This window comes from Schistocerca nitens, chromosome 11 (assembly GCF_023898315.1).
Source record: "Schistocerca nitens isolate TAMUIC-IGC-003100 chromosome 11, iqSchNite1.1, whole genome shotgun sequence".
Lineage (NCBI taxonomy): Eukaryota > Metazoa > Arthropoda > Insecta > Orthoptera > Acrididae > Schistocerca > Schistocerca nitens.
The window spans coordinates 154,624,223-154,696,311 of NC_064624.1; the positions used below are offsets into that span (position 1 = coordinate 154,624,223).

The window sequence follows — 72,089 nt, forward strand, 5'->3', positions numbered from 1 at the left end:
GCGTTTTTCCTGATAAAGCACTTGTGAAAGCCTCTGCTTGGGTAACTTCGTGCAGCGAGTGATCAGCGAAGTCTTTAGGACAAGGTATGCTTGTTCATGGGGTGGGTGTAGAATCACATCGAAGACTACTGTCGTCGCTCGCTAGTCCAAATTGCTAATTGCCAGCGTAAATTGTTCACGGTCGTCTGTGATCCGTTGTTGTGCGAAAATTTTTTCCAAGATCGCAAATTATATGTCTGGTTGTGCGGGTGTAAATGGAGGTGCCCGCAGTTGTATGCGCGGCACAGTTGGCACGAACGAAACATTTTCGGCGCGGGTGTGCGCTCGCGGCGCTGCAGTTATCGCTGGAGTTTGTGATCTCGTCGTGTCTGTCTTGCTGTAGTTTCTCAACGTCGACTCTTGTAAAAATTCAGTCTCTTTTTGCAGCTGCAGGATCTTGTCACCAACGGTTTGTAAAGAACTACTTGTGCCTTGCATGTTTAACGGATGTAATTCGCAAAATGTTATTACAACTTACACCGATTTTGTTTTCGGTGTCACCAATTACGTAGGTCAGAAATTAAATCCACATATACTTTGAGACACTTTTTTTACATGGATTGCAGTCGCAAGTACAGCTCTAAACAAAAAACAAAAACAAAGAATAAACATCAAACCATGAAACTCAGCCACTCTTCCAAGTAATGCACTTTACTGGTCGGTCTGTTTTTTCCCCCGAGATAAATTACAGTTGAAGGAAGGAAATGCGGTTTTATTTACAAAACAGATATTTCACTTCCTTTGGTGAACGTATTATCAGATTCCAGACGTTTAGTTTTGTTTTCAGAAACTTCAGATTTTCGCATTTATTGTCCCGCGACTTCAGTTTGTGAAAGCAGTTGTGACGTCGCGCTTTTCTAAAGTAGTTAGTTGATACAAGATGTGAATACATAGTCTTCGTCCGTTGACGCATTCGCATTGTGTTAAATCGCTGGCGAAAGTCGCAGTTAGTGGTGAGTGCCGCAACGGTTTTGCGTGTGTTTGTTGATTTGAACAAATGGTTTTTTGTGGTGAGTTGATGTTTTTCACCTAATTAGACGTATCCTATTGAATAAACTGCACGGTGAGCATAAAAATGATAAAAATTGTGCAGTAGTTTATAAGAAATACCTCCGATATTGGTTTGTATGTTATGGTTTAACAATTAGTTGTTTTTCTATCAAAACCTCTTAAATTAGAAGAGATGAAAGTCGGCTTGGAAAGGAAAAGGCACGGTATTTCTAGGTATTTTGAGTAGTTTTACACGTCATGGGTAGTTATAGTTCACGCGTCAATTCAAATTCTTTCTCACTTGCTGCGTACTGTTTGTTTGCTGGTGCCCTCTGTTAATTTCTTATGTGAAATATACTTGAAGACCTGCTTGTGAACATACTGTCTTTTTATTGTAGTTTTTTTCCACATATTCTGCCTCATTGCCCAATTATGTTGGTGTGTTTTTTATGTTTGTATTCACTACTCCCCAAGAGTTAAGCTCTGTTGCTTTTTGTCGGACTAAAAGTTTTCCTCATAGTTCTTGGCGTATTTGTTTTCTCTGTAAGTTGTAGTTCAGTAATGGACACTGATTGTCATACCGTTTCCACTAGCCTCCTTTATTTTTATTATCTTATTTTTCTTTTGGTGATATGCATTTTCTGTTGTAAATAATTTATTCGTATTCCATGTTGTTAATTATATTTTTTTGTTTCTGCTAATACTGTGACGTGAATGGAATATGACATTTTCATTGGCAATGGAAACGAAAGCTATAGTGAAAGAGATCTATGTGTTTTGTCTGGAGAGTGTAGTCATTGTTTTGGTCTTCTGTCCGAAGATTGGTTTGATGCAGCTCTTCATGCTACTCCATCCTGTGCAGGCTTCTTCATTTCCAAATGACTACTGCAACCAATATCCTTTTGAACCTGATTACTGATTCATGTCTTGGTTTCCTCCTTGGTTTTTTATAAACACGTCCTTTCAGTATTAAATTGGTGAACCCTTAATGTATTGAAATGCGGCCTATTAACCAGTCCCTTCTGTTAGTCACGTTATGTCACATATTTCTTTTCTCCCCATTTGTGTTCATTGTCTCCTCATTGATTACACGATTTACCTATATTATCAACATTCTTTTACACTACCATGTTTCAAAATGTTCTATTCCCTTCTTGTATGAATTGGTTATCATCCACATTTTGCTTTTGTACAAGACCATATTCCACACAAATACCTTATGAAAAGATTTCCTAACACTTAAAACTATGTTCGATCTTGACAAATTTTTCTTCTTCAGAAACCCTTTTCTTGCCACTGCTAGTCTTCATTCACATCTTCTGTACTTTGGCCATCATCAGTTATTTTACAGCAAAACTCATCATCTACCTTTAATGTATATTTTCCTAATATAATTCCCTCAGTATCACACAATTTAATTCGGCTATGTTCATTATAGTACCTTTGTTTCGCTTTTGTTGATGTTTATCTTATGCCCTATCAAGAAACCATCAATTCTGCTCGCCTGCTCTTCTAATCTGCTGTCTGTGACAGAGCTACAGTTTTGGTGGCAAACCAGAAAGTTTTTGTTTCTTCATCTTGAAATTTAATTCACGTAAATTTTTCTTTGTTCTCCTGTACAACATGCTCAGTGTACAGAATAAGTAGCATCGAGGGTAGATTACAGTCCAATCTCACTTCCTTCTCAACCACTGCTTCTCTTTCATGTCCCTTGACTCTTTATAACTGCCTTCTGGTTTCTGTAAAAGTTCTGTATAACGCTTTCACTCCCTGTAGGTTACATCTGCTACCTTCAGATTTTCAGAGGGTGTCTTTGTCAGTAGCTTTCTCCATATCTGTAATTAAGCATACATTTGGCTTTTGTTAAAATCTCTCTTCTAAGATAAGTCGTAGGGTCGATATTCCCTAGTATGTTCCTACATTTCTCCAAAATTCAAACTGATGTTCCTTGAGGAGAGCTTTGCCGGTTTTTCCACTCTTATGAAAATAATTTTAGTATTTTGCCACAGTGATGTATTAAATTGATAATTTTGTAATATTCTTACCTGTCAGTATTGTGGTATAGACAATCAATAGTCGGTGTTACAGATGGGGATGACAGAAGCTTTTGAAATGTGGTGGTCCACTGGAAGGCAAAAGCCAAAGTTGTGATTCCATCCATCTGCTTTGATCATTGACATCATCAAGATGGGGGGGGGGGGGGAGGCACTCATTATATCTGGGGCCAAACATAACACATGGAATATTTAATTCCGGCAATAGAATTACTCTATCAGGACAATTGTAGGAAGTATGGGGTTTTGAGCAGGGTCAAACTAAATATATAATGGTAAGAATAGTGACACTACTCCAAAACAAATATTAACCAAAAAATCAAGCCCACAAAAATATCAACATTCAACATAATAATGCAGTGAGGAAAGCCATTGTATCGTAAATTTTGCTCAACCTGTAAATCTCGAACGTAGACCAACGCAATTGCTTACAACTCAAAAACCCAGTATTGCAAAGTGTATTTGATGTAGAGAGCTCATACTAATCCCTGGATGCTGTGAACCCACAAACAACTCCAAAACTTGTTACCGCAAATTTCACTTGACCTATATGACAGCTGAAATGAAACCAACACACTCAAATCATCAGCTCTGTTACCCAAGCCTTAACTTATTGCTAACCTATCTGTCTACATCAAAAGCCCACAGTACAACAATGGAAACTCGCATACCTAAGCTGAGAAATGTAACCTAACCAATGATGGCAAACAAATATACACAATAGCCACTAACCACTGTCCCACACAAGTACCAAACATTAACAAGAAAGACCCCAAAATTGTGAAAAAATTGCGTCATCGCCAATTTTGGTACACAGAAACAACTATGAACACAAAGCACATACTATACATATTATAATTAAAAACAAATAAAATCATAAAAATAACAATCTATAACACATTGTAGAAATAAGTCACATTACCATGCAATCATTATGGAAGTTTGTGACCATGAGTAAAAGTGTTATACATCAGATTTATAACAAAACTTTGTCAAATTACCAAAATGATTTTTTCTGTGTTCTTTCTCTGTTACATGCCTAACAGATGTAACCTAATTTATTTTAATCACAAAAATCTAATTTTATTTTGTCATTAGTTGTTATCCTAACTGTATTAGTTATAAATAATGTAGGAAAAGTCAAGAGTGCTACCGACCATAAAGAGACATGTCAGGTTGCAGACAGGTGCAATTAAGACACTTGCATAAAGCTTTCAGCCTCAGTCTTCATCAGTTAAAGAGAGACACACACCATTCACACACACAAGCAAGCGCACCTCACTCACTTGCAACCACCAACTCTAGCATCTCGGCCGTGTGTGCATGAGGTGTACTTGCTTGTGTGTGTCTCTCTTCTAATGATGAAGGCAGTCACCAAAAGCTTTATGTAAGTATCTTTTAATTGCACCTGTCTGCAACTTGACATGTTTCTTTACAATAAGTAGCAATCTGTCTTTTCCTACATTGTTGATATTCCTACCTGGAGTTTCCGTTGTATTAGTTACAATTATTTGTAAGTTAAAAGGTAGGCCTATGTGACAACTATTAAACAGCAGGAGCAATGGCAAGTTTAACTTTTGAATGTCACATGCCTAAAATAATAATAATAATAAAAGCAAAAAAGTAAAAATACATCCAACTGGCTGAGGAAGTCAAGGACATGTGGCATCAGGATAAAGTTGACATTATACCAATTATACTATCAACTACAGGAGTCATACCACACAATATCCACCAGTACATCAACGCAATACAGCTACATCCAAACGTATATATACAACTACAGAAATCTGTAATTATGGACACATGTTCTATTATCCGAAAGTTCCTAAATGCAATGTAACATATACCGTACAGTTAAAAGGAAGTCATGCGTGATCAAGGTCCGTGTCACATTCCCTTTTTAACCAGTCATAACGTCTGAGAAAGGAAAGAAATAATAATAATAATAATACTGTGAAATGCCTCTCAAAGGAATATGAGTTGCAGTACTTTTGCAGAGAGAGAACCAGTGCAGGGTAGACGAATGTGAAAAGCTGCATGGAACCATTGTTTCGAAATTTATTACTCCTTTGTGTGATACAAGTATGCTGTAAAATGAAAATTGAAGAAAGTTTTCCATTTCTCAGTAAAAGCTGAACTCTAAATTTCATTATGATCGCTGTCATATGATGTAAAGATTAGACTCTTCGCTGATAGCAACTCATTTGCACAGTACTGTTCTGTAAATTAAGTGAACTGTTTGGATGCGTCAAAATTCTTTGCACAAATTTAGCTAAGATGTTTTTAACATTTGAAAAGCTGTTTAGTTTATGGTGCATATCTTCGTAATTTCTAATTTACTTCAGGTGTGATGTGCATTAAAAGTAGAATACTTTTATACATAGCAGTTTTTTTTAAATCAGGGTTATGAATTCCTTTATCACATGGTGGAGTGAAACTTAAAATTCGTTTGTAAGGATAGCAATGAGGATTATCTGAAAAGTATTACTACTGTCTTCATTTTTCAGGTGGCAGCCATGTAGAAATGAAGAAAAGCTGTTGCAGGCTACTGTTACAGTCCGCAGTGAGTGTAGTAGTCTCCTGTGGAAGTACCAGACCTTAATTCTTCGAAAACTGAGGTTACAATGAGAGTATTATCGGATTAGTTGGAAGATGCAATGCACTCATTGCAGGTTTTCGTATTTTCAAGGCAATTGTGGCGGCTGTGTATCAATAGAACTATATTATGTGATGAGGAAGAGAAATCTTGTGACATGGATCACCTCATTCTCCCACTTGGGATTACTTTAGATACATTGAGAGTTGGCATTACATGATTTACCCGAGGATAATTGGTGGAGTATAACAATAAGTTTAAGGTATTTGTGGTATCGCAACTGAGTTGTTGAAATAAGCAATTGGGGCTCGACAGCAAACAGGACAAATCCCCAGCAGAAAATGATTGCAGACATGTAGTTTTTGTACGTTAAGTACTGAGATTGGAATGTGTACAGAACAAATGTGTTATGTAAGTACTACTCAAAGATGAAGAGGAAATCGTGGTTGTTCCATCGAGCCAATTGGAAGACTGCTCACCAAATTTGGATTATGTTTTCTTACATGGTAAGTTGTGATAGTACAAATTTTGGACTCAAAGTACTTTTTAGGTTTGCTCTGTTTTATCCTTTGTTTCATTTATCTCTGTGATGCCATTTTTTTGTGTGACTCATTGAAAGATTTCTCCTGAAAATTCAGATTTCCCGTGATGAACCTTAGAGCTGTGCAAACAAACCTCCCTGCGAAGTGAAACAACAAGATACCTGTTAATGCTTAATTTATGCTGTGTTTTGTTGGTGTGATGATAATGTTTTTGGTTTGAGAGCTTTGACTTCAGTGTGATGCTACATATAAAACTTCGAACAATGCTGAGCAGGCTGATTCTGAGTTTGAAGTCAATCCATGATATGTACAGATTACTGAAATATCCTAGGCTTTAAGAGTTGATTCTGCCAATATTTTGTGTTACATACAAGAGCTTAGTGTAATTTACTTTCACTAATTATACAGACAGATTTTTATCTGCAGGCTAGTAGAATGATCTGCTTGCTGATGATGTGACTAGGTGAGTCACGTTGAGCACATCGTGAGTATTCAGGTCACAGACTTGTCTGCAGAGTGCGAGCTATATTGTGGCTGAACTCTTTTTAATTGAAGTGAATACATAGTGCACCGTGGGGTGATCACTCTGTTATAGAAATAATTCAAAAGCCAGGATCGCTCAAATACTGTTTATTGGATAACTGGTTTCAACACACTAAAGGTGCCCTCATGGGATCTGAATGTAGATTAACGCGAGGCAGACCAGCTTATATGATTTTATATCAGCTGGTCTACCTCACGTATCGTTATATCCAAATGCTTTATAAATGTTAAGCTACATTCAGATCCGATGATGGCACCTTTAGTGTGTTGAAACCATTTATCCAGTAAACAGTATTTGAGCGATCTTGTCTTTTGCATTATTTCCTTTTAATTGAGGCTCATTGCTGGCATGACTGACTCATGGAAGTCATTACAATGCTGATTGGGTAGAGGTGATGAGTGAAGATTTTAAGCATATGTCAATAAGTTGCATTACTCGTGAATGCCAGAGTTGATGGTTTCAATAACTTTTTGTTAATTCAAGAGTGACTATTTACATCTGTTCTGACTTCCATCTTTTATTATGCACAAATGGGTGAGTTGGTAACTCTATTGCTACAAATTTCTTACTGCACAATGAGGGATTTGTGGAGTTGACAATAACTGGGCAGTTGTTTGCAGTATTTGCACGAAAAAGAATTTGTAGCAGAAGACACATTGTGGTTGATTAGCTACTTAAAATTGGACAGTGTATTAGTACTCTACTCTCGTTTTGTATAATAGTTACGGTTAGTGCTGTATGCATACAAAATACCTGGGTCGACAGAAGCGTCCAATCCCACGCGTCGGCTTTGACCCGTGACGTAAGGGTGTTGTCGTGTGTGACGTCATGACGGCGCGGAATTTGGTTTGTGAGTGTAGCATGTTTGTAGATGTTGTTGTGTTGTGGTTTGTAGTGTTCTCTGGTGGTATGTTCACGGTTTTCGTTTGTGTGGTGTAATGGGCTCTGTTTGCTTTTGCTTATTATCCAGAATTGTTAGAGTGTCGGCTGTGTTTGTAGTGGAATTTGTTTCAGTGAGTTAACGATTTTGTGTGAAGGTTAACTTAGTGTTGTTCGCTGTACATTGTGTGGTAATTTTAGTAAAATTAATCGGTTGTTGTTTTTGTTCAGGAATGGATGTGACGGATAAAATTAACAGTGCACAGGTCAAGGGAAGTGTTCGATCCCAATGTGTGGCTGTGTATGTTGATATTGGTATTGGGAGATGTTTTTGAGCTATATAGGCCAAGGGAAGTGTTTGATCCTAATTTATGGGATCGGGAGCTGCTGTTGAGCTATATAGTTCAAGGGAAGTGTCCGATTCCAGATGATATTGTGTTTAGGGGTGTTTGGGGAGTTTCGTGATGTCGTTTTTTTTTCGTCGTTTTGTGTGTTTTGGTATGGGGATGGGTGTCTAAATTTGTTTATATTTAGTTTGCCCCCACCCAAAAACACCCCATTTCCCATCTTGTCCCGTTAGTGTCATTAGGCTTTTTGTGGAAAGTTTGTGTGTGTGTTTTTCAATGTATTTTCGTCCTCATGATGTGTACGTACCGACTTTATATGCGCCATATTGGAATCGTGGTTTATGGTTGTTTCCGCCATATTTGTGACGTCATGGGTCAAAGCAGACGGGCGGGATCGCACACTTCCATATTTCCAAATCCCTTTCTATTAATAGCAATGTAGTAGTGAGCACAAAGGAACCCTCATTCCACTGAAAAGATGAGTGAATTAAGTGTAAGTGTCAGTGGTGTTGAGAAACAGCTGAAATCATTAAACTTGAACAACATTCCAGGGCCCAATGGAATCCCTGTCAGATTCCTTACTGAATTTGCAGCTGTGTTAGTTCCTCTTTTAACTATAATTCAGCGTAGATACCTTCAAATAAAATATGGTGCCCAGTTCTTGGACAAAAGCACAGGTCACACCAACTACAAGAAGGGTTGTTGAAGTGATCCAGAAAACTACTGTAAAATATCCTTTACATCAATTCATTGTAGAATCTGAGAACATATCCTGAGCTCAAACGTAATGGTATATCTTGAACACTATGACCTTCTCCATGCCAACCAACATGTATTCCAGAAACATTGATCATGTGAAACTCGACTCGCACTTTTCTCATGTGAAATACTGAAAACTTTGGATCAATGCAATCGGGTTGATGCTGTCTTTCTTGCTTTCTGAAAAACACTTGACTCAGTACCACACTTAGGTTTATCGTCAAAGGTACGGTCATATTGCGTTTCAACTGAAGTTTGTGGCTGGCTTGAGGACTTTTTGATAGGGAGGGCGCAACCTGTTATCTTAGCTGGAGAATCGTCATCAGGTGTAGGAGTAACTTCATGTGTGCCTCAGGGAAGTGTGTTGGGAGTCTTGCTGTTGCTGTTGATGTTGTGTATTAATGACCTTGCAGACAATATTAGTAGTAAAATCAGGCTCTCTGCAGATCATCATCAGTTATCTGTAATGAAGTATTATCTGAAAGAAGCAGCATAAATAGTCAGTCAGATTTCAGATTGACGCAAAGAATGCCAGCTTGCTTTAAATGTTCAGAAATGTAAAGCTGTAAACTTCACGAAGAAATAAAACAGTATCCTATGACTATAATATCGAAGAGTCACTGTTGAAATCGACCAACTCGTACAAATGCATGGGCGTAACACTTTATGGGAATGTGAAGTAGAATGGTCACATAGGCTAAATTGAGAATAAAGCAGATGGTAGACTTCAGTTTATTGACAGAATACTGGGTAAGTGCAATCAGTGTACAAAGGAAATAGCTTACAAATCATTGTGTGATCTGTTCTAGGTTATCGCCTAGGTGTGTGGGACTTATACCAAATAGGACTAACGGGGGATATTGAACGTATGCAGAGAAGGGTGGCATGAATTGCCATAGGTTTGTTTGACCCATGGGAGAGTATCACAGAAATGTTGAAGAAACTGAATTGCAGGCTCTTGAAGATAGGTGTAATCCCAAGAAAGTCCGCTAACAAAGTTTAAAGAACTGGATTTAAATAATGACTCTAGGAGTATACTACAACTCCATACGTATTGCTCACATAGGGATCATTGGCTTAAGATTAGAACAATTACAGAATGCACTCATTATGACATTTACACTTATTGTCAAATGTGTTATCATATGGGATATCGAGTGAAATTTGTGACTGGATTGACTTTTTGGTAGGGACGACGCAGTATGTTATCTTCGATGGAGAGTCATCATTGTGTGTAGAAGTAGCTTCAGGTGTGCCCCAGGAAGTGTTTTAGGACCCTTGCTATTAATGTTGTGTATTAATGACCTTGCAGACAATATTAAAAGTAAAATCAGGCGTTGTGCAAATGATGCAGTTATCTATAATGAAGTACTATCTGAAAGAAGGCGCCTAAATATTCAATCAGATCTTGATAACATTTCAAAGTGGTGCAGAGATTGGAAACTTCATTTAAATGTTCATAAACGTAAAATTTTGCACTTCACAAAGTGAAAAAAACATGGGACGCTGTGGCTATAATATCAGTGAGTCACTGTTGGAATCGACCAACTTTCACAAATACCTGGGTGTAGCACTTTGTAGAAACGTGAATTATGGAATGGTCACATAGGTTCAGTCATGGGTAAAGCAGGTGGTAGACTTCTGTTTATCAGTAGAGTACTGGGGAAGTGCAGTCAGCCCACAAAGGACATTGCTTACAAATCACTTGTGTGACTGGCTCTAGGATATTGCTGAAGTGTGTGGGACCCACACGAGATAAGACTGATGGGGATATTGAACATATACAGAGAAGGGCAGCATGAATAGTCACAGGTTTGTTTAACCCATGGGAGAGTATACTGAAGGAACTGAACTGAAAGACTGTTGAAGATAGACATAAACTATCCCGAGAAAATCTATTAACAAAGTTTCAAGAACCGGTTTTAATTTATTGCTGTAGATAATTACTGTACGCACAGAAGCATTCAGTCACTCATTCTTCCCGGGCTTCGTATGTGAGTGGAACAGGAAGAAACCTTAAATAACTCCTACCATGGGATGTACCCTCTGCCATGCACCTACCGATGGTTAGTAGATTGTAGCTGTCGATGTGGATGCACTTTCCCAGTACTTCGTCAATAAACCGAAGTCTACCACCTGCTTTACCCAAAGCTGAGCCTATGTGATCATTCTATTTCATATCACTACAAACTGTTGCACCCAGGTATTTCTATGATTTGGCCAATTCCAGCTGTAACTCTGATATTATAGTCATGAGGTACTATGTTTTTTTGTTTTGTGAAGTGCACAGGTTTGCATTTTTGAACATTTAAAGTGAGTTGCCTATCTTTGTACCACTTTGAAATCTTTTCAAGATCTGACTTAATACTTACGCAGCTCCTTTCAGATAGTACCTCATTATAGATAACTGAATCATCTGTAAAAAGTCTGAGGTTGCTTTTAATATTGTTTGCAAGGTCATTAATATACAACATCAACAGCAAGTAACCCGAAGTTATATGTACATCTGACAATGACTCTCCGTTCGAGATAATATTCTGTCTCCGCCCTACCGAAAGATCCTCAATCCAGTCACAAATTTCACTTTATACGCATGTGATAATACTTTTAACAATAAGCATATAAGTATGGTACCGTGTCAAATGCTTTTTGGAAATAAAGATACACTGCATCTACCTGCTTGCCTCGATACAAAGCTTTCAGTATGTCACGTGAGAAAAGTGGATTGGTAGTCAGGGCTTGTATTGTTAGCCAATCGACAGATTGGAATAATGGTTAGAATTTTTTTTTTTTTGCAAACTTAACACTTTTTGAAATGGAGCAATTCCTAGAGATTAGATTGAGTTTTCGTTCCTTTGGGCCAAAAATCAGGTGGTTCTCGTGGGTGTGGAACATGTCAGAAAGTATAACATAAAACATTTGAATATAATACTTACTACCCTGATAATTTGTCAGGAGATTACCAAAGTAGGTGAATGCGTTACAGTAAACTGGAACTGCAAGTATTTACAGAATCAATATGCTGTCAGAATGAAACATTCTTATGCACTTTATATAATACCTAATCTTGACTGTCGTGACCAAGTGCTGTCACAACAGGAAGATATTTTTACTGAACCTGGTTGTAGCAGTCCTGTTAAGATATTCATCTATAGAAAGAAGGAGTTGCCTATCAAAAAGTCTTTCAGACTCGGTTTAAACTGTGCTTTATCTGAAACCAAGTTTTTAGTGGTTGCTGGCAGTTGATTGAAAAAAATGTGTTCCTGATAGTTGACATTAACAGACTAAAAGTAGGGTAAATTAGAATGTCAATTATGTTTGTTGTAGCATTCTAGTGTGATTCCTTTACAAGATAGCGTATTTTGATGGTTTCTAGACCAACATTTGTTTATGCCATTCATCCTGCGTGGTTGCTAGGTACAATATTGTTATGTTTGCTTACAGTGTGCTTGTGCGTTTCTTGGGTTCATTGCAGTCTGCTAGCCAGTTAGTCCAAGTAGTAGGTCGTGAGTGGATGACGGGATTTACCACAGCAGACTTGGTCGTTGTGTGTGGAGAGTAGGAAGGCTGTAGTTTGTTCTTGTACAGTGTATTCCATCTCCCTTACTCCACCTCTCACTTTTTTACTACTGGAGTTAATTTTATTCGGCTTGTGGTTATGGTGTGGGAGAGGGAATAAACATTTTTATCATAAATGTGGCACACCGTGGATCAAATTATTGCTTTTCCACATCTGCTCTGGACAATTATGTGTGGAACTTTCACTTGCTACTGTAACGTAATCAAGAAAGAAAGACTACTGTATCTGAACTTACTACTTTGCATCGTATTCAGAAAAGTCAGTAATGAAATTCAAATGATTGTTACAGCACTGAATGTTGGTTACATTATGCAGTGGATTTTTGAATACTGTTAATTAGAACAGGCGCGCGGCTAGCCTGCGTTCTCTTAATCTCAGGGAAAAAATGTAAAATATTGCTTTAGTTTCACAGAGCAGACCTTGCCACAAAATGTGAAAATGATAAAGTCGTAACACAGTTATTCGTTATATTTTTTTCAGCCTCATGGAACATGTCGCACAGCACCTTCCAAATCAAACTGAGAAATGCACTGAATAATATGATATAGTCTGCCGGCACTGCTGGAAGCTGTAAGGAAATGCTAAACACTATTATGTTACCTCGCTTTACCGGCGAGGCGACTGCGATGCCTGAAATAAATATTTTTTAAATGTGCCGCGTCTGCGGCCGTTGCCATCGCAGATTGGTACAGCGGCTTCCGCTAAATTAAATGCTGAAAATGTCTCAATTATTTACAGGACGAATGGCTGGCAACTCTACAAATTATTTTAAAAACATATTTGCTCAAACTCTATATATTCAAACAAAATGCATTAATTTTACACACCTTTTTTCAACAACTCGCCTAATGGCGGATCTCAAGCTTCGTGAACAAAAGACTCACGGCTAGCATATACATTTGCTTAACATGCGAGTGTTACTCGTAACGAACCCCAAAGAGAACACGAGAAATTATTACAATGCTTTTTACTATTTATACATGTACTGAATTGTCCTTTTTATCTGAGGCACAGATCATAATCACTAATTCGTTTAACAAGATTTTCAAAGATAATAATATGTCATGGATTCAAAGTTAACAAATGCATAAAACGTCAAATAATTATGAATGTTCTACATACACACATAGTACATTTGTGAAATGTTTACACAGTCTTGCTTTATTGCTTCACTTGGTCGTGTTTAAATTATTTCTCTTTCGCCGTACGCGTGGCACTATATCGATACATGTTAACTGGTCTTACACACACGGAAAAAATTCTATCACACGCTTTTTATGACTACTGGCCAGGAGATGCTACAAGTGTATGTGGCAAAATACCCCAATAGATATCAACCATCTCAGCAATTATTTATTAGCCTCTTCAACCAGATACATAAAAGTGGTAGTATAAAATCTATACAATGTAACAGAAGAGTTGAAGATTAATATTCTTACTGCTGTTGCAGTTGATCTGCACGATAGCTCCCGCACAGTCGCTCAAAGATGTAGCACGCATGAGGCAAATGTCCTACGTATTCTCAGTCGACATAGGTTCCGTCACTATCACTTTTCTTTCCATCGAGAGCTGCGTGGAAACAATTATGAGAATCATTTTAACTTCTGTACGTGGACATGTGTCATGTATCTTGTTTAGTGACAAACCCACATTTACCAATCGTGACCGTGTAAACCACTGAAATATGCACAATTGGTCTGTTGATAATACCCATTGGCTTTGTCAGGTGGAATATCAGTGTCCGTGGAGGGTAAAAGTGTGGTATGGGGTAGTGAGCCATCAGCTCATAGGCTCGTTTTTCACAGACAGGACACTGAAAGCGCACAAGTATTGCAGCCTCCTAACAGATCGTCTTCCAGGGATGCTAGATGATGCTGCAGACTAGGAGGAATATGTTTTGGTACCAACATGATGGCTGTCCAGCCCCTATCGCATGAAGTACTACTGTGTCTTCACGAACTGTTTCCAAATTGTAGGCTTGAACTTGGAGGACCTGCACCTTGGCTGACCCCTTCCACGGATTTGACAGCTGTAGACTTCTTTCTGTGGGGGAAACTGACAGACGCTGTCTACAAGGACGTACCAACTATACCCAGTGATATGCAATGGCTGCACTCTGCTCAGAAATCTCTGCTGAAATGCTAGCTCGTGTGCAGCAGTTGTTCTATACCAGACTGGAAGTGGTGGTCGTACCTGTGATGGTCAATTGTCTCGTTGCTGGTCAGCATCCACGTATCTAGTGTATGCACTTCTGTTATTCTTTAGTGTGGGCTACCGCATATATTGTACGACTGTCGGTCTGGGAACTCCTCAAAATACGTTAAATTGTATGTGACTCCCAACAGAATCCTGGAACAAACATCTTTGACATTCTAATTTACCCTACTTTTAGTTTGTTAATGCCAATGGGCATTGTTCCATTTAAAAAAGTTTATGTTTGCACAAAACATACACTCTCTAAGTAATATTGCAATCTATTTATTCGATAGCAATACAGGCCCCTGACCACCAATCCATTTCGTGAAAGCCGCACATCAACAGCACTTTTTGAATTTCCGCAATATTTGAGATGCAAGTTCTAGGTGATTGACCCTATGTATAATACCATATGGCTGAAGAGCATACATATAACAGGTAAAAAAGTTTTCTGGAGGGATAAAGCTTCTGGGGGGGGGGGGGGGGGGGGGAGGCTATGTTCTTTAAGGAAGACATCATGGATCATGTCAATTTACTTGGCACAGTGTATTACATCATATGACATGCATACCAATACTAACAGGTAAAACAGTGCCAGCATGTCAAGATGTTATGATTTAAATGTCTTTCAAGCTACCAAATAATTTGAAAAGCTAGTTCCCCTTCTTTTACATCTCTAACTCTGCCTACGACATTTTCGTCTTCTTTGTGTTATAATAGGAGCATTTTTCATTCTGGTCTGTACACTTTTTCTTGTTTTTGTTATGCTCAGGACGGAAGAGCCCAGTTTCTTTAGTGTTCGTGGCCGTTACGCCATTGATGCTACGTGTAGCGAAGTAGTTTTGGAAAAGTTTAAGTCATTGATAATAAAAGATTGTTATTGTTCGGAGTTAGTGAAATGGAGGTAGATATGGCCAAGAATAATGAATAGGAGCTGCTTGGTGTTCGCACAGAAAATAATCACTAAGAGTAAATGCCATGAATAATGAAATGCGTGAATTAAAGGACCTGACTTTTCTACCACCATTGCCAATTCTTCTCAGGGAAACGGTTATTGTCGGGAGGGGGGGATTTGACCATTTCTGCCCTGTATCCTGAATGGTAAATACCAAAATTTGATAGTTGTCATGAAATTAGTTTGCAGTCTTTCCCATGCAAGTGCTAACATTGGAAGTGGCTTTCCTGTTAATGCTGAATTCAACTTTGAAAGCATGGGAGAGAATGCGGTGATGATATGTACACAGATATATGATACTGTTTACAATTTTAGAGACCTTGGCAGTTTGGATACTCCAAAGTTCATTATTCACGGCACAAGAAATACACACTCGTGGTATGTAGACAATTGTAATCGACTTAATGAGAATAGCTTGCAGAGAAACAGAGTAATTTAGAAAAACAGAAAAAGTTGGAAGCAAAGTGTTTGACAGTTTGAGAAAGTGCTACAAAAGAAGTGTTCACACTTGAAGAACAAATTAAGGCTTAATAAATTAGACGATTGCATTGTGACAGTGTATCTGCTTCATAAATGTTGAGATTATCGTAAAAATTCAGAAGTTTGTACCTTAGTCTCAATTTTCTAAATAGACATTTTGTGTGTTTTGAGTTGGGGATTGGACATTTCAAGAAATCATTGGGACTTGCATAAATGAAACTGAAAAATATATGTAATGTGTAAGTACATTACTCATAATCGCAAATAGTACTTAAAGTGTGTGAGATTTTAAATAGTTTTCTATCAATTTAATGATTTTGATTTTGTTTTGAGTGTACTTTATCAGCAATTTTTGATGATTTCCTTATAAATCTGTTGTGTCGGTATTGTTTTTCCTAAACCTGGAATTCTGCCCCCCCCCCCCCCCCCCCCCAAAAAAAAATCCCTGCAGCCCGTGAAGTTTGAGTAGCCACCTGCTGATGCTGTTGCTAAAGAACGTAAAAAACTTCTTTTAGGGAATTTATACTTGCTTAGTCATTATTGAAATTGTCAGATAATTAAAATGTGTGTAAGAGAAAGTGTTAGAAGCTTGCACTGTTCATTATAACATTTCTTAATGATCTAAGGAATAAAAAATAGCCTTTTTTTAGACATGATATTTTTTGCAGTATTCATACCTGCAAATGTTTTGGCTTTATGTATCGCTGCCAAAATTGCTTTGCAAACTGCAAGATTGTTCCTTGAAATTTTTATATGTGCTTGTATTAGTGCAAGAGAAGATAAGATCAATTCCTATCAAATTTTTTCTTACATTACTTTCAGCTGGTGTGTAACGTAAGAAGTGACAGAAAATTGCACTGGATGCAGAGTCTGTGCTCCTCTACACCCTTCTGTCACGTCAACAGACTGATTGCTACCTGAAGTGCTGGACCTGTATCATGCATTAATGTAAGTTTGTCAGCAATTGCCTATTTGGCCTTTTCAGTTTATTACTATTTCATTTATAAAGGTTAACTCGATTTTGATACTTTGAGAGGAGAAATCGGCAGCAATTACCTGTTTGGCCTTTTCAGTTTATTACTATTTCATTTATAAAGGTTAACTCAATTTTGATATTTTGAGAGGAGAAATTGGATAGTTTGGAGGAAAAAAAAAAAAAAAAGAGCATGTATGTTAAGGAGTCTGGCATCTGTTGGTAGCACTGTATCAGAGAATCATTGATTCTTCTCTGCTGCTCAAAAGTGCTGTTATTGTTGACTGCCACTTGTAGTTTTGTAGTGTCGTGTATTCTGAGAGGCTTAAACTGTTAGTCTACACAAAATATGTAAACATTTTGATTGTTTACCTCAACAGAACAGTTGTAGTCACTCCAAATGGAGAATGAGTTTCCGTTTCTGGTTCAGGTTATTAGCATCGCGTGAGGCAAGTGTCAGTTACCCCCAATCCCTACACTCCTCTCGCAAGGTGAAAAAGAAAACTTGGGCTATAAGTGCAGCTCTAGATTTCGAGCTGTTGTTTGGCCGATGGCCTGTACTGTGTCAGCTCAATATGATGACAGGATTTTCTTCTTACTCTTGAGCAATACCCAGTGCAGAGAATGGTCTCATTGTATCAGTCTTCTATTCTCAGCCATCATTGTGATGTTACAGCATTAACATTCACTACCTTTATCCTTTTCTCGCCAGTTTTCAAAGTTTACATCGAATACTGTGAGTGAAACGGTATTTCTATTAAGTCAATACATAACCGATTGGCGGCTGCTGCAAATCGGTGGGTTGGAAGAGCTCCCGAGGGTCGTGTTCTTGTGATACCTATACCAGAGGTACCTCAAGTACTACCCTCTCCTGTGGATCCTGTCTCCTCTGAAGAAAGTACAGGTCTGTCATTACCCATCCACTTGACTGTGAGTGGTGTGTCAATATCTAAGCATCCTGTATGGGGTGGATGGAGCCAGGGAGGACCTTAGGATGTTGTACTGATGCTCCTAACCTGCAAGTTTGAGATGCTGTCTTTTACTGAAAGTGAAACTGAGCCAGTGGAACTCACTTCACCTGTTTTGGGGAAACCTATTTTGTTCATTGTCAGGAGGAGGAAAATGCAAAAGGGTAGGAGTCTATTAATCATCAGCAGCTTAAACGTACGGCAAATGATGGAACCATTCAGGGAAATGGCAGAAGAGACAGCGAAGGACACCAGGTGCGCTTATTGTGTATGCATGGGGGCCTCTTTTGACGTATTGAACCAACTGTAGATTTTGGCGCACGTTGGAACAAATGGTGCCTGTCGTCTGGGCTCCGAGGTCATTCTTAGGTCATTCCAGTGGGTGGTAGAGAAGTTTGAGAAGACAAGTGTTGTGCATGGAGTTTCATCAAAGCCCACAATTTGCAGCGTTGTCCACAGAACTGATTGTGGTCGTTTGGTTCTGAGTCGATCGGAAGGACTGAACCAGTGACTTCGAAGCTTCTATAGGTAGCTGACTGTGTGGGGTGCACACAGGGTTTTTTAGATTAGGCGACTCTCCATCCAATCTAGCTAACAGTAGCTATAGGAAACCCAGAAGTAAAAGTGTAAGATCCAAAGAAATGCCTCCCAAAGGTGAGAGTATTAAAATCCTAATGGTAAACTGCTGAAGTATTTGCAACAAAGTGCCAGGGTTTGAAGCACTCGTGAAAAGCAGTGAAGCTCACATAATAATAGGTACAGAAAGCTGGTCAAACCTGAAATTGATTGCAGTGAGACTTTTGGCGAAAATTTTAGTGTATATCGAAAGGATAGGCAAATGGGAAATGGAGGCGGCGTATTTGTTGCAGTTGACAAGGAACTCAAATCCGACGAGGTAGAAATTGAAGCTGCATGTGAAATTGTTTGGGCAATACTCGGCATCGAGGTTGCGCATAAAATGATAGTTGAATCCTTCTATCACCAACCAGACTCACCTTCTGATGTAACCAAAAATTGTAGTAAAACTTCATTTCACTTTCACTTAAGATCCCCAATTATACAGTGATCATCAGTGGAGATTTTAATCATCCAGTGATTAATTGGGAAAATTACAGACAGACAGCTTGTCGGTTGTCATGCCTACATAGAATGCAGCACAGTAGTCGGAGCTTAGCTTGTAGACGACATGACTGGTTTTACAGGTAGCCCTGCCTTGGATGGGATAGGTTAGGTTTGTAACCAGGCTGGAGTATGTGGTGGTGGGAGGATGTACGGGACAGTTCTCGCATCCAGGTCTATTTCAGAGCCTTCGCCGACAGTAATTATCCTCCCAACCTTGTACAAAAACAAATCTCGCACGCCTTATCTTTCCAGTTTCCCACCATCTCCCAAAGAACCATCGTCCGGCCACAGAGGAGCATTCCCCTCGTAACTTAGTACTACCCAGGACTGGAGCAACCGAGTTACATTCTCTGCCAGGGTTTCGACTACCTCTTGTCGTGCACTGAAACGAGAAATGTCCTGCCCACTATCTTTCTCCCACAGTGGCATTCCGCTGTCCGCCAAACTTATGCTATATACTCGTCCATCTCTACCCGACATCTGCTCCCGACCCCCTATCTCGTGGCTCGTACCCCTGTAATAGACCTAGATGCGAGACCTGTCCGATACATCCTCCTATGAGCACCTACTCCAGTCATCACAAGTATCACCCATCCCATCAAAGGCAGGGCTACCTGTGACACTAGTCATGTCATCTACAAGTTATGCTGCAACTACTGTGTTGCATTCTATGTGGACAAGTCAATCAACAAGCTGTCTGTTTGCACGAGTGGGCACCGACAAACTGTGGCCAAGGAACAGGTGGACCACCCAGTTGCTGTTGCTGAGCGTGCTCCCAAGCATAACATCCTTCATTTCAATGACTGCTTCACAGCGTGTACCGTATGGATCCTTTCCATCGGCACCAGCTTCTCTGAACTGCGCAGGTGGGAACTTTCCCTACAATACACTTTGTGATCAAAAGTATCCGGACACCTGACTGAAAATGACTTAAAAGTTCGTGACGCCCTCCATCAGTAATGCTGGAATTCAGTATGGTGTTGGCCCACCCTTAGCCTTGATGACAGCTTCCACTTACGCAGGCATATCTTCAGTGAGGTGCTGTAAGGTTTCTTGGGGAATGGCAGTCCATTTTTCGTGGAGTGCCGCACTGAGGAGAGGTATTGATGTCGGTCGGTGAGGCCTGGCACAAAGTCGGCATTCCAAAACATCCCGAAGGTGTTCTATAGGATTCAGGTCAGGACTCTTTGCAGGCCAGACTATTATAGGGATGTTATTGTCGTGTAGCCACTCCACCACAGGTCGTGCTTTATGAACGGGTGCTCGATCGTGTCGGAAGATGCAATCTCTATCCCCGAATTGCTCTTCGACAGTGGGAAGCGAGAAGGTGCTTGATACACCAATGTAGGCCTGTGCTGTGATAGTGCCGTGCTAAACAACAAAGGGTGCAAAAACCCTCCATGAAAAACACGACCACACCATAACACCACAGTCTCCGAATTTTACTGTTGGCACTACACGTGCTGCCAGATGATGTTAACGGGGCATTCGCCATTCCCGCACCCTGCCATCGGATCGCCGCACGGTGTACCGTGATTTGTCACACCACACAATGTTTTTCCACTGTTCAATCGTCCAATATTCTACGCTCCTTACACCGAGCGAGGCATCGTTTGGCATTTGCCGGTGCGATGTGGCACTCGACCACAAAATCAAAGTTTTCTCACCTCCCGCCGAACTGTCATAGTACTTGCAGTGGATGCTGATGCAGTTTGGAATTCCTCTGTGACGGTCTGTATAGACCTGTTACACATTACGACCCTCTTCAACTGTCAGCGGTGTGTGTCAGTCAACAGACGAGGTCGGCCTGTACACTTTTGTGCCGTACGTGTCCCTTCACATTTCCACTTCACTATCACATCGGGAACGGTGGACCTAGGGATGTTTAGGAGTGTGGAAATCTCGCGTACCGACGTATGACAGAAGTGACACCCAATCACCTGACCACATTCAAAGTCCACGAGTTCCGTGGAGCGCCCCATTCTGCACTCTCACAATGTCTAATGAGTACTGTGATTGCTGATATGGAGTACCTGGCTGTAGGTGGCAGCACAATGCACCTAATATGAAAAACGTATGTTTTTGGGGGTGTCCGGATACTTTCGATCACGTAGTGTATATCCTACATTCCTGTAACCCTCCTGGCCTCAACTTTTGTTAGTCATTATCCTCACCCAAGCAGTCTCCCTGTTCCCATTCCAGCAGTATACAACCCTATTCCACCATCGCGCCCAGTCTTTTTACTTTTACGTAGCTGCGAGACCTGTCCCGTGTGTACTCCACACTTATCTGATAGACACACTTTAATCCTATCTGGTAAGGATTCCGTACTGCACAGCAGTACTCCGAAAGAGGACAGACAAGTGTATTGTAGGCAGTCTCCTTAGTAGATCTGTTACATCTTTTAAGTATTCTGCCAGTAAGACATAACATTAGCTATGTGATCTTTCCAATTCAAGTTATTCGTAGTCGTTATTCCCAAGTATTTAGTTGAAGTTACAGTCTTTAGATTTGTGTTTCTTATCCTGCAACGGAAATGTAGCAGATTCCTTTTGGTACACGAGGATGACTTCACACTTTTCATTATTTAGAGTCAGTTGCCACTTTTCGCACCATATCCCGTCTAAATCATTTTGCAATTTGTTTTGATCATCTTACGACTTTTTAAGACTGCAAATTACGGCATCATCTGTAAACAATCTAAGAGGACTGCTCTAGAGTGTCTCATGAATTTATAGGTATGGAACAGCAGAGGCCCTATAACACTACCGGCCTATAACACTACCTTGGGGAACACAGAAATCATTCTGTTTTACTTGATGACTTTCTGTCACTACGAACTGTGACTTCTCTGCCAGGAAACATGAATACAGTCACACGACTCACAAGGGGAGGCCGCCAATTGTGAAATTCAGATTCGATTCATACTGCGCATAATAAAAGCTCATGGCCAGAGGTGTAATGTGGCAAAGCACCAAGATGCACTTCTGAGCCGTTGTCGAGAAAATCGACAGTTAAAAGAAACCGTTGTTGTGAAATACTCTCTACGATTAATAAATGTATACAGCGTCGTGGCGCAGCGGTAAGCGCTAGGGTTAGTAATCCGAAGGTCGCCGGATCGAATCTCGCGCAATGCAACCCTTTTTTTTAATTCAAATGTGTGTATACACACACACACACACACACACACACATATATATATAATTCCCGGCAATCAGTTGCAACAATTATGCATATAATAAGTTGTTGAAAGTTGTTTGTCGTGGAAAAACTGGCGACTTCGAACGTCATTATGTTTTCCGCAAACAAAGTTGTATTTCACAAATATTATTAATTGTATTCATAATGTTAACCACGTATAGTTAACGGAAGACGTAGAAACGATATTCCGAAAAGAATACGTATAGCGTAAGTCAAACGTTCGAATTAGAATAGAAACCCCACGAACACAAATTTGCTGTGGCAGGTATATATATATATAAACAAAGATGATGTGACTTACCAAATGAAAGTGCTGGCAGGTCGACAGACACGCAAACAAACACAAACATACACACAAAATTCAAGCTTTCGCAACAAACTGTTGCCTCATCAGGAAAGAGGGAAGGAGAGGGAAAGACGAAAGGATGTGGGTTTTAAGGGAGAGGGTAAGGAGTCATTCCAATCCCGGGAGCGGAAAGACTTACCTTAGGAGGAAAAAAGGACGGGTATACACTCGCACACACACACACACACACACACACACACATATCCATCCAAAAAAATACAGACACAAGCAGACATATTTAAAGACAAAGAGTTTGGGCAGAGATGTCAGTCGAGGCAGAAGTGCAGAGGCAAAGATGTTGAATGACAGGTGAGGTATGAGTGCCAGCAACTTGAAATTAGCGGAGATTGAGGCCTGGTGGATAACGAGAAGAGAGGATATATTGAAGAGCAAGTTCCCATCTCCGGAGTTCGGATAGGTTGGTGTTAGTGGGAAGTATCCAGATAACCCGGATGGTGTAACACTGCGCCAAGATGTGCTGGCCGTGCACCAAGGCATGTTTAGCCACAGGGTGATCCTCATTACCAACAAACACTGTCTGCCTGTGTCCATTCATGCGAATGGACAGTTTGTTGCTGGTCATTCCCACATAGAATGCATCACAGTGTAGGCAGGTCAGTTGGTAGATCACGTGGGTGCTTTCACACGTGGCTCTGCCTTTGATCGTGTACACCTTCCGGGTTACAGGACTGGAGTAGGTGGTGGTGGGAGGGTGCATGGGACAGGTTTTACACCGGGGGCGGTTACAAGGGTAGGAGCTTTCTATGTGGGAATGACCAGCAACAAACTGTCCACTTGCATGAATGGACACAGGCAGACAGTGTTTGTTGGTAATGAGGATCACCCTGTGGCTAAACATGCCTTGGTGCACGGCCAGCACATCTTGGCGCAGTGTTACACCGTCCGGGTTATCTGGATACTTCCCACTAACACCAACCTATCCGAACTCCGGAGATGGGAACTTGCTCTTCAATATATCCTCTCTTCTCGTTATCCACCAGGCCTCAATCTCCGCTAATTTCAAGTTGGTGGCACTCATACCTCACCTGTCATTCAACAACATCTTTGCCTCTGCACTTCTGCCTCGACTGACATATCTGCCCAAACTCTTTGTCTTTAAATATGTCTGCTTGTGTCTGTATATGTGTGGATGGATATGTGTGTGTGTGCGAGTGTATACCTGTCCTTTTTTCCCCTTAAGGTAAGTCTTTCCGCTCCCGGGATTGGAATGACTCCTTACCCTCTCCCTTAAAGCCCACATCCTTTCATCTTTCCCTCTCTTTCCCTCTTTCCTGAAGAGGCAACCGTTGGTTGCGAAAGCTAGAATTTTGTGTGTATGTTTGAGTTCGTTTGTGTTTCTGTCGACCTGCCAGCACTTTCATTTGGTAAGTCACGTGTGTGTGTGTGTGTGTGTGTGTGTGTGTGTGTGTGTAAAAATTTTTTTTTTTTTTGCCGCACGGTGTACTGTGATTTGTCACACCACACAATGTTTTTCCACTGTTCAATCGTCCAATATTCTACGCTCCTTACACCGAGCGAGGCATCGCGCCACGACGCTGTACAAAAATATTAATCGTAGAGAGTATTTCACGGCAACGGTTTCTTTTAACTGTCGATTTTCTCGACAACGGCTCAGAAGTGCATCTTGGTGCTTTGCCAAATTACACCTCTGGCCATGAGCTTTTATTATGCGCAGTATGAATCGAATCTGAATTTCACAATTGGCGGCCTCCCCTTGTCAGACGGTTTGACTGATTGATTGATTGATTGATTGATTTCTTTATTAATTAATCCATGTAACAATTTACATTGTGTGGATTTCGTCAGCAAAATCATATACAATACAATATACCTACAATTTATACACATAAAATTAGTATTTACACAATTTTTGAGGTATCTTACATTAGTTTCATATCCTTATGTAATTTTCTTATAGTATTGTACAATTCTGGATTTCATATTATAATTATTTCCTCGTGTATTACAATGCAGGCTACTTTAATTACACTACATGTTTTAATTCAGATAGTCCGTTACTGCGTAATAACTTTTATTTAATGAAAAATTTTTTAGTTTTGTTTTGAACTGTCCAATTGTGTCAATATCTTTTATATTTTGGGGTAATTTATTATATAATTTAATGGCATTGTACAACAAGCTCTGCTGTGTTTTAACTTTATTTTTCCTCTCTAGATGCAGATTGTATTGGTTTCTAGTATCATAGCTGTGTACTAAAGAATTTTTAACATAGCAGTCAATTTTTTTTTTTCCCCCATACATAATACTTTGAAAAATGTATTCACTGGGGACAGTTAGGATTTCCAGCTTTTGGAAATGTTCAAGGCAGTGAGCCCTACTGCCATTCTTGGTTATTATACGAATTGCTCTTTTCTGTTATTTGAAAACTATTTGAATATTTTTACTGTTGACTCCCCAAAATATTATTCCATAGGTAATAACAGAGTGGATATAAGAAAAGTATACAGATCTGACACATGTAGTATCACACACTGCAGTCAGAATTCTAAGAGCACAGCATGCTGTAGCGATTCTGTTACTAAGTATTTTAATATCTTCTTCCCACTTTAACTGACTGTCAACTTGCATACCAAGAAACTTTGTGTGGTCTTAAAGTTGTTATAGTGTGGTTTTTTGCAGACATAGAAATTAACAGCATTTGTTTTTTTAAAATTTCTTGTTAGTTTATTATTGGATGCCCACTCACGTACACTGTTTAGTGTTTGTTCGGCTTTTTCTTTCAGTGCATCTGGTGATTTGTCACTGATTAGAACATTTGAGTCATCTGCAGACAATATTGTTTGTCCATGCTTGATGCTCTGTGGGAAGTCATTTATGTAAATGAGGAATAGTATTCCATAAGCACGAAATTTGATAGCAAGCCGCTTGTGAGATGCTGTGTCCAAAGCCTTCTTGAAATCCAGAAATACAGAATCACATTGAAATCCATTGTCAATAGGATTCAACACTTTGTGTGTGTAAGGAGCTAGTTGTTTCACAAGAACAATGTTTTCTAAATCGTTGTTGACTGTGTGACAACAGACTGTTCTCTTCTAGATAATTTGTAATGTTCAAAAACATATATGTTTCAAAATTCTGCCGCATGTTGTTAGTGATATGGCCTGTAATTTATAGCATTATTCGTATTGCCTTGCGTGAATATTGGTGCGACCTGTGCAACTTTCCAGTCTGTAGGTAGAGATCTTTCGTGAAGCAAATGGTTGTATACGATTGTCATGTATGGAGCTATATTATCGGCGTACTTCGAAAGGAATATAATTGGAGTGCCAAATGGAGAAAACGACAAACTGCGTGCGATGTCTTTCTCGTGGATCTCGTTTCACAGCTGTTTTACATTCCTAACAGTTCTTGGGAAGACTATTGAGAATGGTGATTTGAGAAGTGTCACTTTCAAAGTAAATTTCCTTTTACACAAGATGAATTATGTTACATGTGAGAATGTGTAATGAATTCTTCAAATCACAGAGCATTAGACTCTCATTCAGAACTTAACACTGAGGACCAGCCACAGAAAAATTTCGGGCCCAGAAGACCAGCAGCCATTTATGCCATTATATAAAATTTTACTTGCTCATATTTGTTCGATATACCTTAAAAGGTAACACCCACTAAGAAAGACCGAGTTTGAAGGTTAGTTTTTCGTATTTATTTTGGTTATTCCATATATTACAAATTATGTAATAATGATTGGTTACAAATTGTGCAATAATGATGGCAGAGAGAATAATTATCCTCGGGGAGGGGGGGGGGGTTGTCATACTGGACTCGCATTCGGGAGGACGACGGTTCAAACCTGCATCCGGCCACTGTGATTTAGGTTTCCCGTGATTTCCCTAAATTTGTTGAGTCAAATGCTGGGATTGTTCCTCTGGAAGGGCATGGCCTTGCCTAATTCGATGGACCAATGACCTCGCTGTTTGGTCCCCTCACCCAAATCGACCCACTAAAAAAAAAGTGCAGAGTTAGTTCTGGAGCAATTTTACGTGTAATGGGCTTTTCAAAGTTGAAGTGCTGCACGGAACATGTATTCAGTCAGGTAATCGACGAAATTTATAACTGTGCTTGTCAGAAATATTCAGCTTGTGCAATCTATGCTGTGCACTTTGGATCCTGCCTAACCACACCCTCAGGGGGGGGAAAAAAAAAAAAAAAAAAAAAAAAAAACACAAAAAGAATTTTGGTGACCAATATTATTTGTGAAAGATTAGCTTTTCCCAAACAATGGAAACTCTAGGTAGGAATATCAACACTGCAGGAAAAGACAATTGCTACTTACCATAAAGGAGGAATGTCAAGTTAGTTGTGTGTACACACACACACACACACACACACACACACGACTGCCACCTCTAGCCCGAGATGCTAGAGTTGGTGGTCGTGTGTTTGTGTGTTTTTTACTGACGAAAGCTGTGGGCGAAAGCTATACGCGAGTGTCTTTTAATTGTGCCTGCTTGCAACTTGACGTGTCTTCTTCACGGTATGTAGCAATCTGCCTTTTCCTACATTGTAGATTACCTTCTCTTGTAGCTGTGCTGTATATATACCATTAACTTTTTCTATTTGTGTGCTTGTGCTACTTAACAATGTGTTGCTACTGGCTGACTACACCACGCGTCCTATGCCCTGAATATCTGCTGTCATTGATCGTTGAATTTCACAACTCTGAGGGAAAGTATATTGTCATTTAACATGGAAAAAAGTGATTTCATGAGGGTTATAGTATATTTTTATCTGGGAAAAAGTGTGATTTTAAGCTGGAAAACAAAGAAAAATCATAGAATATTTCTTTTCTTGTCCGCATATATAACCTGTAGGATTATGGAGCACATAATGTGCCTTAAAGAAAACTGTGTATTGACGTATGGTCAGCACGGATTCAGAAAATACTGTTCTTATGAAACACAAGTAGCTCTTTATTTGCACAAAGTAATGAGTGCTACTGACAGGGTATATCAAGTTGATTCCATATTTCTAGATTTCCAGAACGCTTTTGCCATGTTTCCTCACAAGATATTTCTAATCAGATTGCGTGCCTATGAGGCATTGCATCAGTTGCGGGACAGGATTTGTCATTTCCTGTGAGAAAGATCATAGTATGTAGTAACTGACAGGAAATTGAGTAAAACAGAAGTGAAATCTGGTGTTTCACAAGTAACTGTTACCCAAGGAACTATTATAGGCCCTCTGTTTCTAACCTATATAAACAATTTGGGAGACAATCTGAGCACCTTTCTTAAATTGTTTGCTGTCATTTACCATATACTGGGTGCACACATCAGGGACAACTGGGAAATCTGGGAAAAACCTGTGAATTTTTTAGAATTTCAGGAATTTTTCATTGTTTTGGTTTTCAGTTAAATTTTTGTAATTTTCATTGCTAAGAACTGACCCTGTTAACAAAGAATTTTACTGTATCCCACTGCTGCAAAATAATACTGCAGCAAAAAAACATAAACGAGAGGCAAAAAAGCCAAAAGAAAACTTTAAATGACGCATTTCCTCTGCAACTTAAAGTGCATCCACAAAATGCCTTTTTTCTGTTCAACTTTGTGTATGCAATTGTATTTCCAACAGCACAACTATGCGTGCGCATTTTGGCACGTGCAATTTTCCGGAACTGGAGACCCTGCCTTTACCGCATTGCTTCCTGCCGTGGGTGTGAACCTTTGTGTTTTTTAGCAGATGACAAGCAGTTGAGGATGATGTGTGTCTCACTGTATAATGTGTTGAGGTTATGCTGTGAAGCGATTTATTTGCAATAATGTGTGTCGATTCCAAAGGAAGCGTGCTTAAATTTATAGGTTATGACAGAGAAAGAAAAGTTGTATCGAATGCTGTTTCTAAAGATTATTTGAATAAAAATTTGAGATGTGATGCCATGAGCATGAAGTATTAGATGAAAAGTCTACAGTCATATCTCTGTAAAAAATAAGATAGCATAAATTTCAAAGTAGGGAAACTGAGAAGAATGAGCCAGAAATGTTTGTGTATGAAAACTGTGGACGAATTTTGACACTGTTGCAGCTTAATAGTGCAATAACTGAGGCGCCCGACATCTGAACATAAGAAATAGTGGGGCATGTGTAGCACCTTAATTTAATAGAAATAAAACAATGGACATTGATGCTGCAAAAAATACAATATTGTGAAATGTGTAGTGTCCCCGAGGATGTTGATTTACATGTAATCTTTCACGATTAAAGTTGCGTAAATAGCTTTCTGCATAAAATAATATACAAATGACACATTTAAAAGTTGTTAACATTCACGTAACAACTAAGTATGTCTTAATTACAGCAATGATCACTGAAATGCTTTGTTTTGAATTGAGAAATAAATATATAGGTATATTAGTTGTCAGTTACTAGCAAACGAAATATTATTGCCAGCCCTGTCCTGCAGTTTTGCAAGTATAAATACTAAAATCTCACTGTGACCTCCTGAAATTTGCAGACAAAACATCATCACTTTGTATTTCTTGTACTTCTGCTATTTAGAAACTTCTTTAACTACATTCACTTTTGTCTTCTCTTTCTCTGCCACCTTTCCATCACAGTAAACGCAGCACGAGCTCCCAAACAAAGAAAGGGGTCCGTAGCAGACTGCGTGCATAATTGGGCAACTTGTTAACATGAGAACATCCTCGCATTCATGCGTTCTTTATGTACGTGCCCTTTTATTCCTGTGCATCTGAGATTGTGCACAAGGAAAGAGGCATTGTGTGGACATAACCTTTACAACAAAAAAACGCAGTGCACACACAAGCGTTTGCCAACAGCAAAGAGTGTCGGAGGCTTTAGGATGAAGACTATGCATTACTTCATAACAACAAACTGGTTACGATGTGTGTGACGTCACAACTGTTTAGATTAGGTTTGGTTGGGGTGTTACCAGCAGGCTCATGCACATGCATGTTGAGTCGCATATGAACAATACCTTCTCCTGCTTCTGGCTACTTAATAGTGGCTGTTAGCTGTTGCCAGTAGTAGCAACAAGCAGCCAGATGTTACCCAGAAAAACTTTTCTGGCGTGCCCAAGCTGCCAGATTTGTGCATGCTCAAAGCAGTCTTGAGTAGTAGTTGTTGGGGGGGGGGGGGGGTTGTGTCTATGTGACCCATATTTACATTAAGTGATTTTGCTGGTTCCCCCTGGTTTACATTCACAAAATTATGGAAGGCTACAATGTGTTATTAGTTTCAGTTTTCTGATTTCATTTTATTTCCATGTTTTTGGGAGTCTGGCATGAATCATCTTGCAGAACAATGACAGTATTTTTGTCAGTTTGTCAAAAAAATTGGCTTTTTTAAATCTTTTCCACAATGTAGGCTATTTTCAACTGTTCACTGAATTTGAAGTGCATGTTTTCATCTTCTGGCATGTAAGGCATTAAACATGAGATAATACAGTACTGGTACTCCAAAAAAATTCGCATGCCGGAAACCACATTGGAAAGCTTAGTATCATGTTGGGGCCTACTTCTTTGTGAATATGGACATACGAATATGCACTTCAAGCCTAATTATACATTTTAGTTTGGTTTACGGAATTCCAGTGCTCTTTTAGTATCCTCTGATGTCCTGTTCCTTTATAACGTAATGTAAGAAGATTAATGCTATATATGTACAAAAACATGGGCTTCTTACGTCTTCGTAGTTGCTCACGTGCTGTAACACTAGTTTTCTGGCCTTCTCTGGCAGCTGCTGAAATGAACCTGTTTTTGACAGGTCATGGGAAATTATTGTGGTTTTAAAACCATTACTTTCAAAGAAAATTTATTTTCGCAAGATGAATTTGTTACATGTCAGAATGTGTGATGAATTTCTTAAATCACAAAGCATTTGAATCTCATAAAACTGAACACTTTGAAGATCAGGAGAATTTTGAGCCCAGAAGTCCAGAAATTTATGTCAATATTTAAAATTTTACCTGCTCATTTGTGTGATGTATCTTAAAAGTGTAACGCATGCAAAAAGAAGATGAATATTAAATGTGGAAGCTTAGCTTTTCTTGTAGTTACACTGTGTATATTAATGTAAACCATTAACTTTTCGTATTCATGTGTTTGCAGTATTTAACAGTTATGTTGCTAGTGACTGACTACACCAAGTGTCCTATGCTCTGAATATCTGCTGTCATCGGGTTGGTGAGATGATGCGACACGAGCTATGATAGGCTTACAGAAGAGCATCGCTGTCTCGATTTCATGCTTCGGGAACTAACGTGCAGTGTTTGGTGGTATTCATATTTGTACTCTGGTACTATGAATATATGCAGCACGTCGTAATACGAAAATATGGAAAATGTTCATCACCTTGTTGGTGCAAGTCAACCATTCAAAAGATTTATACGTTTTACAGTTCCGGACAAAACTATACTGTCGCTTAATATGGAAAAAAGTGTAGTTTCACCTGTGAAAAAGTGTATTTTTAACTAGGAAATCTGGGATTTTTTTTTCTGTGTCCACATATACACCCTTATATAGCAAAGTCATTAGAAAATCAAAATCATATGCAAAATTACTTAGACACATTAACTTTATTATGTGAGAAGTGGCAATTGCTTCTGAATAAGGAAAAGTGAGGTCATCCGAGAGTATTAAAAACAATGTATTAACTCACAGTTTCACGTGAAATCACACAAATCTAAAGGCAATCAGTTCAACTACATACCTATGAATTACAATTACGAGCAACTTAAATTGGAGCGATCACATAATGTTGTTCAGAGGGCAAAAACAAAGGCTGCGTTTTATTGGCAGAACACCTAGAAGAAGCAAAAGGTTTACTAAAGAGACTGCCTACGGTACACTTGTCTGTCCTCTGGCAGTGTGATGCTTTACGGTATAGGATGCTTACCAGAAAATGTTGAAGGGGGCAATTGTAAAAGTTCAAAGAAGGGCACTTCATTTTGAATTACTACAAATAGGGGAGCGAGTTTCACAGATATGATACAAGAGTTGATATAGCATTCCGTAAACCAAAGGCATTTTTTGTTGCGACAAGATCTTTTATTGAAACTTCAATCACCAACTTTCTCTTATGAATGTAAAAATACTTTATTGTTACCAACCTTTGTTGCTAGAAATGATCATTGTAATAAAATACGAGAAATCAGATCTTGTACAAAAAGATATAAATGGTTGTTAGAGAATGGAACAGTAGAGTAATAGTCTGAATGTGGTTTGAAGAACCCTCTGCCAGGCACTTAGTGTGATTTGCAGTGTTATCGTGTAAATTTAGATGTCGATGTGTAATATGCCTTAATACCTAAGTTGTTTGTTATACTTCAGAATAGAAATACAAACATTTTTTTGTAATCTTGAAAAGCATTCACAGTTCTTGTTTTCATTGTGAACTACCCTAGCGGAAAAAATTGCAACACCAGAAAATAATTAATGTAGTTTAATGAAATTTTGGGAATACATTTGTCTAGGTAACATATTTAAGTGATTAAGATTGCAAGATCGCAGGTTAATGTAAGCATGAGATTAGCCTTTGCAAATGTGAAATGCAGTTACATCAACAACCAATGTAACTGCTGGAATGTTGAATACAAGCATGCAAATGCGCATGTGTGGTGTTGTACAGGTGCCAGATGTCTGTTTGTGGGATGGAGTTCCACACCTGTTACACTTGGTAGGTTATGATAGCGACAATTAATGCCGATTGTGGACGATGCTGGATTTGTCATGTGCTGATGTCCCACATGTGCTCGATTGGAGACAGATCTGGTGATCAAGCAGGCTGAGGAATGCGGTGACACTCTGCAGAGCATGTGAGTGAGCGTTGTCCTATTGGAAAACACTCCTGGAAATACGGCTCACGAACAGCAGCACAAGGCTGTAAATTCAAGTAAATACTTAGGGATTACAATTACAAATAACCTAAATTGGAACGATCACATAGATACTATTGTGGGTAGAGCAAACCAAAGACTGCGATTCATTGGCAGAACACTTAGAAGTTGCAACAGGTCTACTAAAGAGACTGCTTACACCACGCTTGTCCACCCTACTCTGGAGTATTGCTGTGCGGTGTGGGATCCGCATCAGGTGGGACTGACGGATGACATCAAAAAAGTACAAAGAAGGGCAGCTTGTTTTGTATTATCGCGAAATAGGGGAGATAGTGTCACAGACATGATTTGTGAGTTGGAGTGGCAATCATTAAAACAAAGGCGTTTTTCGTTGCGAAGGGATCTTCTCGTGAAATTTCAATCACCAGTTTTCTCCTCCTTTTGCGAACGCATTCTGTTGCCACCCACCTACATAGGGAGAAATGATCATCACGATGAAATAAGAGAAATCGGGGCTAGCACAGAAAAATTTAAGTGTTCGTTTTTCCCGCGTGCCGTTCGAGAATGGAATGATAGAGAGACAGCTTGAATGTAGTCCATTGTACTCTCTGCCTGGCACTTAACTGTGAATAGCTGAGTAATCACGTAGATGTAGATGTAGATTAGCTGAGACAACAGGTCGAGTCACCAGATTGACGTACAGATTTCCCGTCAGGGTGTGTGGGATAACCACGAGGGTGCTCCTGCTCTCTCACTAAATTGCACTCCAGACCGTAACTCCAGGTATACCGTATTTACTCGAATCTAAGCTGCACTCGAATCTAAGCCGCACCTGAAAAATGAGACTCGAAATCAAGGAAAAGAAATTTTCCCGAATCTAAGCCGCACCTGAAATCTGAGACTCGAAATTCAAGGGGGAGAGAAAAGTTTTAGGCCGCACCTCCAAATCGAAACAAAGTTGGTCCATTGTAATATGAGACACAATTTAGGTCAAATGAATGACGATACAGTACAGTAGTTTGGTTCGAGTCATTAGGTTAGCAGTTAAGCTTTACCAGTTACCCTTTGCTATGCGTCAGGCGCTCCGTCCGTATTTATACGGGTACCCTTCCTTTTTCACGTGCTTCGTCTGGTCTGAATCGATTGCTTATTTTTCTTTGATCTGATAAGTGCCGTTCTCTTTGTTGTAGGTGTTTTCGTCACTCTAAGCTGAAAATGCATTATTTTAATGTGTCATGCATTGTTTATCACATTCTGATAATGAGTGTTTATGGCCTGTCGCCGCTCGCGGCATGGCTTGCTTTTGTGCACGCTACCGGGGCTTAAAGGGAATCGTCTCGTTAGCGAAACAATGCCAAAGGCTGCTATTTGTTGTCACTTACACTGCTGCTTTCTTTGATAATGATCGACAAGAACCAAATAATAGACTGCGTATGATAGAAGATGTTCTGAACGAGAGTTTAGTGAATATTTTTCTCCGTTTGAAAATCTTTGCAGACACCTCTTTAGTACATTACATTCTGCACAGAAATTAGTCATCTTAGATTTAAAAATCTAATCAATTGCCATGCTTCATTTCTGACTGTATCGCTATTAGGCATAAGAACAATACGAACATAAACATGATACGATATGTATATTCTACCGCGTTTGCTGTTGTCTCACTCTAGTTTCGTAGTTTGTTAGGCAGACAGGATTTAAATGAGATAGCAGCAAACACTAAAGAATACATGGCAAAATGTTTATATTCGTATTATTCTTATGGTGAAGAGAATACTGCATGTGATTCACAATTCATAAAAGTTCCTATTAGCAACCACCTCTTCCCACAGGTAGGCAAAAATTCATAATGTAGAGTTGGCCATACTGGCAAACATCCCAGTCTTGCCAGTCAGATTTTCGTAGTACATTGAAATGCTGCTACATTCGAAGATGAACAGTACGGAATTTGTATTTACTTCGTTGGCTAATGTATGAAAATGCAGTGGTTGAAACTGGGCGGAGAAAAAAGCTTGTCTTCCACCTTTTTTTTTTTTTTTTTTTAAATTTATTTACTGACGCAGAGGTTTTGGCACCAGTATTTATCTTTGAGCCTGCAAAGCGTGCCTGTGTAGCGCTACATATATTCGACGGCAGAAGTTAGTTGTGGCGGCACCTACCAACATTTTTCAAAACTTCCGCTTGCTTTGCACTCGATTCTAAGCCGCAGGCGTTTTTTTTTTTATTACAAAAACTGGAAAAAAGTGCGGCTTAGATTCGAGTAAATACGGTAGGTCCAATGTGTCTAGCATGTAGACAGGTTGGTTGCAGATCCTCAACTGGTCTACTCCTAACAGACACACGTCCATTACTGGCACCGAAGCAGAACCAGCTCTCATCAGAAAACTCTACAGACCACCATCTTGCCCTTTAATGACTTCTCACTTGACAACACTGAATTCTCAAATGGTGGCGGTTTGGGGTCAGTGCTACGCTCGCATACGGGGCACCTGTCTTGAAACTGTCCTCGAAATAATAGATTTGTAACAGTTCGTCTTGTCACCGAGGTACCGACAGCTGCTCAGATTGCTGCTGCAGACACAGTATTATGTGATAGAGCCGTGCGCCGAACACAGTGGTCTTCCGTCTCGGTAGTGCCATGTCTCCGTCTGGAGCCCAGTCTTCTTGCGACTGTACATTCTTGTAACCACTGCTGCCAGCAATCGTGTACAGTGGCTGTGTTCCTGCCAAATCTTTCTGCTGTTTTGCAGAAGGAACATCCGGCTTCTCAGAAGGACCGTACGGCTTCTCGTATCCCTATTACACGACCTCATTCAAACTGAGGGAGGTGTCGATAATGGTATCCTTGCCGCCTTAAAGCTATTCTTGACTAACATCAATTCACTCCACCCGACCTCAAACGCAACTGGCACTCACGACCGTTACGATGTGTACTTCAAACTAACGTGATTTGCATCCTTTTAGTGGCACTACCACCACCACCACTCGTACGTTTATACGGAGGTAACTAAATGACTTCATGCATTTTCTTCAGTGACGTACATTTGAAAGTGTGGCTTCATTTTTGTCGCAATTTTGAACAATTGAACCTTCCTCAGTTTTCCTTGTGGCCCATATTACAGTTTTTGAACTAATGAATAATTTTGTGTTTTGATGATATAGTTGCTGCTGTATCCACAGCAACAGAATGACGAGGGTCATTATGCGTAATAATGGCTGACAGTGGTCTTGTGACATTTATTGTAAATTATGCGACTATTGGTGCATGAGTTAGTTGCGTATTTGTTTCGCATGTTGGTAATTTGGTTGCTACAGGTTTATTTATCAGCTGTTACTTGTTGAGTTTACATATTGTTGGGAAGGGAGTGAGACAGGGTTGTAGCCTGTCCCCGATGTTATTCAATCTATATTGAGCAAGCAGTAAAGGAAACAAAAGAAAAATTCGGAGTAGGTATTAAAGTCCGTGGAGAAGAAATAAAAATGTTGAGGTTCGCCAATGACATTGTAATTCTGTCAGAGACAGCAAAGGACTTGGAAGTGCAGTTGAACGGAATGGACAGTGTCTTGAAAGGAGGATATAAGATGAACATCAACAAAAGCAAAACGAGGATAATGGAATGTAGTCGAATTAAGTCGGGTGATGCTAAGGGAATTAGATTAGGAAATGAAACACTTAAAGTAGTAAAGGAGTTTTGCTATTTGGGGAGCAAAATAACTGATGATGGTCGAAGTAGAGAGGATATAAAATGTAGACTGGCAATGGCAAGGAAAGCGTTTCTGAAGAAGAGAAATTTGTTAACATCGAGTATAGATTTAAGTATCAGGAAGTCGTTTCTGAAAGTATTTGTATGGTGTGTAGTCATGTATGGAAGTGAAACGTGGATGATAAATAGTTTGGACGAGAAGAGAATAGAAGCTTTCGAAATGTGGTGCTACAGAAGAATGCTGAAGATTAGATGGGTAGATCACATAGCTAATGAGGAGGTATTCAATAGAATTGGGGAGAAGAGGAGTTTGTGGCACAACTTGACAAGAAGAAGGGACCGGTTGGTAGGACATGTTCTGAGGCATCAAGGGATCACAAATTTAGCATTGGAGGGCAGTGTAGAGGGTAAAAATCGTAGAGGGAGACCAAGAGATGAATACACTAAGCAGATTCAGAAGGATGTAGGCTGCAGTAAGTACTGGGAGATGAAGAAGCTTGCACAGGATAGAGTAGCATGGAGAGCTGCATCAAAACCACTGTCATGACTGAAGACAACAACAACAACAACAACAACATATTGTCAATTTCTCCTTTGGAGGTAGTGAGTGGACACTAGAAAGTGGAGTGCCAAGTGAAGAAATTGGAACATTTCCGATATATTCTTCTGTTTGAGGGGTGACAGCAGCAGTGGCAGCCAGAAACATTTGCACTGCATATGGGGATTACGCTGTTGGACATTGAACGGCAAGGAGATAGTTTTTCTGTTTTAAGTACGATAGTTTTGACATTAGTGCCTTTTCACGTTTGGAAAGGCCCTAAACCCATTAATTTACAGTGATCCACACCAGTCTACTTGAGAGTTGGCAAATGTGATGAACTGTGATCATTCCACCATTGTGCATCATTTGCATGCAATGGGGAAGGTTCAAAAATTGGGTGTATGGGTACTGCATGCTCTAGCCAAAATCACTGAAATCAACGGTTGCTTGCTTGCTCGTCATCCTCGCGAACAGCACTGTCCTGTACCGTGACTGGTAACAAGAAGTGGTGCCTTCGTGCTAACATAAGGAAAAGAAAGAAATGGTTGAAACTAGAACAACAACAACTCCTGAGCAAAGACCTGTTCACATTCACAAAAGATACTGCTAGGCATGTGGAGGAACAGTGGCAGTGTGGCGTACTACGAATTGCTTCGTCGATTGTTGACACTTATTGTCAGCGTCGGAGACATGTTGCGGACGCAGTCTGAGAACAATTACTAGGAAGACTCCGTGAAGTTATGCTACTCCACGATAACCCCCACTTGTATTCTCCTAGACTGACAAAATACACTGTGCAGAAGTTGGGTTGGGAAGTCATTATGCACTCACCTTATTCACCTGATCTTGCGTTCTCAAATTTTCACCCTTTCTGCTCTATATCGAACAGCCTTCAAGGAACTTTCTTTCCAGATGAAAATGAGCTCCGAACGTGGCTCGACGAGTTCTTCTCCTCGAAACCACACGATTTCTACAGGTGCGGAATTGAATAGTTATGCAAGCGTTGGCAGACTGTTGTAAATAGTCGAGGAGAATATTTTATATATGACTAAAGTCTCTGTTCTGCGTAGCTGTCGTGTTTATAAAATTTATGAAAAAACACTACAGACTTATGCGCCAACCCAATAGTTCTTGAAAATCTCTCATCTGTTTTAAATGGGGCTTTGAGTTAGCTTGATGTAAAACCATCTGATTTATCAAAATATGACACTAATTCACCCTCTTCTTCGAACAAAATAAAGATTGCGGTTGAACCTCCCATTGACTATGAGGTCTGTAGAAATGGAGTAAGAGTTGAGATTTCTGGAAGTATGGCAAAGGAAATCAGCCTTGTTATTTTCATAGGAAATCCCCCCCCCCCTTCTCCGCATTTGCATGAAGTGCTGTAGGAAAAGCCCAGAAAACTTGAGTGTGGATGATGGCGTTGTGTGGATTTTAACCGCTGTCGTCTATATGAGGCTCTCAGTGTTTCTGTGGCTCTGATCTCTATATCTGGGTCATAATGATGGTGGTTGTCACTGGGGTGTGGAAGGGGGAACTTTATCAAAATTTGAGACCACCAATATTATATGTGAAAGCTTGGCTTTTCTTGTAGCTATATTGCATGCACATTAATTTGAAGCATTAACTTTTCCCATTAGTGCATCATGCTACTTCACAGTGATGTTGCTACTGGGTGACTACATCACATGTACGGTGCTCGGAAAATCTGCTGTCATTGGCTGGCAAGATAACGTTATGTGAACTGTGACTGGCTGACAAAAGTGAATCACATTCTAGATTTCAGTGTGTTTGAAGCTGCTGTGCAGTATTTGGTGGAATTCGTATTTATACTTTCGAAATACAAAATATGCAGTTGCTGCGCATCACAAAATATTTCCCAAATGTGTTTTTTTTTTTGAGTGGTGCAGGGAAGTTCTACACCTTCTACACCAATGTATAAAACCTTTACCATTGAAAGAACTGATAAGTTTTATAGCTCTCAGGCAAAGTATATTGTCACTTAGCATTGAAAAAGTATACTTTCACCCAGGGAAAAGTTATTTTTAACCAAGAAATATGGGAATATATTTTTTCTTGTCCGCATATACAGCCTGGTAATGAATTTGCTTTGCAGGGTCATAATAATTTCATCACATCTCACATTCCATATTGATAAATTGTAGCCCATCAGGTAATGGAATGGGATTTGATCAAACGATGGAAATTCCATGAATAACAATAATATTATGAACAGGATATGTTGCTGCTCACCATATGGAGGAGACATTGAATTGCAGATAGGCATTCTGAAAAGATTGCTATACATTTAAGCTTTCGATTAAAAGGCCTTCTTCTGAAATAGGAAAACGCACACGCTTTAGCACAAGAACAATTAACAAACACCTGACCATTCTCTCTCTCTCTCTCTCTCTCTCTCTCTCTCTCTCTCACTCTCTCTCTGCGTGTGTGCGTGCGTTTTTTTCTACTTTGAATCCTTATGTGTATTGCAGTCCTTTTGTTGTCGCTGTCTAGCACTCAGTGCATCCTCTGTATGGTGAGCAGCAGTCTATTCTCTTCATGATATTATTGGAATGGAGTTTCACATTTACTTAACTGTAATTCTGAATGAAATCCAATATGTTACGGATGTCTGGAGGATTAAGGGAAAAATCCTGCTCAGTTAGACTTTCTTTCAAAAATTCAAGTTGCTGTAATTTTGGTACATGAACATCAAATAATTAAAATACTAAAATTAGTTTGGTTTGTTACAAAAAGAGTTTTGGGGGGAGTCTGGTTACAACATAAACTCTTTGGAAGTTGGTCAGCAAACGGTGCAGCAGCACGGCTCTAGCAGAGAGACTTACCTTCGATACATATTTCCAGTGTCATTTAGCAAACAAAATAAGAGCTTACAGAGTGCGGGGCCAGATGTGCGATTGGATTCAGGACTTTGTAGAAGATATGGTCAGTACGTTGTTCTAACCCGTTTCGCTGTTACGGATATGAGCTTTACGTTCTGTGCTGTCCGCAGCTTTGTCGTCAGTGTATTTGCTCGCTGAACTCTGCTACCTGTGCTGAGAGGTGGCGTTTTGAGTGCTATCAAATACTTGTTGTAAGAAAACGTTCGGTGAAAGGAAATTAATTTTTTTGCATACCGGTGATTTTAGCTCGTACATTGGAGTGTGTTGAAATTTTATTTGCATTGAGAGCCGAATGATATTTCATTTCATTTTTGAGTTATTGGCTTTGATATGTGCTGGACGGTTGTGTGCAATGCACCCATTTCCGTCCCTGCCCATTGGGAATCGTGTGGCTGTAACAGTTATCATATTTTATAAACGATTCGAAACATCATAACGAGGTTTTTACAAATGTAGCACACAAAGAGGTACATACCTCATATGATAAACACTCGAAACTTCTTTATTTACTGAGAAATGGAAGTAAGTTGTACAGATCAGTGAGAGGTCAGTGGAACAGGATGCCTAAACATGTCAGTAGCACTTGTTGGAAAAACCAGGGGCCACTTTTAAGCCTGTCCTCAGCACCTGCATAGCAGCAAAGCACGACAAGTTTACTGTTCCGTAGCAGTGAGAGGGTCAACATGATGAAATCTATGACATAAAGTGTGGTGTTTCATATGTGGACACTGTTTACTAGTTCACATTACAATCTACAATACACTTGATCTTATAAGTATCTCTTGAATTGCAATTCTGTCAAACTGTATCGTTCTTGCAATGAATGACTACGTCTATGATGCAAATGTATCAGTGCTGAAAATTTGAAAGTGCTTATCTACAGCTTCAACTTCCTACCAGATAATGGGAAGCACTTTTTTTACAAGATTTTCATCCACCATTTAGAATAGGCACTCTCCATACAGTGTTCGTATACAGAAAGTTACGACATTACATGTGCTGTGTAAATTGACAGTTCTCTTTAAAATGACAATTCGGCTTCCTCTCTTATATATCAAAGCTAGACATATTTGTCATTAGGGACTGTGTGTGAGCGTTATGTATAACTGTCTTCAGGTTGCAATATTGAGATAGAATTTGGTCAATTTTTTTCCCCTTTTTGTTTCTGTGACGTAGTACCAATTGCTGTGGTACTCTTCGGTCTTGATTTCTCTGAGGGAATGTTACAGGGTCATTTCTGTTTACAGTATACAGAAGTTAATTAGTACAAAATGTTGGGAGCTTCATGGTGCTTTTTTGCAGACAGTGTGGTTGCAATGCCAGAAGCTTGTAGTGAGATGCAGGAGGGCCTTTGGAGGATCTGTAATCGTCTGCATCTACGAGGGTTGACTGAAAAGTAATGCCACCACCTTTGTAACTCTTCAACAGTTGAAGCAGTGGTATGCAGCAGGTACTGGCTTGTTCCATTGCCTCTTTACATCTCCAATTGGCGGGAAGCCCTTAGCATTGACCGGTTGTGTTGCTACAGTGTAAAGTATGGAACCCTGTGCAGACGGTCAGTCATTGCGATTTAAGCAATGTGCAGTCACTGAATTCTTGACAGCAGAAGGTGTCACCCCAAAGGAGATTCATCATCCCATTTATGGGTGATTGTGTTGATGTGAGTACCGTGCATTGTTGGGCGAGTAAGTTTAAAAATGTTGAGGTGGAAACATGTGATCTGCGTGACAAACAAAGAGTTGGACGTTCTATGACAGCAACCACTAGGTGTTTCACAGCAAAATGTTGACAGATCGATTCAGGACGATCGACGTATCACTCGGAGAGAAACTCCAATCACAATCAGCATTTCACAAGAACTTGTGGGTCACATTATTGCTTTGCTCGGCTATCGGAAGATCTGTGCACAGTGGGTACCCCAGATGCTGACTCCTGAAATGAAAGCTCACGGACTTTAAATGTGCGAGGAACTCTTCTCGTGTTAATGAGAATGAAGGTGACGGCTTTCTCCATTCAGTTGTGACAGGAGACGAAATGTGGGTACCCAGAGACGAAATGTCAGTCTATGGAATATCGACACAAAGCTTTTCCTGGGGAGGGGGGATCAGGACGCAGCCCTCGGCTGGAAAAATCGTGGCCACAGTGGTCTGGGATGCAGATGGTGTTATCTGTGTTGATTTCCTCAATTGTGGAACAACAATAAATTCAGAGTGTTACATCACAATGCTGCAAACTTTGAAACGACAGCTAACAAGGGTCCTAAAGGAAGAGGGAAATGGTTTTCCTGCAGCATGATAATGCCAAACCAGACACTTCACGTGCCACCACAGCAGAACTTCAGAGAATCTCACCACTCTACGGCATCCTCCATACAATCCAGATTTAGCACTTCCTTCTGTTCCCGATAATGAAAGACGATCTGCAGGGACACCATAATGCTTCTGATGAAGATGTTGAGAGAACTGAGGGACTGTGGTTGCGGAAATGGTGTCGGCTTATTCTGTGACAGCTTCAGAAAACTTGTTCGTCATTGGCAGAAATTTATCCACTTAGCTGGTGATTATGTGAAAAAGTGAATATTGGTAATTAAAGATCACGTTCTAAGGATTATTTCTGCATTTGGTTTATTAAAATATTCCCACCCAAACCCAATTAATGAAGGTGGAGGAATTACTTTTCATTCAGCCAACATACATTCATACTCTGAAAACTTCCACGAAATGCGTGAAAGAGGGTACATCCTATTACACCTGTTACTAGTGTTTCTTACTGTTCCGTTCACTTACGGAGCACAGCGTCAATGATAGTTTGAATGTCACTGTGCTTGCTGTAATTATTCTAGTCTTGTCCTCAAGATTCTTAATTAAGGCTGTTTCTTGAAACTTTGTTAGTAGACTTTCACAGACTAATTTACATCTGTCTTAAAGAGTCTGCCAGTTCAGTTTCTTCAGCATCACTGTTACACTCTCCCATGAGTCATACAAACCTGTGACCTGCCCTTCACTGTATACATTCATTATCCCCTGTTAGTTCTATTAGATACAAGTACAGTTCAGCAGTGTTCTAGAATCGGTCACACGGATGATGCGAAAGCAGTATCCTTTGTAGACTGATCGCATTTCCCCAGTACTCTTCCAATAAACCGAAGTCTAGCACCCGCTTTACCGAAGACTGAGCCTATGTCGTCATCACATTTCATGTTTCTACAGTGTGTGTGCGAGTTGGCCGCTTCCAACAGTGACTCGTTGATATTATAGTTGTAGGATACTATGTTTTTTCGTTTTGTGAAGTGCACAATTTTACATTTCTGAACATTTAAAGCAAGTTGCCTAGCTTTATACCACTTTGAAATTTTTTCAGAATCTGGATGAATATTTATGCAGTTTCTTTCAGACAGTACTTCACTATAGATAACTGAATCATTTGCGAAAACTCTGATGTTACTATTAATGTTGTCTGCGAGGTCATTAATATACAATACGAACAGCGAGGCTCCCGAGACAGTTCCCTGGGGCACACCTGTACTTAACGTTTACTTCTTACGATGATAACTCTTCAGGAAAGATCATTACCAAAAAGTCCTCAAGTCCTTTAGCCGAACGCAAATCAGCGTCATTCACGTCACTGAAGATACAGCGTTGCCAATTCCTTGACATGGACAGGTCAGTGAGCATTGTAGCGTCGCCTGCGATACCTGTTGACCGACGGGAAAACTATTTTTACGGTTGCCTGTTCCGCCGTAAGGACGGTCGATCTGCTTCTTACGTGTTCTGGGACGTCGGTCAGGGCGCCTGGTTGCGCATATAAAATAAAACTGGAATTTTGGACAGCTGAAGGTGTTTCGTTTTGACGTTTTATATTGAACACCTGAATTCCGCAACCGTCTTGTATAAAGGTGGACAGAGAGAACTGTCTCCGTCCGTCTGCTGTACGTTTCCATCATTTCATTTTCATTCCGTGCATAACTTAAATCTTCCACTTTCCATGATCCATATACAGGTTTTCATGATTTTTGCATTAAAAATATGTGGGTTACTGCTACGAGTCTGAAGGATTAACGATGAAGATTGTCATTGTCCCAAGTTCGTTTGCATCGGCATTGTAGTTTTGAAAACTAGCTTACGAAAAGGTTGCTGACCAGTTTCTATAGTTTTCTTTCTGTGCAATGTGTCGATTATGTGAAACTTGCTGGGAATGTAATATCTGCTCGTGTATTGTGTGTATTACGTATTGAACCGGGGACCTAGAAACGACGGAGAGGCTACATCCCACCTTAGCCCTCGGCGGTTCACGACCCCACAACAGGCCACAGCAGTCCACCCACATCACCTCCCCACACCGAAGCCAGGGTTATTGTGCTGTTGGGCCCCCAGTGGACCCCTCCTCCCCCTGGGAACGACTCGTATCAGACGAGTGTAACCCCAATGTTTGCGTGGTAGAGTAATTGTGGTGTACGTGTACTTGGAGACAGTGTTCGTGCCGACGTAATGTAACTGAGGCGGAATAAGGGGAACCGGCCCGCATTTGCCGAGGCAGGTGGAAAACCGCCTAAAAACCGTCCACAGGCTGGCCGGCACACCGGACCTCGACACTTACCTGCCAGACAGATTCGTGCCGGGGACCGGCACGCCTTCTCTCTCGGGAAGCAGCACGTTAGACCGCGCACCTATCTGGGCGGGCAATATCTGCTATCTCACATCTCAGTTCGGCATCTGTATTTTCATTGCAGTCAGACTTTGTACTTCAACTTTCATTTCACTTTGACATTACCCTCCCAACAATTAGAGTCCCGACGTTTGATCTGCTCTCCAGAAGACTGATGTCCTGTTTCATGTGCTGGTAAAACTTTTTGCAAGTTGTTGTCATAGTGGCTTTCTGACACTTGCATTGTTTGTAGATTAAGAAATTATGTTAAAAATTTGCATAGACAACTGAAGGAAATTTTACACTGTTATTTGCAGTAAAGGAAAAAACCTTCCTTAACTGTGAAATGCAACAACAGAAACATGCAACTTCACCATCTCCAAAGATTATACATACCACAGAATATAATGTCTTGGTCAGTGAATATATCTAACAACAATTTAAGTAGGGTGAAAAGGATAGATTACTATCAAAAAGGATAGATTGGTATTCACCATATAGATTGGAGGTATTGGCTTGCAAACATGCTGTTGTTGTTGTTGTGGTCTTCATTGCTGAGACTGGTTTGATGCAGCTCTCCATGCTACTCTATCCTGTGGAAGCTTCTTCATCTCCCTGTACCTACTGCAACCTACATCCTTCTGAATCTGCTTAGTGTATTCATCTCTTGGTCTCCCTCTATGATATTTACCCTCCATACTGCCCTCCAATGCTAAATTTGTGATCCCTTGATGCCTCAGAACATGTCCTACCAACCGGTCCCTTCCAAATAGGGACAACAAAAAGACTATCAAACATCAAATACATCAGCCAACAAGGCCTTCATCGGAATTGGAACACACACACACACACACACACACACACACACACACTTTTTAGGCACACATCGCCATAGTCTGTGACTGCCGAGGCCAGAATGTGAGCAGCAGCGCGTGATGGGAACAGTCTGCGTGAAGGGGGTGAGGAGGAAGCTGGGGCAGGAAAGGAAAGGGTTAGCAGGGTAGGAGTGGGGGGTTGGTGAATGCTGTTTGTGGGAGCATACAGGGGTGACGGGGGGTGGGGTATAGGGCAGCTAGGTGTAGTCGTGAGGTCAGAGGGGGGTGGAGGGGGTGAGAGGGAGAGAAGAGACCAGAAAAGGACAGAAGTAAAAGACTGGTTGCACTTGTGGAATAGAAAGCTGTGGAGTGGGAACAGAATAGGGGATAAGTAGGTGAAAGACAATGACTAATGAAGGTCGAGGTCAGGGGGTTACGGGAACGTAGGATATCTTGCAGGGAGAGATCCTACCTGCACTATTCAGGAAAATGGTTTTGATAGGAAGCTGTGAAGCACTCATTGAAATGAAGAAAGTCGTGTCGGGCAGAGTGCCGAGCAGCTGGGTAGTGCAGCCGTTTCTCGGCCACAGTTTATCTGTGCGCTTTCGTGCACACAGACAGCTTGTCGGTTGTCGTGTCCATGTAGAACGTAGTACAGTGGTAGCAGCTCAGCTCGTACGTCGTGCGACTACCTTTACGAGTAGCCCTGCCTTTGATGGGATACATGATGCTTGTGACCGGACTGGAGTAGGTTCAGGTGGGAGCACAAATGGGACAGGTTCTGCATTTGGGTCTATTTCAGGGAGATTAGCCACGAGGCAAGTGTTCTGGAGCAGGGGCAGAGTAGAGACGGATGAGGATATCTACATCTACATCCATACTCCGCAAGTCACCTGACGGTGTGTGGCGGAGGATACCTTGAGTACCTCTATCGGTTCTCCCTACTATTCCAATATTGTATTGTTCGTGGAATGAAGGATTGTCGCTATGCCTCTGTGTGGGCTCTAATCTCTCTGATTTTATCCTCATGGTCTCTTCGTGAGATATACGTAGGAGGGAGCAATATACTGCTTGATTCCTCGGTGAAGGTATGTTCTCGAAACTTCAGCAAAAGCCGCCCGTACCGAGCTACTGAGCGTCTCTCCTGCAGGGTCTTCCACTGGAGTTTATCTATCATCTCCGTAACGCTTTCGCGTTTACTAAATGATCCTATAACGAAGTGCGCCGCTCTCCATTGGATCTTCTCTATCTCTTCTATCGACCCTATCTGGTAAGGATCCCACACTGGTGAGCAGTATTCGAGCAGTGAGCGAACAAGTGTACTGTAACCTACTTCCTTTGTTTTCGGATTGCATTTCCTTAGGATTCTTCCAATGAATGTCAGCCTGGCATCCGCTTTACCGACGATCAACTTTATATGATCATTCCATTTTAAATCACTCCTAATGCGTACTCCCAGATAATTTATGGAATTAACTGCTTCCAGTTGCTGACCTGCTATATTGTAGCTAAATGATATGGGATCTTTCTTTCTACCGCAGCACATTACACTTGTCTCCATTGAGATTCAATTGCCATTAGTTTTAGTTGGCAGGATACCACTGTGGGAGGGATGGGAAGGAGAATGAGCAGAACATTCCTCATTTCAGGGTATGATGAGAGGTAGTTGAAACTCTGGTGGAGAATACGACTCAGTTGCTACAGTCAAAGGTGGTACTGAGTCGTGAGAGAAATGCTCCTCTGTGGCCCGACGAAGGGACTTGACACGTACTCCAGTCTGGTCACAAACGTCACCTATCCTGACAGAGGCAGGGTTATTTGTGCGATCTACAAACTGAGCTGCGACGACTGTGCCGTGTTCTGTGTGGGCACGGCAACCGACGAGCTGTCCGTTCGCACAAATGACCGCCGACAAACTGTAGCCGATAAATGGCCGCACCGCCCAGTTGCCGAGCGTGCTACCCGCTACAGAGTTCTTCATTTTAATGACTGCTTCACAGCCTGTGCCACCCGGATCTTCCCTACCGACACCGGCTTCCCCGAATTTCACAGGTGGGCTCCCAGCAATACCCCCCTGGCCTCGACATTCATTAATTACCTTCCCACACCTATTCCCGTCACTGCTCCCACTACGGCACTACACAGCCTCCTGTCCCACGAACACATCCGCGACAATCGTTTTCCACTGCCGCCCTCCCCCTCCTTGCCTTCTGTCTAATGTTCCGACTACACCTAGCTGCCTTACCCTCTCTCAACCTCGAGTGTGTACAGTCACGCAAGTAGCAGTGTAAACCCCCCTTCCTACCCTGTTGTCCCTCTAGCCAACCCCTCTGCTTCCCTGCCCAGGCTCCTCCTTACCCCCACCAACCTGATTGCTGCTTCTGTCATGCGGCACTGCACTGCAGCTAGCAGTGTGGCTTCGGCAGCCAGAGACTGTGGTTTTGTGCATGTGTGTGTGTGTGTGTGTGTGTGTGTGTGTGTGTGTGTGTGTTTGTTTAATTCTGATGGAAACCTTTTTGGTCGAAAGGTTGTGCCTCTCTGTGACTCAATGTCTCCACTATATGGTGGGTTGCAGTCCATCCTGGATTTTCCATTGTTTGATTTTAACAACAATTTAACTGTAGGACGCCCAAGCCTTTTTCCAACTTGGATGCCTAAGGGGGGGGGGGGGGGGGTTCGACCGGCGAACTCACAGGTATTAAATAAGTTTACTGACGAAAAATTACAGCTTTCAAAATGGTTTATGTATTTTAACTAAGGCATCGGTTTATAAATGTTATTAATTGTTATAAATATTGGATTGAGTGAATAAAAAATTGACATATTACAATACAAAATACAGATGTGTTCATATACAATAGACTACTCTGAGTCCTCAACTTCACAGCAAGAGACACACTTCACAATTTTTTTGAATGTGTGTTACACCCATGTTTATGATACTGTTCGCAGTACTGTTTTACTTTACTTAGATTGTACTTCTGCTTCTTTGTTTTAGCTTCTCTTACACAAATATGGCACTGACCTTTCCTGCAGGAGGCTGACATGCTTCTGCTGTCACTTCTTTGATTTTGTCTCCATTGATTGAACAATTTGGTTAGATATTCCTCTTGCATTGGCACTCTTTCCTTCTACCTGCAATTTCACTAGTTCCATCCCAGCTTGCAGAAGATAAAGTTTCCGTTTGTTGTGTTTCTTTTCATTCCATCTTGGATGTTGCTGGATGAATATGGTGGTTGCATTGATAGTACAAATGTCGATGAGAGAGTATAATACAGATAGAGGCCATCTCTTTGTTCCCCTCTTGCAGGTGTACATACGCACCATTTGATCAATGGTATCAATTCCACCTTTAGTGAAATTGTAATATGCATTTATCTCGGTTTTATTCTTCTCTCCTCCAACAGTGCCTTTATCTTGGTGCAATGTTGACAACATCAGTAAGTTTTTACTTGGTTTCGTTTTTTCTATGTAGGACACCAAAGTTACTGGAGGCCTACCTGTTGATGGGTCTGTGAACAAGAACATTGATGAATATAGATCTCGATTTGAAGTGTTCTCCATTATGTCTGGAATATGCTTCCTGTTTGACTGGAGAGTTCCTACTGTAGTAACTTTGTAGTCTTGCTGTAACTCTTACGCCAAATCCACCGATGCGTAGTATCGGTCTGTAGTAATATTTCGACCAGTATTTTTCAGAGGTGCTACCAGATGTTTGACGACAGCTGCTGAACCCCGTTCTTCTTTCAACAAATTCACGTTGAAGGGACAGCGCCCTCTAAACATCTCACCAATGGTGAGGTGGACCCCTGGTTTATACAGTAGTGGAAACCTATCATTCATTTTGTTGAAAACATCACGGATTGCTGTGAACTTGTCTGCTTCCCTTCTGAGCTGGCGGGTACTTTTGTCATCAAACCTTATGATTGCAATAAGTTCCTTGAAACGTTCTCTTGCCATAATACCCTTGTAAACTGGCCGACCCATTAGATCTGACCAAAGATCGTGTACACTGACAGAATTGTCCTTATTTACCCCCATAAGTATCAGGATTCCTATAAAGGCATACAATTCTTTCTCATTAGTCAAAGTAACATTTCGCCTAACTGCCTCTTCATTTGAATATTTTACTATAAAATCCATGATGTCAGTCGTAAGAAGTAACTTCAAGGCTTCTCCACGTGAATGGCAAACACGTTACTCCTGCCTGCTCTCTTACTATATTAGCAACAGACCTCCGAGGAATTCTAGGCTGTGTGGTTACGTACCTTCTTCCAGACTTGGCCACAATAACATCCTGATGGCCACTGCCTGAAGCTGCACTATCTTCATCTCCTCTAACATCCCCATCACTTTCCCGATCTGAATCATACTCCATAACACCGTCCTCATATTCACTTTCACTCCCCGAGTCAGAATCTTCATCTAAAATTTCATTCATAACTCTTTCTAAAGATGAGTCACGTATCCTTTTAGTCATTTCTAAGTCTGGGTTTGAACAGTAGGGAACTGCACTAACTCACTGCAAGTTTACAAGATAAATAACAGCTGACTGACATCAACAATCACTTCCTCTCAAAGTAAACCGATTATTGTGAATATCAAGAATACCAACCAACAAGAAACTAACTTGCATTGTTGTAGAGATGAGAAATATGAAATACTACTAAGGGAAATTTTCTGTAGCATGGAAGCCTAAGGGGGGGGGGGTTGTTGTTGTACCCATAATAAGTTTATTTTTTCTTTCAAAACAGGAATTTTCTATAAAATATATTGACATTAATGTTTCATAAAATAGCCAACAAACAATAACTCAAAGGGAATATGCAAGTTACTTGGGCAAAAGCAGGGGACATAAAAAAATTGTGGGTTCAACGAACCCCCCCCCCCCCCCCCCAGGCGTCTTAGCGTTAATGAAATACGTGAGAATGATCAGTGAACCTTTGTGTTCATTCAAAAGACAGAATAATATGAGCTTCATCTTCACTTAAGGAAAGTGGTGTCAGAGAATTCTGTGTAAAATATATATAGTGTTAAAAAAGACACAATTCTTGTCCTGGGAACATCTTGTAGGGTTCATGCTTTGCAGCTTGTACTCATTTGATAAATGTGACATTTCGTAAGTGTGGCTATGTTTCACAGTAAGAGTGTGTAAAGACAGTGATGCATGTACCGTAGAGGTAAGACAGCTAATAGCTCTCAACTGGTCTTGTGGGCACGGTTTAAACAGAAAGATTTCATACATGATACTCATGTCGGTTGATGAAGGAGTGCACAGAATGAAAGTAATCTTATATCTCTACATCAGTATATACAGCACGTTCGTTGTTATTTACGCCGATGTGGATATATTCATTTGTTTGTCCTCTGTATCAGATGTCACTGTTTATTGGCTGTATTCCCTAACACCAGTCTGGAAAATAATGATTTTGAAGTACACCTCATAGTTTACATAAAGATGTCCTTCACCAAATTATTGTCTTGATTACATACTATTTGGCACTGATTGGCCCAATCTGGCTGTGTGGAAACCAGAGATTAGATTTTTCAGGAACTTAAAATATAATTGTCCATATTATTCTGTGTTTCCTTGCCTCAACTCATTTGCAGTGCAATTTTTGCAGCATAGTAAGGCTCTTATTTTATGTTTACTGCAAGCAGTACTGTTTACTGCAATCAGTACTGTTTACTGCAATCAGAACAACTGTGAAATAGAATGAGATACATATAGGTGTGGTGCATCAGAGAAAATGGTGCATCGGATGCTCAATAGAGAGCTTACACATTAGAATGTTGTACGTGAATCATTGTAGGAGCATTGTAGCGCATCAATATATGGTTTGATAACATCAAGTGAAAGATACTTGTGGTGTTTGTTTCATCTACCTTTTTAAGGCATTCTAAACAACTTGTAATTTATGGTGTTGAATAGTTTGCACAATGGGTGTGTGAATGATGTACTTCATGTTATGCTGCAACTTGTTTAATTTTTTGAATTAGAATCCCTTTTATTTTGCAGGTAGACAAGTAACAGCGGTGTTTGCCGAGTCTCACAGTGCCGTGAGAGAGGTGTGTCCTTTTGCAGAGCTGGCGTAGCTTGCAGGTGTCTGGAGGTGCGGACCTCAACATTACCAGGAGGAAGATACAGCATCTGGGTTGCAGGAAGCTTTTTGCTGCAATATTAGTGAAAAAATTCACACTCTTTGGCTGGTAACTGTTGGCTGTAATTCTTGTTGTGGCCATTCACACCTTTAGTTACAAGAATCAGGGATGGTTCTTAAGCTGGTAAAATAATTAATTGTTGTAGAGTTTGCAGACTATTTAAAATATGAAAGTGACCTCTTTGTTTGAGGAAACGCCGCTATTGATTCGGATGTGACGGTAAATGAAAGGAAAATTGCTGTAGGTATATTCTTACTCCATGTCGTGGCATATTAGAGAACAGGTCTATCAATGTTTTTAGAAGATGCAGAAAAAAAACAGAGGTTTGTAATGTAAATTAGTTTTTCTTCGACTGACAGAAAATATTTGTGTCAAATGCGTTTGGATGCTGGAAATGAATATACTTAATCATCCAGATGTGTTTCGCCTTTGTTGTTGAGACATCATTAGCAAATGACTGGTATGTTACATTATGTTCGTTTGCAGATGTCAATTTTTGGTTCAAAGGAATTTACGTACAAACTTTAATGTAAATGCAAGTGAAATGTGGCTAATTTCTGACTGTTCTGCTTTCACTCTTGTAATAGATTGAGTCGCACTTTTTCCTTTCTTTTGTGTGTTGTTAACATATCTAATTTGCTATTTCTGTTTTCTCACTAAATTCTTGCCTGTATTGTGGTGTATTAATTGCTACAAATTACTTAGCAGTGGCAGAAAATGGACACTGAAAGACTTAAAGTATTTGTGTTGTGCTCACACCATTGTGCCTTATTCTAGGAATTTTTTTTTTGGTTGGGTGGGGGGGGGGGTATGTTAGTATGTGAAGAACATTCTAGCTGCAGTGTTTGCAAATGGACAGGCCTGATGAATTTTTAATACACAAGCTGCAAATTTTAAAACTTTTGAATATGGCTGCGCTTCAGCAACTGTGCATACAACAGTTTCAGCAGATTGAAAATATCAGCCAACCAGTTGCAAACTGCAAGTTTATTAAATTTTGACTGTAGTTTTGACAGTTTTAAAACTGTCTTCTTGAGAAGGTATTGTACAATATTATGAGATTGTGTGTAGAACAGACATGGTATTGTTACAATAAACAAATTATAGGAAATGTTCACAAATAAGTTTTGTGAAGCGTGCTCACATAGAATGACATTATCTGTATCCATTGTGGGAGTTGTTGACTGTCTAGCACATGTGCATCTCATTCAACTAATCACCATATAAGACATATGGTTTAAAAGTAGTAGCTCTCTACTGTAGAGCTTTGTCTCAAAACTTTTAAACATTAGCAAGACAGACAGCTGCTTACTGTGAAGAAGACATGTCAAGTTGCAGACAGGCACGATTAAGACACTCACATATAATAGCTTTTGGCCTTCATCAGTAGAGAGAGAGAGAGAGAGAGAGAGAGAGAGAGAGAGACACACACACACACACACACACACACACACACACAAACCACCAACTCCAGCTTCTTGGGCTGGAATGCATTTGGTGGTGTGTGTGTGTGTGTGTGTGTGTGTGTTTTCTGATGAAGGCTGTGGCTGAAAGCTATATGAGACTGTCAGTTAATTGTGCTTGTCTGCAACTTGACGTGTCTTCTTTATGGTAAGCAGCAATCTGACTTTCGATACATTATTTATATTTTAAAAAATTTTTAAGACAAAGGTCTACAGTAGAGAGCTACTACTGTAAATCATGTATTTTAAATGGTGGTTAGTTGAATGACATGCACATATGCTAGACAGTCAACGACTCCCACATTGGATATAGATTATGTGATTCTATGTGAGGATGCATCACAAAAGTCCACACAGTGTTGTAGTATTTGTTAAAAGGTACAATACCTCCTGAAGAAGACAGTTTTAAAACTGTTGAAACTGTGGTCAAGCCTTAATAAACTTGCCCTGTGCAACTGGTTGGCTGTTATTTCCAAGTCATTGAAACTTTTAAAATGTTTAGAAATTAATGTACATCCTTTAGAAATATTTGTTAAGGCTCACCCTATTTTTGTTCCTTCATTAGGTAGTTGTAACTCCAGGAATACCTACTGTAAACCACACGAAGACTGCATGACAGCTCTTTGATGTGTTCTTCAGTGCAATGTTATGGACAGAATAAGAAGAGAGAAAAACGAGAGTGAGTTATTTCTCTAGGGCACTGCACCCTGCACCCTGAAAACGTGCAGCTCGCTATGCTAGAGGGCTGCTGAAAGAGGGATGTGTGCACCACCTCTCACTTTGCTGCTATGTGCTGTGTACCTGCCAGTGAGAAGTCTTTCATTTTAAGATATATCAAACGCAAATGTGCCAGTAAAATTTCAACTAGTAGAATAAATGCGTGGTAGCCTCGCAACCCAATTTGAACCGTACACATCGGTTTGAATTTCTTCAAACACTTTCAGATTATAGCGAAAACAATATTTGTCTGTCTGTTGCAACACGGTTACAGGACCCTCAATCGCCTCACTCTTAAACTGGTAGTCCTTTGTTTTCTACGGCAATCTAGGAGATTTTAATGCAGGAAAGCCGAGCTGTCAGCTGGCTCTCAACATAGCTATACGTTGTTCCTCAGGTACAAGATCTTCACGACACTTCGAAGCACTGTGTAATATGCATCTGTTTGTGCCCTGCTTGTTAATGTAATTGTGCTCTATCAGATATGTCATTGGGTCGTATAAATAAAAAAGAGAACATTCCCCCGGGAAGATTCTCAGAGCAAAAGAACATTCTCCGAGAAAGTTCACAATTTAGTACGAATAGAAAATTCGAAGCATATTCTCTGACGGGGGAGTTTCTTCTCACTGCCTCCCCACCTCTGTGTGTGTTGTCTGCCGTGCCTGACACAGGACACGTGTGTAATGTTATATTTCATTCAACTCACCCAAACAGGCAAACTGTTCCGTATACAAATATGGAACTGGCTTCAGCGTGTTCTGCAAGAGTTGCACTACATTTCGATTTAACTTTTATGTGCACCAACACATTATTAAGTGGTTACGGACAATTTACAAAAACGCATTTGCTTGCGATATTACCGAATTTTCGATGTGCGGGAAAGATTTTTGTTATTGAAGTTATGTGAACACACTATGCGAATGAAATCTTAACATTACGTGACATTTTCATCTACTCCAAACCAGAACTTTGTCAGAGTTTTCTAGCACAAGGTAATTATGGTTAACCCTTATGCGGTCTCACGGCTTTTCGTAACTTTAATAGTTGCGGGGAGTTTTGTTAATACTTTCGGCCCTGAGACATAGTGCATGAAGCTCTACCACGAGGCCTAGCTGTTTGTAGTGTATTTTAATTTACTACAACTCCCAAATAGTTTTTGTTATAGTAATGACATTACCCTTATTGAAAAGCCTGAAATTTCTAGTTCAAAGTTATGTATAATACTTTGTTCTCTTAATTAATATTTGCTTTCGTGAAACTTTCAGTTATAGCGTTGTTTTTGAAAAGAGGAAAAATTGGTCAAGGATATGTGCACTTAATGCTCAGAAGGAATACTACGTTATTTTAGGGAAGAATTTTAATAATTATTTATACTACTTGTTTTATATACAGTAACCTCTTTTGGCTTTATTTTAAGATGCAGTTTTGGTCTTTGTATGATAAATTTTGAAACACGGTAGTTTGCACAATGCCACTTTGCATTCATTACACTGGTAGCTTGTGTTGTTACGCCACACTTTCCTAGCAAGCTTTTTGCCTTTCAGAGAACACAGTACACATTGTTTTTGCTTCTGTTTGTTTCTTGCCTATTTCTGTCTCAGTCTTTTCCCAAAAATAGTTTCCAGTTGATAGTCTGGAGAGTCCCGATGTACCAGGTTGTGGTTAGAGATCTCTGCTGTCTGCAAGACCTGCACAGATCGTTGTCATAAACTGTGATGCTGTGAGGCACTTCCCAGTTACATTGTTGTACAATGTACTTGAATTTATCATCACCACTAGTATTATGTGGAATGACAACTGTCGCCACCACTTCACAGTTCGATGCTCAAAAGCCCCGTACGATAGTCACTGATAAGTCGACACCCAACTCGTTTTTATTATAGTCCACCACACAGGCTGTTTTTGACTTCTCTCTGCCTCTCTTATCAATAAATCTCAGCAGTGGGTCATTCCACTGTTGCGGGTGTGACATTTTGTCACATTGTTTACGCATAAAGTTATATTTATTTGTATTTCAGGTGTCAGAGTAAGGCTAACTTTAATTTAGTGAATAGAATAGCATGTTATTAAGTTCCTGTAAAAATTATAGCTGTTAATTATACACTCAACCTGCTAAAAAAATCGTGAAGAAGTATTGCAGGTGTGAGAAACTTTACCCTTAATTTGTACATAGCCATGTTCTTTAGTTATTTCGCCTTCTACTTCTGAATCAGGATGGTTGATAATTTTTTGCACAGTGAAGAAAGGAGTAATAAAATACAATATTGATAATTTTTATTCACAGACACTTCCAAAAGACAACATATTTTTTTCCTTCATGTTGCGGGTGTGACACATAGATACATCAATATTATTGAGTGAAATTTAAAACAAAACAGCAAGAAAATACTTTAATTAAGAGAACTAGGCCTATTTCAATACTACTGAAAAACAAATTGTCCCCTGTTATTCAGCAGGTTGGGTGGATTTACTTTCTGGGAGATTACTGAAATATTTTCCCAAGATATGTCTTCTTCTGTGGGCCAAATCCAGCATTTCCCACTGGATTGCATATACCTCAGTAAGACCTGCTAAGCTTGTTCATCAACTTGAAGAACTTCTGCAAAGTATTTCTTCCTCAAACAGGACTTTCCAGTGACAGTTAACCCTGACAGTACACAGTCTCCTATAGTAAGTTTCGAGGATTCTTCACTATCAACACTACATATCGAATTGTGTGCATTTTCATGGTGATATCACTGTTGTAATCTCTTGGGCAGATGTAGCAGAAACCCTTATAACTCCCTCTTTAACTGCTATAATGCAATGGATTTTGTGCAATCCTGGAATAGGCTATACGTCTTTCCAACGATTATCCAACATAGCCATTGCTGAATTAATTTATTCAGATGATAAGTAGAGGCTCGTAATCCCTTTCAGTTTCTCCTTGACGCACTTGTAAAAATCGTAAGCAGTGTTAATAGTAACCCTCCGTGATTTTACAGTTCTTCGCACTGTTCTTTTCACGGTACCACCAATGCCATCAACGGCACCTTTACCGTGAGTACTGGCAAAAAAAATTCCAGTCACCAGTAATGGCAAAGTCAGCTTGTAAATATGTAACATTTAATAATGTGAAGCGATTCTCGAATTTGCGCTGCACAACCGTCAGAGAAAATGTCGACTCTTTGAAGATAAGGAAATTATCTCTTTAGGTCCTGAAAAAGCAGCTTAAGCATTTTCGAAACTGAAAATTTATTGTGGGACAAGTCATCGATAACAGTGGCATAGCTGCGTACGGTGCCATCTTTAATCCAGGCCACAGCTGTAAATATAGTTGTCTGCTGTTGGTGCCAGTGAGAACTCTGGATCTCACCCTGACAAACAGGAGTATAGTTTTCAGCATAGTCAACCTGCAAAACCAAATCGTGATTACTGAAATTTACTTTTGCATCCTCAAAGTACTTTCCTTCTTCTTAACAAAACAGTGCAGTCTGAATCTCAGAAGCTGTTTTTCTATTACTTTAATGGCATTCAAAACTGTCCCAACTGTTTCTATACGGTGAGGGTGACCTTCAACATCTTTCCATCGAGTCCATTCGAGCTCATTGTTCAGTACTTGTTCATCGACAAGGCTCTTCGCGTTTAAAGTGTTACACTTTTCCCAGGCACTGGACATACACTTACAATTTTCTGTGTCACAAACAGGAATGCTAACTAAATCTTGTGCTCTACTTGGAAATGTATCGGTTTCTCTTAAAACGTTTTCAACCAAATGCTGTATGTTTGCGCGGTATCGACAAATACACACATTATGTGGCATAAATGATACAGGGTATACAAAAGGTGGACGAAGAGAGAAGAATTTTGATTTTTTTTATCTGACACTCTGGATATTCAAGAACAAATTGTTCATATGCTTAAGATATTGTCGTCATCATATAGCACTTCCGTTTCCGTTCTTGTTCTCCAGTTTCAGGTTTCTCGACACTTACCACATCTTTTCTTCCTGGTTCTTTTCGGCTTATGTCGTCACGAAGGTAGAAGTTCTTAATTTTATTTTCTGTATTTGCACTGAGAAACTTACTCCCTTTCTTGTACATACCTATAAGTTTATTTGCAACTTCAGGCTGCTCATCATTACACAGCTTTGCCACTACATCCTTTCGTTTCCTTGGGCTGCGTGGTAGGCTTTTTTCACCTTGTTTACCGCCTTCCCAAGTGATCTTTTGGAACTATATGATTTGGAGGGTGACAAAATGCAAGATGAAGTGGGAGTTTGAGCAGGAATTTTATTCTTTTCTCGATGCCTCCTTTGTCTTTCACTATCTTGCATTCGTTTAAGTTTAAGTTTCTTTTGATCATCCTGCAAGCCAGCTTTATTATTTTTTCTCTCCGTAACTTATCTCTTTTGCGTTCCTTTTGTAACATTGCCTGATACTGAATTGGAGAGTGCTTCAGTTTTTCCCTAAACTTGCGGCACCTTTCAGTGGATGACATGCTTGTTCTATAATAAATTACAAGAATAATACTTTCAGCTGGTTGATAATAATAACAATCACAGCAATAATATCAACAATAACAATAACTGTGTCTGTTGTTACAGTAAAATTTCCTTGTTACAATGTTCTGGTATCACGATAACAGCTCTAACACTCTGACATGTTACACCCAAAACACGTCTCTTGACATGATAGATCGTTCCTACAAAAAAAATTATAATTCAAAGTTGTAGCCCATGTAACTAACCTCACTTTTACAAAATTTCAACTTTACATAACATGAAACTAAACTGATAAACAAATAAATGTCTATCTGTGTGTTGCGGGTGTGACAGAAATTCGTATTTTGTTTTTTCAAGATTCAGAGCTTATTTACCTGTATTATAAATGTAAAACCACAGTTACAGCTTCACAATTATCCAGAGAGTATATGCACAACACATGGACATTAAACTTCAAAGACATTAGTCTGTAGGGCTGCCAACATTTCACAACAAATTTTACAATTTTGTTCCCTGACACCAAGAGTAAGTTTGTAACTGTTTTACACCTTTCAGGCCAGGATATAATGAAGACTGGGATTAGTTTCTGCTTCTTTGACCTTTTGGCTACAGAAAGATATGCCACACTTTAAGATCTTTCAAACTTTAGTCTTTTATTATGAAGGGTCCTTTCACATGGAATGACCCCAGTGTGCCTTGTACTTATCATGTGCACATTTCTTTTGTCCTTCCAACAGAATGCCAAGATATTTCCTTTACGCCTAAAAATTAGTTCACCTCGCTGAAGTTTCAGATCTTTTATAGCAGAAGGTAATCCCTGTCTAGATTTTCTTGTAGTTCCCACAAGAGCAGTTTTTGCAGTTTCCAGTTCTGAAGCAAGGACTGGACTGGTCTAGAATCTGTCTGTAAACAAAGTGTAACCTTTTCCTGACAGATTCCCGAGCAATGTGTTTATGTGTGTCAGACCTCTCACCTGCATAAACAGAAAAATTCTAGACATGACATGACTCTGACAACATGTACAGTCTTTATACCTTATTTATTTGGCTTCTGGGGCACGTACTGCTTGAAATTCACACGGCCATGAACTTTGCACGTGCCTTCATCAATTGTAATGTTTTGAGAGGGTGTATATGCTCGATGGAAATCAGCAGACACCATATCCGGGAGGGGTCTCACCTTGTGCAGTGGGTCATAGCTTTTATTCTTAGCAACTGAATTGTCACTGATGTGAAAGTTTCTCAAAATGGAAAGAAACCTGTCACGGCTCATGATGTTTGGACAGAAATTACATGACACAACGGGATTCTTGGACAAGTGCTCTTGTATATGACGTCTCACACTTACACGCGTATGGACTACAATTGCCAGAAACTTTCTTATTTCTATGAGAATAACTCCTTTCCACTTTGATAGCGAGCACGTAGGGGAAAGTGAATTTGTGCTTCGTAATTTCCTTGTGCTTTGTTGTGCATACAGATTAGTTTGCTGCTTTATATGATTCACCATACTGTCTGTAAGTAAACACAAAAAGAAGTCTAGAGGTATGCTGTTCTGGTCTAAACTGGTAAGGCTGCACTTTCCAGAGTGTCCTGAGAATGGATAGATATTTGGCACACGATCAGTAGTTGTCCAGCCCTCCTCAGAAGTTCTCGGTCTCATACTTATCAAATGAAATCACTTACTACTGTAGTTACATATTGAAAGTTCTTTCAATTGAAATCTGAATAAAAATATTGCATCTTTTGTTATCTGCATTCCTTACCTGAAGACTCAGAATTTTCTTCTGGAATGTAGTCTGCGTAGTCATCAGAATTGAGCAAATCATAAACCTCCGAAAAATCAAAATCGCTTTCTTCAAACTCGCACAATAACTCATGAGTGATTTCCTCACCCGTCAAACCACGCTTCGCCATGACGACGCAACTGAGCGTCTTCTTCTTCTTCTTCTTCTTCTTCTTCTTCATTGTCGCCTTGTCCCACATCATGTAGGGTCAGCGTTGCTCTTCAGGATCCTTCTCCTCCATAGTACTCTATCCATTGCCTCTTTCTTCTTCCATCCTTTCTCCCTTAGGTCCCCGGACATCTTATCCTTCCACCTCATCTTCGGTCTTCCTTTCCTTCTTGTTCCTTCAATCTTTATATCTTCAACTCTGTTTCCGATATACTCTTATCCTTTTCTCTGTAAGTGTCTGTACCACCTTAGTCTGCTCTCTTGTATATTTTTCCCCATGGGTCCTACTTTCACAGGTCCTCTAACAAATTCATTTCTAATCCTGTCCTTCCTTGTTACCCCACACATCCACCTCAGCATCCTCATTTCCGCCACTTCCATCTTCCTTTCCTGGGCTACTGTGATTGGCCACATCTCTGCCCCGTATATCATAGCAGGCCTTACCACTGACTACACTTCCCCTTTCAACCCAATGCTCACCTCCTTGTCACACAACAATCCACTCATTTTCCTCCAGTTGTTCCAACCGCAATTTATTCGGTGTTGTATCTCACTTTCCAGTCCTCTGTCCCTCTGTATTTACGACCCCAGGTATTTAAATTTGCAGACCGATTTCAGCTCATCATCCTGGATCTCGCAAGACCTCATCTGCATATCCTTCAGTACTAAATATTCTGACTTTTTCCTGCTAATTTTCACCCCTCTTTCTTTCCAGTGCCTTACTCCAATCCTGATGTGGAAATCCCTGTTGTGAAGGCTAGGAGCGGGTGGAATTAAGGTCTTGCTAACTTTAACAAGTTTCAGTTTATTCCGAAGAATTACAGCTCACCCTAACTGCATGGTGATTGCATTCGCAGGAAGGCCAAGTCTAATACAAAGACAGTGACTGTTTCCACCGTTCCGACTGCCTACTAGAAGCTCCGCAATACTTCCTAGTGCCCTGCGTCAGAGTCTCGCAGATACGCCCTGACGCTCTTCGCGACTATCTCCGGCCGCCTGCCTACGGCCCGTTCCACGGTCCGAGTCGGCTGCCCCTATCATGCCGACTACTGTCTCTACCCGGAGCCTGACGTCGAGAGCAGCCCGAGTGGCGTTCTCCCGAGTTTTGTCAGCTCTGCCCCCTCCGTCTCCGCCTGCACAAGGCGTGATGTAGCGTCGGAGGCGACTTACCCTCGTTTGGTAACATTTAAGTATTATTGTTGTTATTTTTCTTCAGAGGCTGGGTGGAGGGGTAGAGGCGCCTCTCCCAATACGGTCACTCACTGCGTCCTCGGCCCTCAGTTGGCTCCTCGTGAGGTAGTGCGGTCCCCACCGAGGGCCCTCTCTCTTTCTCTCCCCGATCCCAGACTTTTCTCTCTAACCAGAAGTTTTCCGTCGATATTTGTGATTGTCTACTTGTCACGAGTCCCTACACAGAGCTTATTTTGTCTCGTTAAGAAGTCTGTTTCATTTCTTATCACGCGTAGCTGCCCGACAGTTTGGACTTCGCCTTGGCTCTCCATCTGTGTTCCTTTATGACCCCCCTGCCATGCGCGGCATTTAGCTTACATTTTAACTCACCTGGTGTTACGGACTATTTCCGTCGTACTGCCTGAGAGAGACTATGTTTAGACTTGGCTTGTTCCTGCGGTTACAACACCTCCCCCGCCAGGGAAATTGGCGTTACTCCTCAGAGTAGCGTCAATTGTTGACTTTCTCTTATTTTATTTGGGTTACCTGCTTACATTTCTCTGTTACATCAACACAAGTTATTTTCTTTCATTATACATTTGATACACTTAATTCCATTAAGTTCTTTGTAGGACACAATTATCTTATACATAGATAACATTTATCAAACATACATTTATCAAGGTCCAGTTTTACGAAGCATTGATACAAAATACCATCTTCATTAAACATTGGTAATTACAATTACATAGTAGGTACAGTTTCATAAAACATGGACAAAACAGTAAACATTGACTACACTTTTTTATAAGACACTTTTAATACCTTTGTTATACATATATTTTATCTTTTACTTTCTGAACAGAACTGCCTCTTCTTGGTTTTTTCCACATCTTTCATATATTGCCAGATCTTCAGTTTCTTTATTAGTTTGTCTTCTACTTAAGCTAGTCTCTGGGTACTGATTTACAATGGTGTTTCTTATACATACTTTACCACAACAGTTACTATCGTATTTCCATAGGCTTTTGAAGCATTCTTTACAACATCTACAGTTTTTACGGCAACATGTTATTATAATAAAAATTACTATCGCTATATATATATAAAACAAAGATGCTTTAACTTACCAAACGAGAAGGCGCTGATATGTTGATAGACACAATAAAATAAAAAATGCACAAACTCGCACACAAATATTCAAGCTTTCACAACCCATGGTTGCTTCATCAGGAAAGAGGGAAGGAGAGGGAAAGACAAAAGGATGTGGGTTTTAAGGGAGAGGGTAAGGAGTCATTCCAATCCCGGGAGCAGAAAGAGTTACCTTAGGGGGAAAAAAGGACAGGTATACATACACATACATATGTGCGCGCCCGCGCAAACACACACACACACACACACACACACACACACACAGACATATGTAAATGCAAAGAGGTTGGGCAGAGATGCCAGTCGAGGCGAAAGTACAGAGGCAAAGGTGTTGTCGAATGACAGGTGAGGTACGAGGGGCGGCAATTGAAATTAGCGGAGGTTGAGGCCTGGGGGGTAACACGGGAAGAGAGGATATATTGAAGAGCAAGTTCCCATCTCCGGAGTTCGGATAGGTTGGTGTTAGTGGGAAGTATCCAGATAACCCGGATGGTGTAACACTGAGCCAAGATGTGCTGGCCGTGCACCGAGGCATGTTTAGCCACAGGGTGATCCTCATTACCAACAAACACTGTCTGCCTGTGTCCATTCATGCGAACGGACAGTTTGTTGCTGGTCATTCCCACATGGAAGGCTTCACAGTGTAGGCAGGTCAGTTGGTAAATCACGTGGGTGCTTTCACACGTGGCTCTGCCTTTGATCGTGTACACCTTCCGGGTTACAGGACTGGAGTAGGTGGTGGTGGGAAGGTGCACGGGACAGGTTTTACACCGGGGGCGGTTACAAGGGTAGGAGCCAGAGGGTAGGGAAGGTGGTTTGGCGATTTCATAGGGATGAACTAAGAGGTTACGAAGGTTAGGTGGACGGCGGAAAGACACTCTTGGTGGAGTGGGGAGGATTTCGTGAAGGATGGATCTCATTTCAGGGCATTTACACAGTCATATGTAAATGCAAAGCGGTTGGGCAGAGATGCCAGTCGAGGCGGAAGTACAGAGGCAAAGGTGTTTTCGAATGACAGGTGAGGTACGAGGGGCGGCAATTGAAATTAGCAGAGATTGAGGCCTGGGGGGTAACACGGGAAGAGAGGATATATTGAAGAGCAAGTTCCCATCTCCGGAGTTCGGATAGGTTGGTGTTAGTGGGAAGTATCCTGATAACCCAGATGGTGTAACACTGTGCCAAGATGTGCTGGCCGTGCACCAAAGCATGTTTAGCCACAGGGTGATCCTCATTACCAACAAACACTGTCTGCCTGTGTCCGTTCACGCGAATGGACAGTTTGTTGCTGGCCATTCCCACATGGAAGGCTTCACAGTGTAGGCAGGTCAGTTGGTAAATCACGTGGGTGCTTTCACACGTGGCTCTGCCTTTGATCGTGTACACCTTCCGGGTTACAGGACTGGAGTAGGTGGTGGTGGGAGGGTGCACGGGACAGGTTTTACACCGGGGGCAGTTACAAGGGTAGGAGCCAGAGGGTAGGGAAGGTGGTTTGGGGATTTCATAGGGATGAACTAACAGGTTACGAAGGTTAGGTGGACGGCGGAAAGACACTCTTGGTGGAGTGGGGAGGATTTCGTGAAGGATGGATCTCATTTCAGGGCAGGATTTGAGGAAGTCGTATCCCTGCTGGAGAGCCACATTCAGAGTCTGATCCAGTCCCGGAAAGTATCCTGTCACAGGTGGGGCACTTTTGGGGTTCTTCTGTGAGAGGTTCTGGGTTTGAGAGGATGAGGAAGTGGCTCTCGTTATTTGCTTCTGTACCAGGTAGAGAGGGTAGTGGCGGGATGCGAAAGCTGTTTTCAGGTTATTGGTGTAATGGTTCAGGGATTCAGGACTGGAGCAGATTCGTTTGCCACGAAGACCTAACATGTAGGGAAGGGACAGTTCGATATGGAATGGGTGGCAGCTGTCATAATGGAGGTACTGTTGCTTGTTAGTGGGTTTGATGTGGACGGACGTGTGAAGCTGGCCATTGGACAGGTGGAGGTCAACGTCAAGGAAAGTGGCATGGGATTTGGAGTAGGACCAGGTGAATCTGATGGAACCAAAGGAGTTGAGGTTGGAGAGGAAATTCTGGAGTTTTCTTCACTGTGAGTCCAAATCGTGAAGATGTCATCAGTAAATCTGTACCAAACCTTGGGTTGGCAGGCCTGGGCAACCAAGAAGGCTTCCTCTAAGCGACCCATAAATAGGTTGGCGTAAGAGGGGGCCATCCTGGTACCCATGGCTGTTCCGTTTAATTGTTGGTATGTCTGGCCTTCGAAAGTGAAGAAGTTGTAGGTCAGGAAAGAGGTTTTAGGTAGGGTGGCAGGTGATCGGCATGAAAGGAAGTGCTCCATCGCAGCGAGGCCCTGCACGTGCGGAGTATTTGTGTATAAGGAAGTGGCATCAATGGTTACAATGATGGTTTCTGGGGGTAACAGATTGGGTAAGGATTCCAGGCGTTCGAGAAAGTGGTTGGTGTCTTTGATGAAGGATGGGAGACTGCTAGTAATGGGTTGAAGGTGTTGATCTACGTAGGCAGAGATACTTTCTGTGTGGGCTTGGTAACCAGCTACAATGGGGCGGCTGGGATGATTGGGTTTGTGAATTTTGGAACTAGGTAGAAGGTAGGAGTGCGGGGTGTCGGTGGGGTCAGGAGGTTGATGGAGTCAGGTGAAAGGTTTTTGTAGGGGGCCTTCAAGCTCCGCCTGGACATCAGGATTTGGATTATCTTGGCAGACTTTGTATGTAGTGTTGTCTGAAAGCTGACGCAGTCCATCAGCCACATACTCCAAACGATCAAGTACCACTGTCATGGAACTCTTGTCAGCTAGAAGAATGACGATGGGTTGGTGGCAAAGTGATATTTCCAGCAGAGACTACGAGTGTAGGACAGTAAATCTTTGACGAGGGCTGTTTGGTTGAATCTGGGAGTGGGACTGAAGATGAGGCCTTTGGATAGGACAGAGGTTTCGGATTGGGAGAGAGGTTTGGAGGAAAGGTTAACTACTGAATTAGGGTGTTGTGGTTCCAGATTGTGTTGATTAGAATTTTGAGGTTTTGGGGGGATTGGAGTTGGAAGTGGGAGATTGAGTAGATGGGAGAGACTGGGTCTGTGTGCAATGAGAGGAGGTTGAGGTTTGTTGGAAAGGTTGTGGAGGGTGAGTGAGTTGCCTTTTCGGAGGTGGGAAACCAGGAGTTGGATAGTTTTTTGAGGTGGAGGGTGGGATGCTGTTCTAATTTGCGGTTGGCCTGTAGGAGGGATGCTCTGAAGAGCCGGTGTGGATGTGGCAGAGGAAAGATTGAGGACTTTGATTAGGGATAGGAGTTGTCGGGTGTGTTCATTGGCTGAGTTGATGTGTAGGCGAAGGATTAGGCGGGTGAGGTCTATGGATTGTTCGGTTTGGAACTGGTATAGGGACTGATGGAAAGAAGGGTTACAGCCAGAGCTGGGAGGCTTTTGGGGGTAATGCCAAGTGTCAGACAAGCGTGAGTAAATAAAATACGGGAGCGTAATCTGGCTAGGGCGAAGGCATGTTTGCGGAGGGAATGTAAATAAAACTTGATGGGGTCGTTGTGGGGATGTTGCGAGGGTGACATGGTATTTAGAAGGCGGAAAGTGTAACATGAGGCTAAAATGAAAATAAAAGTAAAAATGTATGGGGAGAGATAAAGGTGAACTAGAAAGCAACTGGAGTTCTGGTGTGAAAAAAGTTGAAAAAGTGTTGGTTAAGGCTGAGCTATGTTGATCCTGTGGTGAACTAGGTTGGTAAACAACGAAGTGTACAAAGGTTAGGTAGTTGTATTAACCTCCAACCTGTCCCATGCACGCTCCCACCACCACCTACTCCAGTCCTGCAACCCAGAAGGTGTACACGATCAAAGGCAGAGCCACGTGTGAAAGCACCCACGTGATTTACCAACTGACCTGCCTACACTGTGAAGCCTTCTATGTGGGAATGACCAGCAACAAACTGTCCATTCACATGAACGGACACAGGCAGACAGTGTTTGTTGGTAATGAGGATCACCCTGTGGCTAAACATGCTTTGGTGCACGGCCAGCACATTTTGGCACAGTGTTACTATGAATTACCCTATCTGTTTGTATGAACTCTTGTTCCATACCCATTACATGTACTATAAAAACTTATTTTTCCTATCCCTTTCATTAATAAGTCCTTTGGGGTTCCTTTCCACATAATATTGTTAGGCCTTCTTCCTTAAAAGCTACATATAGACATTCGTTAGTGTTTGAATGGGTCCAAAGGCTCTGATTCAGTGTGACTATTTTTCGCAGACAATCTTTCAGAATTTCTCTTTCCAGTTGCAACAGTTTGGCTTCGCGCTCCTCACGGTCGAATGTCGATAACAAAGCGAATGACTGTCTGCACAGTCGCCTATTCTTACTGAATTCCTTACATTTTAGGTAATCCGCTGAAAGTTTTGCGTATTGTCTTTTGGATTCATCTATCAGTAGAAATTCTTTCTCTGGCTGTATGTATATGTATCTTCCCTTCATATCAGGGATCTCTTGGTAATGGGAGAAATCTGTACAGATTAAAATTATTATTGTCTATTAAAGGAATGTTAATTACGTATCCTGGTATGCTGCCGGAGATGAAAACATCTAAATCAATGATTCTTAATAAGAGGTAGCCTGAAGACTGTGCGAGAGGAACAGGAAACTTTACGTCTTTTAGTTCGTCCCGTTTTAAACTTAGATTTTTCACAATTTGGACTGGGTTAATGATGTTAGGCTGCAGTATTTCCTTTTGAGCATTTACAATGGCATTTATCATCTGCTCGTATTCCTGTTCGATTTGGCCAAACACTGCCTGCCGCTAGTTGTAATTCTTGTTCCGTTTCCTTCACGTATTCCTTCATGAACCTTTCTAGTCTTTGCATACCTGTCTTTAGAACGTGTTCATTTGACTCTAGTGTATATACTGTCCCGTTTACTCCTGCCAATGTGGCCCTTAAACACTGCCACCTTTACATTGATAACCTCAGCAACCCTTCAGAGTTCCTCTCCGTAGCGTCTATTCTTTCTTTATAGTACGCCGCATCCAATGTTCTGAACAGTATCTTACTCACCTGTCCGACAAAGTTGAAAACTCCTCTCTTTCTTCTGGTTTCATGTTTTGTGAGTTGTTGTTCTAGTTGCTGCAGACCTATGATCTTTTCCACGTGATGTTTAACTTGTTGATCTAGTACTCTACATTCTATTAATCCCATGTTTAGGTGTTTCGGTGTTTCTCAGCACCTCTGTACCGCTGCCCTACCGTACCTCTCTGCTTTCTGAAATCTTTCTGTTATTACATCTAGATTTACATATGTGACTATTCTCCATGTGGTACTGTATATTTCTACTTGTCCTATGTTATCGTAATATATACCTGTGCCGGCAAAACATTGCACTTGACAATTCGCTTTTTGTCAAGTTAGGTTGGCTATACTGTAATAGCGATGTTGCAACAGCAGCCTCTATACACACAGCAGACGATAGAGTTTTCCGTCCCATCTCGTAAATGCAAGCGATTGAGCAATTGCAGAGTATATAAAAACTTGTTTTTAGTTATACTACAATGACAGGAAGTAAACAACCGTGTAATAATGCACGTAAAAGCATAACAGTGCACACCTTTTCGATAACGGAGCAAGGAAATACAGAAAACGAGCATCTGACGAATGGTACTTTAAAATCAATACTGTACATACAGTCTGATTTAAAGTAGTTGTCACTTGACGTTTGCGCTGCAAAGTTGCGGCGTTGTCACGTCAATCACTGGCTGGAGGCAGCCGCCTCAGCGCATCGCTGCCCCCGGCGATAGAAAATCGTTTTAAAGCCTGTATCTTCTACAAAAAGTAAGTAAAAAATTTCAAACCCACAGATAATTTATATCTCTACAATGTCTCTAAATCTGTCAAATATCTAGTCTTAATTTTAATTAGGACAAGAGTTACGTTAATTTGTTTGAAACCATTTAAATTCTTGATTTCGCAAGCAGCTTCTAACTTATTACATCATTACTGAAAAACTATAGGTGTCACAGCAAAATATTTTTGTCCATTCATTACCAAAATAATGCACTCGGCAAAGAATCCTTAAAAGTTTTCGTAGTGCGTTACGTTTGCTGTATATAAATTTCTGCAACCCTATCAGTACTGAACTCGAAACAAGTATGACGTTTAAAATCTCTATCTCCTATAAATATTATGTAAAAATTTTGAAATTTACGTACAGTATCGGTCTCAGTGGTATCTATAAGCACATCGAATATCTTTTCTTAATTTTAATTAGGACCGTTGTTACATTACCTATTGAAGTGTGAGAAATTTTCGCGTCCGGAAAAGGTTTCTTCTTTAGATTGCAAATCTCGAAAACTATTACACACATTGAATAACATCTTGGTGTGTATACAAAATGAAATAGAATTAAAATTCAGTCTAACTTACCGTAAGGAGACGACGAGAGCTGGCCAAACGGTATTTCTTAGTCTCACAACAAGAATAAGAATTAATCGAAATAAATTCACAAACACAATATTTAATGGCAGTAAGTACACTACACACTAATCAGACAATGCGAAAACACCACTTAATTCAGAGTCAGAGGCAGTGGAACTATCTGTGTTGCTGCTCGTACTGACAGATATAATCAAGTCTTCGACACTTGCCTTCATTGTTCCACGCATCCTGTATCACTCCTTTCACGCGATGCACTACCTTCTGCCAGTCTTCCGATGTCACAATTTAAAGTGCCTCTTTCAAAAGGCGTTCCACTTCGGTTAATGTGAATTTCTTATTTTCTGCACCAATATGCCGTTTAACCTGAGCCCAAATCAGCTCTATTGCGTTGAAATGGCAATAGTAAAGAAGCAATCTGAGCACTTTATGCCCGTATTTTTTTGCTGCTTGATCCACAATGTAAATCGGGTTCTTTGGCTTGTGTTGCGATACAAGTTCTAATAATTCTGCCCTTGTCAAATTACTGTCGAACTGTACCTTATGTTTCTGTAGCCAGCTAACAATGTTGTTTTTCCTCGTTGCTTTTGTGGGTGCTTTATCTTGTGATAAGGAGCGTTATCCATAAGAATGATAAGAGTTTTTTGTTAAGTTCTGGAGCACACAGTCTTCAAACCATTTCACAAAAGTATTGTGGTTCATCTCTTCGTGGTAGTCGGAGGTCTTATTTGAACTGAATAGCAGCAGAGAATTTGAAATGAAACCTTTTGAATTTCCAGCATGTTGTACAATTATCCTTTTTCCTCTGCTGATCGGAGCTGCCATACTACCGCTGATGGTACCGTCTGTCCAGCCTTTTTTTGAACTGTGTCCTGCATTCACCCACGTTTCATCAAGCCAGACAATATCATCAAAATTTGTCCCCACTAATTCTCTAAGAAAGCAGCATCGCCAGGCTGCAATATCTTGGCGTTCCATTAGTAACTTCCTGCCAGAGATGGATTTATAGCGGAATCCTAACATTTTCACGACTCGTAACAAGGACGATTTACTACCCTGAAACAGGTCAGCCGCTGTGAGGGTAGCATGTAGTTTTTTGAGTGTCGGATACTCCTTCCTCGAATAAAATGCGTATATTTGACGACAAATGGCATCTTCCTGAAAAGAGTCAAGTTTTTTTGACCCTCTTCTCTAGTCGCCTCTTTTTCCAAAGTGTCTCCAATTTAGATGATTTACTTGAGCCTTCTTTCGTGAATCTCTCCTTGCAGATTCTTATTACTGATCGTTTGCTAACTTGCAGAGCAGCTGCGGTTCGCTCCACCGCCTTATCCAAAGGAACGAGAGGCCCTCCTGCATCCCTCTCTCTCTCAAAATACTCCCTTAAGGAACAGACGTATTCACGCTCCTGGCTGCGTATAACGACGCCATGTCCGCCACTTTTTAGAGGTTTCCGACGAGTGTGCAGCCTCGGCCTCCATCTCTTGCGACTGCTTTCATCAGACATCGTAAACACGCGAAGCTACAAGTCACTCAAATCTCTCACCCGCACGTCTACAACGGCTCGCTGAGGACTGCCTGGCACAATGTCTTAGTCAGCTCAGCAGAGCGCTGTGGCAGCGCAGTGGCAGCCGACAGCACCGGCTGCCATTCGTTTATTGGTGGCGGGGCCCTGAAGCCCGTTGCCTGTCAAGTGACAACTAGTTTAAATAATAGTATAGTTTACAAAACAAATAATAACCGAGATTGCAATAAATAACCAATATTAGTAATTTTTCACTCACCAATTTACAGTGATAATGGCGCAATTCCATCCAGCTCGCCATCGTCACTGTTGTCCGATTCATCCCCAAAACCGTTGAAAAGGGACTGTCGCTGGGGGTATGTTACTTGAAACATATTCTGGCAGAAGCTGCCTTCATTAAAAGTTATCTGTTTGTGGGAAATTATCTATTCTTAGTTATAGGTATGTTTAGGGATATTTTACTTTCTTTAACGATAAGTAAGAATTTTGCAATTAGTTTACACTGCTTTTCTGTCATAGGTTCTCAGAAACCTCCTTCATCTGTATTACAGCCCTCTGTGTGTGTCTGTGTGTGTGTGTGTGGGGGGGGGGGGGGGGTAGCCTGACCAACCTCCAAGGAAACAAAGTTGGCACTGCTACAGTCTACCAAGAGTTGTCTGCTTCCAAACTAATGGCTGACATCGTTTCAGGAAAGATGGGAATAGGTTGTGAAGGATATTTGACGTGCGTGAACATATTAACATTAAATAAATATTAACATTAAATAAATATTCTACAACATAATAAATCAACGTTCCATCGTGCATCATGGGAGTTTCGTGGTGCCCGCGGTGGGGCCGCGTTACGAGAGAGAGAAAAACGGCAAGTGGCCACACCCGTGAATATCTATCGACGATGCTGTCCTTTTAGGAAGGTACAATTGCAAAACATCGTATTTAGTCATGGAACGGTACATACAGTACCGTTTTCACCGTCTTCATCGTTGTCATCAGCAAGACAAATAATCAATGGCCACTGATAATGCCTTCTATTGGTTGTGCTGCTCGTATAAGCTTCTCGACGTGCTCAACTTTTTTCCTCAATGAGGCTGCATCCACAGTCACAAGAGCTTCACGCAACAGCTGTTCCACCTCTGTTATTGTAAAGGACTTGTTGTTCCTTACGTACATTTTTACATCACTCCATACTAACTCAGTAGGGTTTAAATGGCAGTGATATGGTGGCAGCCTTATTACAGTATGACCTTGCTCCTTGGCAATTTCGTCTACTACATATGTAGGTGTCGTAGACTTATTTTCTTTAACAAGAGAATATAATAGAACCTTCGTCATACTCATATCCGCTGCAATATTTCGAGCCTGTAACCATTGCACCATAACTTCTTCCAATCATTTGTGGGTGGGTCTTTGGTCAGTATCACCGAATGATATGGAGCATTGTCCATTACCATTGTTGTATGGACAGGAAAATTTAAAAGGTTCCTGAACCATTCAACAAGTTGTGTGTGATCCATATCTTCTGGTAATCACCAGCCTTTTTTGATCTAAAAACTAAAAGTGCGTCGGGGACAAACCCACTGGAGGAGCCTGCACAGACCACAATTAATCTAGCTCCACTTCCTGTCGGTTGATGGCCACTACTGCTGGGTGTGTTATCCGTCCAGCAATTACTGACACCTTCCCTGGCATTAACCCACGTTTTGTCTAGCCAAATTATGGAATGAATGTCTCTGCCCACAATTTTGTGCAAGAAAATGCTTCGAGCGGTAACAGTATGTGCCCTTTCTAACAGTACTTGCGTCCGTCTAGTGTTTTGTAACAGAAACCCATATTTTTTAGCACAATTTTTAGTGATGTTTTACCACCCTGAAGAGTTCACTTTCTTTTAAAGAGACTAATAACTTAGCTACAGTTGGATACTCTTTTCTGCTGTAATAAGCATAAACATGCCTGCGAATTGCATCAGTCTGGAAAGAATCTAAATCGGTGATAGGAATAGG

At 40.7% G+C, this 72,089-nt stretch overlaps 1 long non-coding RNA gene across 2 annotated transcripts; it reads left to right on the forward strand.

Moving 5' to 3' along the window:
• Positions 1–363: 363 nt before the first annotated feature.
• On the forward strand, positions 364–51,683 carry LOC126213274 (uncharacterized). Of its 2 annotated transcripts, none has more exons than XR_007541129.1 (4): positions 364–448; positions 5,594–6,188; positions 16,787–16,912; positions 51,038–51,683. It is a non-coding gene; the product is annotated as an uncharacterized LOC126213274 (long non-coding RNA). The 2 variants fall into 2 exon arrangements; XR_007541128.1 differs by lacking the exon at positions 364–448 and adding an exon at positions 939–1,049.
• Positions 51,684–72,089: the final 20,406 nt, after the last annotated feature.